General features: G+C 36.7%; 3 long non-coding RNA genes across 3 annotated transcripts; all 3 read right to left on the reverse strand.

Annotated features, from left to right (window-relative positions):
• Nucleotides 1-11021: 11021 nt before the first annotated feature.
• On the reverse strand, nucleotides 11022-14516 carry LOC126919635 (uncharacterized). The gene is made up of 2 exons (XR_007711736.1): nucleotides 12130-14516; nucleotides 11022-11768 (listed from the first exon to the last, which is right to left on the reverse strand). It is a non-coding gene; the product is annotated as an uncharacterized LOC126919635 (long non-coding RNA).
• A 10820-nt stretch (nucleotides 14517-25336) lies between these two features.
• LOC126919638 (uncharacterized) lies at nucleotides 25337-28411 on the reverse strand. The gene is made up of 3 exons (XR_007711741.1): nucleotides 28039-28411; nucleotides 27491-27555; nucleotides 25337-27364 (listed from the first exon to the last, which is right to left on the reverse strand). It is a non-coding gene; the product is annotated as an uncharacterized LOC126919638 (long non-coding RNA).
• Nucleotides 28412-42917: 14506 nt separating this feature from the next.
• Nucleotides 42918-46585, reverse strand: LOC126919641 (uncharacterized). Its single transcript, XR_007711745.1, has 2 exons — nucleotides 44515-46585; nucleotides 42918-43383 (listed from the first exon to the last, which is right to left on the reverse strand). It is a non-coding gene; the product is annotated as an uncharacterized LOC126919641 (long non-coding RNA).
• Nucleotides 46586-60948: the final 14363 nt, after the last annotated feature.

A 60948-nucleotide genomic window follows, 5' to 3' on the forward strand; every position in this document is an offset into this window, starting at 1 on the left:
TTATAGTGGGAATAAGGTTGCAGTAATACGAACGCGGTTGGAAGTTGGGACTCGATGCAAGACGTGCACTCGGTTTAAAGGATGATAATGAAGGCGTTTTCTTGGGGAGTGAGGGACAGTGATGGATGCTCCTCGGCTCTGATTTCTGCTGCTTGATGGAGGTTCGGGATTTGGTAATCGGAGATTTGTAACGGATATTGGTATGAGAGTTGGTGTATAAAAATGGTTATGTGCAATGAGATTAATTTGCGGGTAAGGAACTTTTCATTAATCACTAGATTACAGTATAAAAATTCATATTTTTATGAACTGCAAAAATGTATTAAATAGGGATGTCTTTCACTTACTAAATATTATCTTGATGTTTTGTCTTGAATATTTAATGTATGTGATATATATCACGTAAATTTTGTACATTTACGCAGTCTGTTAATCACTTTAATCCTCTCCTCTCCTTTAATGAATCTTTCAGTAAACATTCAACATTCAACAAACCATTTAAACTCTCTTTTCATTCCAAACTTAAACCCCCCTAAAGAAATATGGTAAGTCAACAAACCAATTTACCTTTAACTGGTGTGGTAAATGTCAAATCGCTGACAGATATAATATACTGCCGAAACCAACTAGTGGGATAAGCTACACCGATTACTGGTTAGAAGCAACATCCACAAAACACTATTAGAACGAATCAAACTTTCCTTGGAACTTTCTAGCAACCATAGGGACACAGGGGAGTTTTGACGGTCAAAAAGTGCCACACGGGACAGGAGCTGGCCGCTCGAAGCGCGCGTTTATCTCTCGTATGCGTCTTCCATCGCATAACACAGCCTGACGTTGAAATATCGATACACGCACGGCACCCGGACGGCCTCCTCTTTGGAACTTAAAATAACCTCGCGAGCAGACACAAAGGCGGCACGTAGGAATTTCCGCGGCGCCGCGGTTGAACGCGCGCGCCACCATGGAATTACTACGCGCTCGCTGCGGCAAATTGATTTATCAGAACGGCTAATAGGTATAAATCGCGGTCTGATTAATGCGCCGGCGTGGGAAACACCGAGTAACACTGTAAATTCGCAGCGACCTAGACACGGGAACGATGTTGCCGTCTCCGGCATCTTGTAGACGTTCGACAAGAAGTGCAGGGTGGAAAAAGGGGAGAGGAGCAGCGTGTATTTATTCTTGGACAAGATACGAATCTAGTCGGCGGTGGTACGACAAGAATGATCCGCATAATTGACGAACGCCGCTCGCCTAATAGCGAGCCAACCTAGAAAACTCCACCGCTCGATCGTAACATAAATCCCGACGATAATGAGATGGGTAAATATCGGTTGCCACGCACGTTTAACTGGAATACCTTGGAACTCTCCCTCAGCTCGGCCAGCTTCGATGCCAGAGTTATTGAATCCGTCCAGTCGCGGTTAAATCGATCTACGAGGCCTAGTTTTCTTTTTCTTTACATTTTTTTTTCTTTTAGTATTTTTCCCCCTTCCTATGTCTCGTTGGAATGAGTGGATTTATGAATATAAGGATAATGCATGTTGTCACGAGGAGGAAAATGTTAGAGGAACAGGTGCTGAGGAAAATTGGGTGCAATAAGTTTTAATGATCGCTTGGGCATGCACAGTTGTGTAGGTATACCGTGGCTCGCGGAAGTATTTTATAGTTGAATACTTGTACATTTCTTTCATGAATTTGTTATGTTATTGTACGAAATATTTTGAAATTTTGTTAGAACCGTAATGGCAACTCACGATTATGATTAAGTCGATGAAGTTTGAAACAAATTCTATAATATACATGTCGATTACAAGTTACAAAATTACCTAGAGTGCTCCATCTATTTATTTGTAGATCCATAGTCTTCTTGCTTGTTTTTGATAAGCTGACCCTAACCCTCTACGTCCTTTATTTTTTTACTTTCTCCCATATTTCTTTCTGTCAGATTTCTGTTTCGATTTGAGAAATATTCGCTATTATACTAGCGAGCCATTCTTTATAATTTCTTTTATATTCTTTCTCTGTTTCCTAGCCGTTGCAGCTTCCTTCTTTTTTTGAATGTTTCATTCATACCTTAAGATTCTCCCTCGCTACCTTTTTTTATTACATCTCTTTATTCCCTCGTCGCTCTATATTTCTATACCTACCTACGTATTGTTGTGTCCCTGTGTATCCCTATCGTCATATCTCTGTGTCGCCACACCATGTTTTTCTTTTTTGACCCCCTATGCCTACCTATTCAACAGTCTTCATACTTTATATTCCTTTATCGCCACATTTTTCAATATCCGAGTTGTTCCAACCGTACGTCCCTTCATTTCTATTCTCTTTGTACGTGTTTGATCAACGTTTCCTTACACCTTTTACTTTCTTCACATCTTTATCTTATTTCCATCTTTTCTTTTTTCTCTTTATTCTATCATCCGTTCTTTATGCGTCTTTCATTACATTCCTCATCACATTTATCACTTTCGTATAAATTTTATCGGTGTCTTTACGTAGCATACGACCGTGTCCAAGGCTAGTCACTCGTAGTGCCATATACGCAGACGTTTCATTGCTCAATTAACGACCCACGCGCATATTCAGCCACGTACACGTGAACGTCGTCGTCGGACGGATCGGGATGTCGTTCAGGCTGCCCAGGCAAATGGAACACGAATTGTCGGACAGGATACTTCGTAAATATAGACGATCCTATCCAGAAGATCACAGTGTGTACGACCGGCAATTGACGAGTTACACGTGCAACAGGCTGTGTACGTGTCGAGTCTCGGATGACGAGCGAGAAAAAGACTCTGGAGGCTCCAAGCGGTCGTAAAGGTGATGTTTTCTTGTTAGTCGTACCTTTATCATTGCTGTTACCAGCGGTGATCATCGATGATCCCGATCCCGCATCGCGTTACCTGTCAAAGAGACTGATTTGCATCTCGATGTTGATGGATTTTTGACAAACACAGCATCGACGGAGTTGCTGTGCTGCCTGGAGCTCATCCAGTCATCATTAGACGGTAGCCGTGAATCTTATAAGAAACAGGATTGGAGAGTTTGTTTCATACAGACCTGGAAATAAAACCAGCGATATAGTATAATTATGTTCATAAAGAGATTATAATAATTGAATGGAGAAACCAATCCCTTAGAGAGATACAAAAGTATTTTGTTCTAAGCCAAAATACAGATACTGCCATGAAAAACATCTTAATGAAAAGTTTTCCACGATAAGTGTTCAAATATCTTCGTGAGTCAGTGTACAAAATGACGCGGTGCAGATGTATTGAAATGTTACTGGAAAAAAGCTTTTGCAAACTGTTATTAGAAAAACCTCAACTTTTGGAAATGTTTTTCCTTTCATAATAATATCAGAACGTACGTGTTAATTCAATTAACGGAGTTTACTTTAGTCCATAGCTAGTCTTCGAGCACCTGTCCATTAAATTGCATTAAAGCAGCAGCGTAGAAGTGAAATAAGCCTAAGAATATTGATTTATGACATGCCGTTATTATTGGGTGTCCAAATGTCAAAATCTAGAAACATATCAGCGACGATTGCTAGACCTCAATTTCTGCTTTCAAGAAACGAAAGATTAAATTCTAAAATGTCTAAAATTCCTTGAAAATAAAAATGTCACGTGTCCCTGTCACAAAGCCAACAGGTTAACTATAAAGACAATTAGTAAACGTAATCGTTTCCGCTAACAATATGCTACAGCTCGTGAGATTGAGACGCGCTTAAACTCGTTAGGACCTCTCGGCTTCTTTACAACTCTGCACAATACGTTTTTGTTGGTTCAAATTGCACGAGCAGAGATAATGTTCGAAGATGGTCGTTCTATGTTAGAAATATTCTACTTAACCTCGTTTGCGCGTTCTTCTGGTTTAATATCGCCAGCCTATTTCAGTAAACGTTGCGGAGTCTCTATGGAAAGAACTCATTCGGTTGGAAACGAGGTTAAAGGCAGTTTTATATACCTGCGAGACAAAATTACTTTCTAAACGAGCTTGCGCGCAAGCTTGTTCGAAACTGGCCCGCGAGGATTCGCAATAACGGTTGAACATTAAAAAAATGGACGGTGATTTGGGGCAAATTGAATTTAGAGGAAATGCTCGGGACGAATGCTGATGCAGATCGAAGCTGCGCCAGTTTTACGCCTGAAACTTTTCAGATGGTTTAACTATCCAGAGCAAAGATGGATATTCGAAATTAAAGTAGCAATTAAAGGCGTAAGTATTGCAATTATACGTTATCACTTCGTCATTTAAAGATAACATCTTCCGTTTTGTGTTGTAGGAATTTTAAGATACATTTAAGATAGGATTTGACAATTTAAGATAGGATTTGATTCTTAAAATTTCAAATAAAATATCCACAATATTCAAAGATACAAATTGCAAAGTCTAACTACACTGTAATCTCTGCATTTTAAACCACCCTTGTCTTTTTCATTTCCATGCATTAACTAACAACAAGAAAAATAAAACATTAATGTTATAACACGAGCGCAAGGTTGAGAATTACATACAAAACACCTGTAATAAAACTGTCGAGCAATAGGGTATCACTATCAGAAAATGTAAAATAAGCGAAATAAGCGTTTATCACATCAGAGACGATCACAGATCATAAACATCCTACAACCAAGATACATGTTTTTTCCGCTGCTGATGAAAGCGAGACCTACGAATAACGTTTAGCCATCGGTGGCTACGTAAACGCGCGACCGTAGCAACTTCCTGCAGCTCGTTAATTAACGCGTTCAAGAAAACTCGTAACTGTGTTCCTGCTTACCGTACTGTCCTCTATAATACACCTGTTTAATTTCGTGGTCGAGCCAGTTCCCTGTCGCGACTTAATTCGAGACGATTACTCTGCAAAATGGATACACTGGTCTCGTTACGTGGCTCGTTAACTCGACCTATGTAAATCACGATTATTATATGCCGAGGAACGGACGATTTTATTTTAGGCAAGTATACTGTTAAACGAAAGAAACATGATTTGTGTCCGTCTATTTGAAATGTTTCAGACTCGGATGTGACATCGATGATTGAATATAATAGGTTAGCTGATATTACGTCGAATCTTAATGAGTTTTAAAAACGGGAAGACGTTCAGGGATTTCAAAACACGCGATGGAATCAAGGTGAATATTATATAAGGGAAGTTTCTAAGCACCCTTGCACAATGGAATTTATATTACCTATTGATAAAATTTTACGAATCACAAATTCCAAGTTATCAGTGTTAATACGTATTGTTTTGTAAGAAATGGAATTTAGACAAGTATGGCCAATATATGTATAAATATCTTGTTAACAATTGTCAACTCTGCTGGGGAAGGAGTATTTTAACAACACGTGGATTAAAGCATATATATAACAGCTTTTGATTATACTCAAATGATAGAACATAAACGTTAAGTGAAAGTTGCATCGTTAATCACGTAATCAAATACAATTTGCCTAATATCCTCTTAGACATCTTCATTAGTTTCTCCACGAAGGCATTGTCAAGAAACTGTAAATAGCTTTATTTCAAACCAACCTATCAAAGTATTAACGAAAACTACTAAATTAAAATCCTGACAAAATATATGCAAAAAAACAAATAACAATTATTTTAATTAAACAATCGAAACGAATATTACCAGCGACGAAGGCGATATTGCCATCACAAATTGAACGTACAAATCTATTACTTCATTTGCATTATCGTGTTCGACCCTTCGTGTCATGGTACTAACATGCACGAAGAGTCATCGAGAGAAAAGCCAAGACAAAACGAAACACAAACCTAGCCAGTGGACACGCCGCGCCGCCTCGAAGTCCTTTGACGTCATAATTGCTCCGTATAATCCAGGAATATAACCGGTAATTTTCCGCGACGGTCGAGAGCCACCGACAGAAATAACGAAGACCGTTAACCCTGGCTGCGTGTCGCGAGTCGTTGTTAAGCGTCCTCGACTGGAACTTTGCGCGGTCGTCTTCGTAAAACTCATCTCGTGACCACGACGATTTGCCCGTCGGTCCCTTTCCGTTTCGTGACGGTGAACGGTTTCTTGACGGTGAATGTCGACCACTTCCGCCAATTCGAACGGTTAATTGTCACTGGAGGACCCGTCATGCCATGGATATCTAGCCACTTTAGTCAGGTGCCATCATCGATAGTATTACGGGTTTAGCGACTATTGCATGTGCTGCCTTGGTGAAGAAGGTGAATTAGAGGAAGGGCGACTTCGTCACCAAGGGAAAGGAAGTAAGAGGTCTTGATTGCCGACAAGTCGCGTTTAGGGCGCCGCCGTTTTAGACAAAAAGTCCGCCGCCGGGTGTTCCGTTCCTTCGTCGCCGTCACACCGATGTAATTTCCGATTGGTTCCCAGGCTTTTTACGCGATGATGTTTCCGAAGAATTAATGAAGGGGCTTTGTTATTGTGGAGAGGTCTGAAAAATTCGTGGGAACATCCGGATTTTTGTGGGGAGTTGTGCTAAATGTTAGATATTGTTTCAAATTGTTGTAATTTTTTATCAATTCGTCGGATTTAAGACGAGTAAAGACCAAGATAGAATTCATTTATTTCTAAGTTTCCTTGTGAATTAGAATTTAATTTTAAATTATTTTACTAGAATGATCGTAGAATCTGGACTTGAATAAATAGTTTTAATGATTTACTGTCTCATCGATATTTTATGTTTGTGATATTATTACTTTCAGTGATATCGGAAAAATACAGAGTCAGTGAAATTGCACAAAATTGCAAAGTAAAATTTGATCGAAGAAATAAGGCATAACATCCCAGGGTCAATTTCGGGTATTACAGAAAAGAAATCCGTCAACTGTTCGGACAGTTTAATTACCGGAGTTCAGAAATTCGACTGTTGAATTCTTTTTCTCTTTAAAGCACATTATTATCTATCACTCATATGAAAAGGAAATTGTACCCGATCCTTAATCCCTTGTAGTCATACATCAAACTTGACTTTGCGTCCTACTTTCTTCTATATACTTTTCCAACGGTATCGATCGAACTTACTATGGGTTTAAACTTTAATCTATACTATCAACTATAATAAATAATGTTTTAAAAAATAGCCGCCAATAAAATCTATTGAGAAATCTATTAATTAACATGTACATTTCTTATATTTCTTATATATCTTGGATATTATTTCATTACCTTTATTCCAATATAAAATATGAAACAAAAAAAAAAAGAAACTTATTTCATTTGACTGCTAAATGATGGAATAGTTCAAAGACAAATCACCTGCTTATTAAAATAGACTATCCAATAATCACTTCAAAATAACATCTCAAATGGAATGATACATCACGTAAAAAATCATTTTTCAAATATTTTAATTAAATAAACCTCAAGTCTCTTTAATCGAAACTTTCCTATAACTTCGAAACGCGTAGCAAAGAAGATTTTACACTTCCCACTTTAGCTACCCTTCAACTTCCTGCATTTGATAAATTCCCTCGCATTCTTGAGCCCAACGTCTCGTGCACAGTCACACTTCTCTATTACGTAGAGTAATACCAGCAAAAAGATATACTCGTCGTAAATAGCGAGAGACACCGTGCTGAGATGAAGGATTCAGGAAACGTTGAAGTCGAAATAACATCGATTCGTCTGTAGACCGTTCAATTACCGGATCTCTTCGACCGAGTCGATTTCTTGCAGCGTTCAACAAAATTCGTGAAACGACGGAAACACAAAATGAAAAACGAGAAGGACGAGGAAGCTTTGCAACGCTTCGCTGGTTCAGTACGTTCGCCGACTGTCGTCGAGAATTACGTCAGTCGGCCCAAGGCGGATCGTAATAGCGCGATGCGAGTGGCAAGAACACAGTGACATGCCTAATGTCGTATTGCCATGCTTGGGAAGGCAACACGTAATGCCTCGGACCCATGGCTGGCTCGCGGCTATACATTCATCTTCGCTTTTGTCGTCACGCGGAATCACGTCTTCGTCCCTTTTTTCTTCGCCTCTTCGGCTGCCTTGTTTCTCTGTTTGTTACGGAAATATGGACGCGTTAATACGGGTGAGAAGTTCAGCACGCTCCATGACGAATCGCCTGGGACATAAAACTCTCGGAGTTTTACGAATCGCCGCCTTCAACGCCTGCTTTTAGGTTCTGACGCCTGAAATAGTTTGACATGCGTTGCCGATCCTGCTATGTGAGACACTAAAGGACAAGTAGATCTCACTTTCTAAGATGAAATGGGTTTTTACAGTAAGTTGTAAAATAGCATTTAAACATTTTCTTTGTGCCATAATATTTAGGTCTTCGTTATTCGTCTGTTGTTGGTAAAGTATAAATAATGGGACAATTTTTCATTTTTAGAGCACATCATTTTTTTAAATATCTTTTTAATTATTGCTAGTTAAAACTTGAAAATGTAACTTTTATTTATTTGACGCTTGATTATCTTAAAAAGTAATATTTAACTGATCTGTAATAAAAATGAGAAAATGATACTAGCTGGTAAAATTTCATTTATTTCATTCGCAAACTTATTGCTGTTCTACATGGATACTTATTAATATGGATAACTTATGACTTATTAAATTTCATTAACAATGTTATTTCAATTGTGCAAGAAAACACAGATTATACTTTGCACAGAAAATATAAAATATAAACCACTTTAAACTTTTATGCTCATATTTTTTATTCGAGAAAACAATGGAATAATTCAGAGCAATGAAATAATAAAAATAATAATACGAATATGAATATAATGAAATATTAATAAAATAAATGAGTAACACCGCTATAGTGGAATAGTTTATCTTCAAAGCGGAAACCTTCAGTGGGATACCATATACATTTCTTTACGCTTCCAGGATGTCGACAATTTTTTGGATTGAAGGGAAAGAATATCGAAGAGACACTGACAAATGACCGAGTCAACTTAATGCATTTCCAGTGTATATACGTTTTCTAATCGGCACGCGAAACTTCCATTTGGCTGAGATTCGCGTCGTGAAACTGATCGCTCCATTCCCGCCAGCGAAATCCTTTCGTGAGAGAACTATACTATCCGGAGCACTGTAGCTTACGCTAACGGCATTGGCTTCAGTCATAGATTTACGTAACCTTAATAAATGGAGAAGTGGAAGAGGAACGTAGACAGGATGTAGGAAGACTTCAGGGTCGATATATTGTACGAAAATACCACGGTAAATATAACGAAATTCAAAAAAAGAGGAAGAATACAATTTCGTTACTAGCAGAATTTTCTTCCCAGTTTCCTCTCAAGGAGCGATACGCTACTTTTATTCGACAAGATTTTGTTGTCAATTCTTGTTTGTACGAATCAGTTCAGTCAAGGATCACTGCGATACAATATTCTTTTTTGAAGTGTGAGGAAGCAACAGCAATGAATATTTAATAAAACGAAAAGGCAACAGTTAAGTTAAAAGAATTGTTGAAATAATTATTAGAAACATATTAAAAATTTGAATCATAGTAATTTTGTACTTGTCAATCGGATCATAACAAGGAGTAATATTTCACGCAACAATACTACTCTGAGACAAAACGTAGTATAATAGAAACTACGTAGTAGAAACGTAGTAGGAAGCAAGGACGTAAGGAAGGAAACAATCGACAAACGAAAAGCTGTCAGTACCCAGGTGTATCGTAAGACGTCGTGCGGAATGCTGTCGGGAAAAATAGGAAACACGGTATTCCACTTATATTAGGTGTTATCAGCAGAACTTTCATCGAGGAAATAATAAAGATAAGGAAAAGTGACGCACGAACTGACGCATGAACTTTCCCATTATATTCGGTAAGCGAAGAGTCTCGTGACGAAATCAAGTTTTCAAGATCTATGTCCATCAAGAAATATAGAAAGAAAAGAAGCTTGAAGAACGTGGAACAATCTTAGAAAGGAGATAGATATCAGAGATGTGTGTTTCGCGACTCACCATAAAAAAAAAGAAAATATAAAAAAAGAGTAGAAAGTTGTAAAGTCTTAGAGAAGTCAAAGGTGAGAGAAAAAAGTAAGACATGGGTGAGAAACACGATATTCCACTTGGTAACTCCATCCATGATCAGTTAAGAAATTGGAATCGATTTAATGAAATGCACCAGGTACAAGTGATTGGTGACCTGGATGTTGTGGCCGATTCCATGTGTTAATTGAGATTAATGCCAGCTGTGAATTCTCAAGGATAAACGGAAAGTTTCTCGTAGACGGAATAATTACGTAGATAGAAATCTAGTACAACGGTCTATGTTGTAGCCAGGCCCCCGTGTACTTTAACTACTCCCCAGGATGAGAGGCGAGCACTGATAACCGCCTTGAACTCACCGCATTTGCCCGTTGTGTGTCTGCCTACTTGCATTTGCAACCGAGTTGCTAGAATCTCGTATCCTTCTTACCCCCTCGAGGCTTCTCCCCATTATTCTGCGCTTCCCTTTGTTCGACAACCTCCTTCTGTTGCTATTTTCGTCTCCCTCCTTTGGATTAATGCTGGAGGTCACACCGGCCTGGAGAGATTTGATAGACTGCTTCAGAAAAAACATCCTGGCCAGATTAGGCAAGGAAACATTGTACTTTATGCATAAATTCTGGTGATCTTATTTTAGATACAAGACATCGGTGTTGATGTTAGATGTTTGATAGAATCCAATTGATAATGATCTGTACGTACATCTATAGTGACAAGTTTTGTTGCATATTCTTACTTTTTCAAGAAGCGTTTTTTTAGCAAGATTTATATATTCGATTTTCACACATCTTCCATAGCGTAAAATTTCTGTAGTCATATGGTACTACTAAAAAGTACTACTAGATGATACGAATGCTATAACAAACACAGTGGTGTATAAATACCTCTTATAGTCATTGTATATCAAAATGTTCTATATAAAATGCAGGAAATAAAAATTTGTTTGTGTTTGAATTGTATCCTTAATTGTGACGGAGTAAAAGTATATTAACATTTTGGTAGAGGTCTAAGATATCATAATAAAATATTTAGATATGACATTAGAAGTTATAATTATTAGTCTCTATCTAAGTCAAGATTACGATAAAATTTTACTTATATATAAGATATATATTATATTATATTATTATATTATATATTACATATATATATTCGTTGTTATTAAACACGTAAGGTATGAATTGCATAAAAATATATATCATTACATAGTTAAGAAGTGGTAAAAAGAAAATTGTGTATTTTTGACCTGTTAGGTCGAACAAAATTGTACGTCAAGGGGTTAATTTCCATTAACTGTGTCTCGTGCACTACTCGAGACACCTACTATCATCTTCTACGATCTCATTGTATCCCCATTATCAGTCCCCCATTCGCGCTGATTCCAAAACGGTTCCACACCACTCGTGACCCGGCGTTATCCTCTGCACATAAATAACCGACGTTCCCAGTGGTTCTAGACTGCTCATGTTCAGTCGCTCCTAAAGAATTTACCGTTGCGCCGTAACATCGTGTACCTACACCCGCTATGGGCCCTCGTCCGTTCGTATGTTTGCACACGAAGATCCAGCGTCCGCGATTTAATCGGTAATGGCAGCCCGCTTAGGAAAGCCAGCCGTGGGTCACGATTCTTCGGGCCAACATCGCACTCCGGAGCTCCTCCTTCTTCTGGCAGCTTCCCAACCTCGAGAAGTGTGGCCGAGGAAGTAGTTTAATCGGCGTGATGAATTGTAATCGTCGCGAAATCAGGCAATCATGACTTAGGCTCGATACAGTCGAGTGGCGAGACGCGTTATGCTTTTTAAGATTGAAAACGCCATCACGTTCGTTTATTATTATACGTATTATTATATAAATGTATAAAAATTCGCGTTCCATTAAGGAACATCCTGACATCAGATATTCGAAGTACGTTAATAAATATTATTAAAAGAAATTTATTTCATTAAAATTTTATCAAAATATTCGAAGAACTGAAGTGCTTTATTTATCATCGATGTCAACATATTGCAAAACTGAGCTTACAGATATCCAATATCGTGTCGTATTTTATCAGCAAGGCACTGTATCATTATACAAAATGAGACTTTCCTGAACCATAACAAAAGAAAAGCACAAAGCCAAAAAACTAGTTAAAAACTAACACACGTAAACTCACTCTTGTTCATGCTTGTCGCCTCTAATTATCCATAATTATTGGCAATAGTTTCCCAGAGGCGATGACTGGACGACGACACTGACGTCTGGACGAAATGTCGCGGTGCTCCGGTAGCCGATAGTTTGAATGGAGTTTCAAGGGAACCAACAGGCATACGACCTCGATAAAAACTAGTTTATTAATATGGGTAGCACGTTCGCTGTAATCTGCGCGTCTCAGCTGGTTCTCGAGGGCAGGCGATCGCGCGCGAGCGGCCATCGAGCGGCGCTCCACGATTAGCCGCGTGCAGTGATGGGATCTGAAACACTTCGAATCGCTTTGAATCTGTATACACCGTGATCTTAAATTCGCAATACAATTGAAGTCAGGAAAATCGTATGGCTCAAAATAAGAAGAAAATCAAGAGTAAGAAAATTGCTTTGGAGTCATCATTTTCGACAAAATCGAGTTTAAAAATTCGTCATTGTATAGTATCAATTTTTTAATTCGCGTACCTTCGTAAATTTTACCATTACATTTTACAATTACTTTTATTAATATACAGAAACTATTCAAAATATCAACCGAATCGACAAATAGGTGATTTCATACACAATTTATTGTACTCATTCAACTAAATTATCATCTGTGTAGTGTATTATTTGCATTTTTCAGTTCCTCGAAAATAAAAACAGTTGTTGCTTCTAGTCCATTAATTCCTTCTCGGCTTTTTAAAATAGTTTTTCTCAAACCCGATATCTTCATATCCAATATCATCGTTCTATATTTCCGAAGTATTTTTCACGAGAAATCATTCTTTGCTCGGTTATAACACCAATTACCGGACACCTTGTATAATGCAGATTCGAAGAGATTCGAAGTGTTTCAGATCCCATCACTAGCCGCGCGCGCTGCTTCGAGAAATCGCCCCGCGGATACTTTGAATTTCTTCGTGAACCGTTTATCCCTCGGTAAGGGGCATGATTTAGTGCACGGGTGCACGCGCAACCCGGAGTCCAGCACTCGCGTACATCCATTAGAGGATAGAACGCACGTCCGATCGCATTAACGAACCTGAACGCGATTGCGTGGACGACCGTCGTCGAGTTTCTCGAATCTAAATCTAACTAAGACGGAATGGAATGATTGAACCTTGATCAGGTGAACGCAGACGAGGATGATTCGCGTTTCTCGTGTTTATTACCGTGACGTCTATGTCGGCAGTCTCTTGAATGATTCCTTCCATGGCTGATGAAGCGATGATTGCGGGATCTAGTTTTATGGAGATTGGTTTTGCGATTGGCCAGCGTTTTTTGTCGCCATTGTCTCGAGCTTAAGGAGTTGTTAGAGAGTTTTTATGAAATTATAGGGAGATTCTGATTTGTGTCACATCCAAAAAGGATGTCTCTTGGGACCTTGTTTTAGTTGAAATAATAATAAAAATAATAAAAGAGATTAATGTTGAAGCTTTTATGGTAAACTTGTTAGAATATCTATTATCAATTCTTTTAGTATAAAGCGAGTTCGAGATTGATCGTTTTCTGCAATTTTCTTCATTCTTCATAGTATCACAGCGTAATGGACGATGTTGTAAACATGTTATATTATCGAATAAACTAAACGAGATATCGTGGTACCAATTCATTACAGGCCACGTTGTACTAATACAGTTTCATCTGATTTTTTTAATGTTAATTTATAGTATTGAATTCTAGTTTTTAACCTTGTGGTTACAGAGAGAAAGAGAGAGAGAGAGAGGAATTTCAAGGATATATTTAGTATCTTCTCCATCGTCAATCCTTCCTCTATCTATATTTTATTGAATAAGACGACAAGTTTTCAAAGATATAACAGTAGAGACACTCGATCCTAGGATATCTCAATTTACAACGCTGTTCGGAACAAATTAATTTTGACACCGAGTTGTTTACGATGCGTGCACTCGGTTCGCGTGTCTAACTCGAACAACAACTCTCGTTATTTAGATTCAAACAGTAAACTTTCTTCGAACACGCATGTAACGCGTGTACCTATCTCTGATGAAGCATTAGCAGATAATACGTGTTCCATCATTGATAAACATCTTAAAAGCTGGCCAACCAGAGACCTGTGAATGTAAGTAGCTTAAGAGAAGATATTATCGAAGGCCGGATATCAAAATAAGAGGAAATGTGACCGCTTTCGAAATAAACTCGTTTCTTCTTTACACATGGGATCCGTATCGCGAACAACTTATTCTTCTAATCTCGTCCAACGCCGTATTAACGAGTTGGGAACGGATTACACACTGTCTTTAATTATCCTTCACGAATGACGGTGCAATTAATCATCGTTGACACCACAAAAAATCGAAGAAAGAATAATCACCACGAAATGCAGTCACAAAAAAAGAAAAAAAAACAGATATTCATCCAAAACTGTGATATTGCGCTATGGTTGGTTCCATATTTTAATCTTTGTACACAATTTAAGTATACACATTTTTATTGTAATTGTGAATTATGTTTTTCTTTGTTTTCTACATTATGCTTTTTACATTAGTATGATAAGATAACATGTAAGATAAAAAAGAAACTGTTTAAAAATTCAAGCTACAAGTAGATAGGTTGCCTAGCTTTATAAAATTTTTAATATCTTTTATAAGTCGGTCATTTTTAATTGATTTAAATTCCTTTAATCTTCAATTAATTTTTTTTATCAAACTCTTACCAAATCCACCTAAATTCTCTGATAACTGTCGTTTCCAAAATTCTTTGTTAATTGCTTGAAGAGACAGTAACATCAATGCAACAAGATCTATGATCCAGGATGTAGAAAAATGTTAAAAGCAGTATGTCACAACCATTAAATATCATCTCCTACGAAAATATTCGTGCTCGCCAACGCCGACTTTTTCCAGGTCTCACGCCAATAAATGTTTTAACAGCGACGCCCGAACCAATGTTCTCCATCGAGGCTACACTTTTTGCTAGTTGAAACGGTGTTAACGCGAAACTGGCACTTGTCACGATCGCATTCCGGGACCCTTCCTTCGAGGAAAAGGAGCGGCTCGTGGGGAAGAAAAAAGCTCGATGCGAATCGCATTTTACGCGAAACGACAAATTCAGGATATTTGCCAAGCTGATCCATGTACAACGTTAAACCGTGTCTTTCTAATCTTTGCTGTTTTTATATTCAATCGAACATGATTTTCTGGACACGTTCGAGTAGTTTTAAGGATTCAGCGAAACTTATCCGGTTCTTTCTTTAGTAATTGTAATTGTTGAAAACGTTTTCTGTTTTACGGATTTCGTGAGTGAACAGTCGAGTTACTTTGATTAAATCTTCATCTACGATTTGTATAATATAAACGATTATAATTAAGCAAGAAAAATGCACTTCTGCTGATAATCTTGTCACGTTTTATTTATTTTTAATTATTTATTATTTGAAATAATGCTACGTATCTCTAGCATTTCTTTCGCTTATATATGTAGAGGAAGGATGAATGCTAACAAATATATAGAATTAGTTAAATTTATTTATACATTACAGTTACATATTTTTTAACTATAGTGGAGTTAGTATTATATCCATTAAAAATCATTGTTCTATTTTGCAATATCCTCGAAAGCTAAAATAAATTATTTCAACACAACTTGTCCATCTGTAAATCCCCCTGTAAATCGAATATACATTTTTTCGATTATTCGAAATGGAAAGAAACAAGGGAAGTAAAATATAAGACCCGTATCGTTTGAATAGTTGAATAATAATTACGTGCAACACCATATGTATATATAGACCTGTTCAGCAATAATTTTCTCTTAATCTCGAGTAATACGAGTATATTTTACATACTTGCTTTAATCTTTGATCGAGAGTCCTGTTGCAAATGAAATATAAATGTTATCATTCAATTTATCCGATGTACATTAGGTTCCTGTTCTTTCTGGCTTTCAAAATAGATAACTCGTTAAATCGAATCGTATTTATAAGGTGTTCCTTAATTATCCTTGTGAAACGATAGAAATAAATAGGGAACGCACAGCAAGGCATTAACTTTCGGAACGCACCGATTTCGCAGGATGTTCTCGCGATATTATTCCTGTGCAAAGGAATATCACAAAACAGTTACTCCAATTTTCTAAGAGATTACAGTTTACTCGGCCTCCGAGTCACAACTTCCAGTCTCAGTACCTTCCCGTTCAAGAATTCATGAATTAACTCGGAACTTGCAAATATTGCCTTCTTTAATCATATTACTTTTCATTATATATACAGAGTGTTTCACAAAGATGGAGTTAAACTTCAGAAGCGTATAGTATTCATTAAAACAACCAAAAACGTGTTAATATGCATGGGTCCAAATATTATACTAATTTTGAAATATATGTATATAACACGTTCTATTCGGTGAAGTGTTATCTACTTTTGTCTACGCCATATTATTATGTCTTAAAGCTTAAAATCTCTTTTAGGATTGTTATTTAAAATGTAAAAGTGAACTGAGCAATGTATATAACATGAAAAATTTACATTCTCATGAACCTTCTAATTCTAATTGTATCAATGCATTTACCTAGTTCTGGTATATATTATATTTACTATGTCCTGCTATTGACTCGGTAACTTATACAACAATAAAGTCTCCCGCGTCGTTGCAAGCTGATAGTTGAAAACATATGTCAAAAAAGTATAGTTGAATATGATACAGAAATAACAGTTCAGCTTTAGTTTTTGAACATCTATTACTGTAACTATTCTATTATCCAAATTGTTTTCTCCTTTTACCTGTTCGAATAAATGAAGTTCTACTGTAAATATCCCTGAAGTTTAATATAAACTTTGTGAAACAACCTGTATACATACAGCTGGCTAACTGGAACACACTGATTATCCTTTCGCAGGAAGTTACTCTAAATTACCACTTTTTTCCCTGCTTAATCACCGATCAACCATCTTTTCTCCCTGTCTTAATCCTGTAGCTCGTTGATTTCGCGAATTAAGCGATCAGTTCCCTGATCATCCGTGGATCGCTCTTTTTCTGTGTGTGTTCGCGACCTTTTCCCACCATATTCCGCCGTTGCCCGTTCTCCGCCAATCGAGCAGGAAATTAAATGTACGAGTACACGATCGACTAGCACCTGATAACATCGCCACACGGCAATCTTCCCGCGGTGAGTAAAAATCGTATGAATGACGGCTGCAACTGGCGGAACCGCGGGTGGTCCATCGGTCGTTATAATTCTTAGACATTCAGCTCGACGATAAAGGGATATCGCCAGAATGCACGTGCATCTGGAACGTTTTATTACCGCATCGCTGCCATTTCTGACCCTAATGAAACTAACTTCAACCGCTACACTGGCGAAAGGTTGCCAACATTGTACACACCCGAACGTGACTTACATCTCCTAGGTTTTTAACTGATGATGAATCACGAAGTTATGAAATCAGCTAGTGAACCGTATTACGAAAGTATCGGTATATTTTCAAGGCTCAATGGAATCAATCGTAATAATGGGAAGTTTGGTGTAATCGCATTGTACGCTACAAAAAATGTGTTTGGACAGGAAGTTGCGTCAGAGCGGTAGAGGAACTTAAACATCATCTTAGACTATTCATTGGTAAATTGGATTTAGGTTTAGGTTAAATGACATTTATTCTTTGAAATTCTTCGGGAAGATTCTTTCCTCGTATGGAACAAGTTTCCAAACATTTGATTTCTCAAATGATTATATAGTATAATGGAGTTTTGAATAGTTCTTTTGTAATATTTTCAGATCTTTGAAAGTCCAAAGTTATAAATTGCACGTAAACAAATATGTTACGCATAACTAGAATAAAGTACAATATTTGTAGAGACAAAGACGATACAATTAGAGTAGAATCGATTATTTTCATAAAAGTTCGAATTTACATAACGAACCATAATCTGTTCATCCCACAGAATGCATTTCTGCGATATACGAGACACTTTTAACATCGAGTCTAGAAATAGAATAACATAGGGTCTCACGCTGTGTTATCCCATGAATCTCTTGAAAGCGGAAATACACTTAGATTCGTCAGTGCAATCCATTAGAGCCGTCTAAGGATACCAAAACATTCAGATACATGCAGGATCTCCAGCATAGTTAGGCATCCCTCGGCGATATCTGCTGGAAAAATGCGAGTTTACGCGGGCGCAATTTACGCCGTCCGTAAGGCACGACGGACGGGATCGAGTAAATCATCGCAGGAAGCTGCGTCGAGTGTTTTACGCACAACTTAGCCCGCGAGCACGAATTTACGATTCTTCCTTGGCAAAGATAACCGAAGATATAGTATACCAGGGGAAAAGAACATGAAGAAGAAGAAGCAAAATACGAAGAAAGAGAAGAAGAGGAGGAAGAAGCAAGCAATGCGTCGCAGGCTTACGCTTATGCTTACTAGCTAGAAAGTTATACGAAGAACGAATGTGTTGGTTCTTCTTATAGGTGTACTCTTACTTATGCATGCGTAGGAAGGTAGCCAGGTAACGTGTAGGTACGTGACACGTCGCGTCGTAGAAACTGTATTTGTACAGAGATTCCTGTGTGGGTAACTAGCTAGATCGTTATGTAGGTGGGTTCAGGACCCTGGAATTGCTTTGTGCTACTCTCTTGGGTGCAACTTTCCTTCTGTTATATCTGTGGGGTGTGCAATAAAATACGAAGCCTGTCGATCGTTCGTAAAAGCTGACGAGGGTTTTCGCGTTGCAGTTTATCACCGTGCCTCCGCGTGTAGCCAACGTGCGACGATTCGTTGCACGCAACAGTCTCAAGTGAGCGATTGAGTCACAAAGACCAGAATATGTACCAAAGCGTTCCTTTTTTCAAATGCTTCTACTTTTATTTCATACTTTGAAATGTGAAGACTACGGGAAAACAACACTTACGTGTTCCATTTCTTAGAGGGAACCATTTATAAAACTCAGAATACATCGTTAATTAACCTCATGTTCCCAAAATTGTCCTTTTACTTGATTTTTGCGCTAAAGATATCTTCTCCTGCTCTCTTATGGTATTAAAATATTGAAGATCTTTTGAAGATATTCTTATACCGTCAGTTTTTACAAAATTTTGTTAGTTATAAATTATTTTTGAGAGCCTATCTTTGCATTTAACAAGTTGTTTTCATTTCCAATTGTCTCATACTAAAATACCATTCTTTGGTTATGCAGAGGAATTAGAATCAAAGAATTAACAAAAATATGCTTATCGTATCTTTCTTGTATGATCTCCAGTTGACTGACGTGCAATGCAGCAATTTAAGCGTGTGCGGCTTTCTCTTTCCTGTATCGTTTAATCACATCAGTTATTCACTTTAATTTATCGAGGAAGAGACATCGAGAAGCGACTTAATTTCTATTCCGCTTACAGTGCGGATAGACTACTTCCTCCATAAATAAGTTTTTAATTAGGGGTAGTTAAGATGTATAAAGTGATACTTAATGTCTTGTTGCTCTAGGTTATAACATTATTGCTACCGCGTGTATTCCTGTTTCGGTATCAGTCGATGAAGGTCTCTTTTACTTAGAGAGCTCGAATACGTTCTCTGTTATGGAATAGCCAGCAGTCCATCGAGGTTGTCGACCTGCTATATCCTTTTTTAGCAGTCGACTTTTTTGTCAGAACTATAGTTTTTCTTATAGAACGTGCCTCCAATCTTACTCTCTGTTACGTACGTCCTGTAATTTCGAGTCGTCAAAGTCAAACATTTACATTTTATTCATATGTAATATGCATAAACCGTTATAATGTATACTGAAGTTACATTCAACGCAAAGAAATAAGAAAAGCAGAGTAAGAGATACGTTTGCTTAGAGGAAAATGAAGCAGTCATCTAACTCATGGGTATAGAATTTCTTTTTTTTATTAATTGATGGGTAATTAAATTGATAGAGAATTGAAAGATAATTTTACTATATTCTGCAACTTGTACAATACTGTTCACTTTACCCAATATGTCCCGGAATAACAGCAATAAAAAATTTAATTAATGCAATTTCGATGCAAAAAATTAAATTAGATCCCAAATGAGGGAAACACAGTACTATTTTGAGAAATCATAATACAAAATTCAAGTATACTTGTATTACTGTTACTTGACAACTCTTGTAATTACTAATTATAATTTTCAACAATTTCCTCTTAACTTTACCTTAGAAATTACCTTAGAAGTTAATGTTATTTGACAACTCTTGTAATTACTAATTATACTTTTCAACAATTTCCTCTTAACTTTACCTTAGAAATTCGGACTACAAAATAAGAAAAGACATCACTCATAGAAGGAATTGATATTCACAAAACGAATGTAGGAAATATCAGTCTCGGTAAGTCTTCTATGTCACTGATACAGTAGCACAATTAGAATAAATGACACGGTAAATCATCGGTTAAAGCAATGAACCACAAGGGACTTCAGAGAAAACATGTCTAAGCATTATTTCCATCTCTGTATATCGCATTGAATCCGAGTAATAGAGAACATCCTGTAGCCTGACCCAGGATCACGACTTACGAATAATAGCTGAGTGCAGCTCGTCTATCCGCGCCGATACATCGATCTTGTGTACACGTGTATATGTGGCCAAGCTGATTGGCGCATCCTTATAAGTCGCACACAATATAACCCCGGTCCAGGAACTCATTATCCGCCACCTAAATCGCCTACGTTCGATACGTGTTACGTGGAACACGAGAACGTCGTGATAAGGGTCGAAGGTCCGGGACAAAGTTGTTATCAACGACGCACGATCTATTCCCTTTTCTGCGATAACGTCCCTTTCCCTTCGTTTTCACTTCGGTGCATCAGCCTTTTTTCGAGTCTTTCTATCTTCAGTATAGGTGTTCGGAAATTTGTAAGACTACACTAGAATTTTCGTATTATACAGACGACCCTGAGAGGTGTAACAGATTATTCGACGTTGGTATATCGTAAGGTAAAGGTTGTAAGGTTGGTTTGTTTCGATAAAAAGATAATAGGACTGATCCTTTGAAGTTTTTATTTTTTTTATATATATACGAAAAAATTTACGCAGAATGCTTGAAGCGATATTGAGTCACACTCGATTATATACAGGAACAACTTTCAGGAAAATTAATGTTGGAGCAGATTCGACATAGGAGTTCAAAGGATTAAATTTGTTACAATATATATTAAGAAATCATAGTAAATTAATATTCTCTGTTGCATTTGCTGCTTTATTTTTTGAAGAAATTCATCAGAACGTAGAGTTCTAAATATTTTTGATTGGAGCTTCTATTTAAGTACTATGTTACCACTACTCTGTCATATCGTTTTGAAATTCTATTCTCTAATCTTTTCGCCATTTTCTCTATTGAACATTAATTGCTAATTTAAAAAATAGATAATTAAAAAATGTCGCCCTCAGGCAGAAAACAACAGCTTATTGAAAATTGACAATAAAAAGAATAACAAGATTTATGACACTTATGACCTAATAATGTAACGACTAAAAGATTATTTGCCAAGAACTTTCATAAAGAAATATCAATTATTTCCAATTAAATATGTTAAAGATTAATGTGAGAGTATACATTTTTTATCTTCGTCAAAGTGGGAAAAAACGTCACTGTATTAGCCAAATGTTTTACTACCGCGAGGTCGATGCGATCGTAGAGCGGGAATTGAAGATTCGTTTGCGAAAGAAATACTTGATTCTTTAGATTCTACTAGGTTGCTCGTGGAAGATACGAACGATAGGTCGTAGGTTGAAATGGAATTCTGTATCCGGGGATGCGTAATGCTCATCCGGGCGTTGAATCGCTTCACGTATACATAGGAAAGGATGGAAAGACATTATGCAGAATCATCAGAGCCCACAATTTTCATGGGGTTCTGTGCTAGGGTGAGTTTTAGCCCACGCAAAGGCCGTCAATCGACACTATTTTCTTTCAATCTTCGCGATTCGAGCCTTGGGTAATACATTCCGACGATCAGGGCGCCTTTTGCTTTGCTACGTTCTCGCTGAAATTACTATCAACGTGTGGGATCTTGCTGAAGAACTGACTGCTCTACGGGCGAATTCAACTGTTTTTAACCGCTTCGCGCATTCCTTAGCTCCTTATTTGCTATAGTAAAAAGAATAATGCTTGACACAAATGATGCTGCGAAGAGTAGCGTAGAAGGCTGTTCTGAACAGCTTTTAAGATATCAAGATAAAATGATCGGAGCGCGTCGTTATTCTACATCGCGTTTATATCGAACGATCTATCAGAATGCGAGCAAGAATTGATAGTGTGCTACATAAATACTTGCGTTCTCTTTAATTACTGTGCCTGTAATTATTCATTGAAGGTTTGATGTAGATATTACGTCTTCCACAAAACTTATATTTATTATTCTTATATTATTATCATTAATATATGTATATTGAAGTATCATATTAATCAATTAAGAACGTTTTATTTAATACTTATAGTTGGTTTTATGTGATATGTATCATTGAATTCTTATGTACCATATCAACGAAAGTTTCGTTATTTATTTTTCAGTGTATCTAGTTTCATATATTCTAATCTTTGGCTTAACGCGTTAGGAGATCGCTTATGACGCTGAAATTCAGATTCTTCCTGTTTCATTAATTCCATTAATTGATTTATTTACGTTTTACTAGATAAAAAAATTTCTCTCAGACAAAGAACATCGTGCACAGTTGCTCCTTACTGAAAGGAGAACCGTCATACCTAATTACATGGTGAATCACGAAATTTCAAAGCAGAATCTTCATCATTCCAAGAGACAGTGAATTGCGTTGTACACGATCCAATGGAATTTTACGATTTTACGTTCGACTGCGAAATCGTGATCGTTACGCGTTCAAATCTGAATAATATTCACTGGGATACCTTAGCTAGTGTGCTCACCGCGTCCGCCGAATAAAGAACATAGTTACGTGCAATGAATGTCGAGAGGAGAGATGAAATATATCCGGTTATCGTACTTACACTCGTCTTTCTCCCGGTTGGCATCGAAGCAACCCGTACCTACGTTATACACGCTCTTCTCCTTGACACGGAAAAGAAATTCCTTCTCCGTGGTTTCTAACGAGCGTTGATCGATTTTCACTTCCACTCGGATATCGGTCAATTACTTTGTTTTCAATATCGTAAGTGGAGCTCGGGAACACATGAAATTTCGATCGATACTTTGGCTTGTATATAGCTATGTGTCACTTTCAACTGGAATTCTTTCCCATCTTCGAGTTACTTTTAGATGGGAGAGTTTTGCAATCATGTCTCCGACATATTGTAATCGATGCATGTATGGAACGTGTCGTCCCAGAATTTAAGAATTTTTAATATCGAAAGCGTGGAACAAGATGTTTGATATTGCGAATATATAATTGGTATTACCGGAAATTTTGTTTTAAATAATTTAGCCGATCGTTTTAAATAATTTATAATTCTGTATATTTACTTGCAAGTCTTTACATCTTACATTTACATATTATATAAGTTCCGAACGTTTAGTTCGTTTAGTTTAGTTTAGGAACGTTTAGTTTAAGAACGTTTAGTTATTTTAACACTATAATGAAACTGCAAATCACTCTCATTTAAAAAATTGATCTTTTTAAACCATCCTTTAAACAATTTATAATTCCTTTTAAATACATGGAATTACCGACTATTTTCGCGTGTTGCCTAAGCGTCGACGATTTACTTAATTTAACACCCGAACGAATGTCTAGGAAACACATTTCGCTGCAGTCAGTCACGCGATACGAAATCGACCAGCGCCAGGAAGGATCAAAAGCATCTCTTCCCACGTGCAAAGCCACATAACTCTACACCATTCAGCACACAGTTCATTATCCTCACGATCTCGTCCATATACGATACCGATTTCACATGGCGAAGGTTAATACGTACAACTCGATCGGTAAAATACCACATCTCAACGAAATGATTCATCGGTTACGTAACTGTTCAGGCAATAACAGTAGCCTAACTTGGTCGACGTTGCGCAGCAGTCCCAGCGTGATTTCATACGTGTTCAGCGAACTGAAATGTCGCGTTCCACACGAAGCCCCATATACAATTCGCCATAGAAAGCAGTGGTGCACGTACACGCATGAACTTCTTCGACCTTTCCCGTCATGCTCGAGGAGAACTTCTGAATTGTGGATTCGACTTAGCACACCGTCCTTCACGCACTATGGTGTCGCATCGACTGGCATTTGAATTCGAAGTCGAGACGAACATGCTGGCGTAAATGTATGCGCTTGAATAAATTTTCCATTCCTAAAACGTGGAGTTTCCAAGGTTCGTGTTAGGGCAGGAAATTCGATAAGTTTACTGGCTCGACAATATAACTTTCACTGTTTTCTCTCCTTCTTTTTATTTTTGTTGTTTCTCTTCCTTCGTAAGACGCATTTTTTGAAACGTGGACAAGTTTCATGATCGATTGTCCACCTTTCGATCGAATGGTTTGTATGCCTGAGGCTGACGCCAGTGAATAACAAAGAGGGGTGATATGTAGCTTGAATTCACGTCTGCGGGAGACGTCCTATGATTTGTGGAGTTACGAGTGAGACTTCTTAGATATCTTCTTTTCAGTTTCTATTGCGCTTTCGCGGGATTTTAAGAAGGCAAACTTAAAGAAGGGGAGAGAGATATCCTTCGATTTTATTCCATTCTATTTTATTATTAACGCAGTAGATTATGGGTTGTTCCACCCATTATAGAACATTGATTGATGAATTGGCAGTTAAATGGGACAGAGAGTAATCAATTTGGATGTAATGAATTTTAGGTGAAGAATTCTTAGAAGGATAAATTTATTCAGCCATTATTTTTTATAAATAGCATGATAATTCAATTTTTTTTAAATATAATTTACTGATTATTAAAATATTGAACAATAAAACGGTTAGAAATTTTGAAAGATATGTCGTAGAAGAGCAAAGGACGTAATCTTTAATTATTTAAATGAAACGTTATATCAATCTTTCATTGTTTGAAGAAAGAAACATGCATCCTATCAGTACACAAGATAAAAATGCTAGAAACATTGCTATATTCAACGAACATTACCTAAATAACATAATAACAAATTAAGTTAAGTTTAGATTATTATTATTAAGTTAAATTTAACATAATAAAGTTATTCCATTTAATGTGAATTCAATAGAATTTAATCATATAAATTGACTAAAAAAGAATCAGAAATACTAGAATAACTTTCGTTAATTTAACTTTAATCTTCAATTGGATAAAGAAATCGATGCAATAAACGTCCGAAGAAAGATATAGGACCTAACCCCAGAGGTATTTCAACGCGGCTTCCGGTCACAAAACAATCCCAGCCTCTGACAAAATGGCAGAGACGGCTAACAAATCTTTGAAGTGGTTCGTGGTCGGATTTACGTGGTGCAAGAAAATTATTACCGACGTACGTGAGTTACAACGCGCCACAGGTTACACGGCTGTCGAACAAGCAACGATCACTTTTAATGGCGCACGATTCCGGGAGCAAATTTCATTGTCAGACCCTCGAATTCCATTCGAGGATATCCACGATAGTGTTTCTCCGCGAATTCAGGTCGCGTCATTCAGAGAAATCGTTCTGTTTTCCCCGCGTGCAATCGTCGTAATATCACGCGAAAATCTGTCCGTCTGTGTCGTGAATGGTAGGCATTTCGATATTGAGATTAGGAGGGAAAAAGAATCCACGTCGCGACCCGGATGCTTTGATTGCTTTGAATTCCAGTCCAGTAAAACCAGTAGATTCTTGTCCTGATATTCCAGTTAAATAGGAATTCTCTTTATGCCTTGTACTCGCGTGACGACATTCTAGGGTCTTCATAAATTTATCAGCCATATTGATTCTTGTTTGAAGACGGTTTTAGATATTGAATTTTAATCTCTTTTGGTATATTCGTTACTTTGGTAAATAAAACTATTATTAAACGTATTGAAATAATATTGAAATATGAGAGTACAACATAACGTGATACAACGCAATATAAGAACTCAACGATTATGGTTCAGAAACTAATAATTCAGACACGCAGCTCAAGCAAATTCCTCTTTTTTGCATTATACGATGTTCATTAGGTACTTTAATGAAATTGTGCAAATGTTTCCAAGATACATTCAATCATGTCCATCCAAAAACTTCAGTAACCATGCATTGTTCTTTAACATTCTAATCTGAAGTACTCAGTACGTCCTCGCATTTCAGTTTTGTCAATTCTACATATTCAATTTCTCACTGTAAACAGTCACACAAAATTATCACATTTTCAAACATTTTATTCTTCCTTTTATTTATAAAACAATTCTCCTGATATTCAATATTTTTAAATAACTATCACATATATCACACGAATTAGTCTTATTTTTATCTGTAGAACAATTTTCTTGATGTTCGATATTCCTAAATAAGTTTATTACATATGTAAAAAAGCTGTTCAACGTCATCAGAACACGCATTATATCATAATACCATCTTCACCCAAATTCTTATCCATCCTAATAAAACATCAATATTCAAGCTAATAAAATATCAAACCCGCTATTCCTACCTTTTGATTCACTGATTAAGATATCCACGACACGAACCAAATAATTAAGCATCGACACAACAAATCTTTCACGATCTGGTAATGCTGGTTCTCAAAATCGCGTCGATTATATCGTCTTCGTTTATCATTTCATCCAAATAACGATATCGCACCTCGATAATTTTGTCTGGCCTCGTGGAAAATTTACATCGCTAATCCTTCCTCCTGGAGAATGGTGTCAACGGTGCTCGATAACGGGCAAGCAAAACGACAATACCAGTACGCATGTAATACGATCCTAATTGTACGTGCTCTCGAGTGAAGAAGATCGTTCAATACGGCCTTCTATACTTACGCTCCACGTAAACAGTGGACTCTCACGATGTCCCCGAAACGTTGCAAGACAACAACTTAAACAACAACAATAAAATCATTATTCTATTCATCATTTTTCCTCGCGTGTACACCTCCGTCCATAAGTATTGGGAGACTTGCGAAATATAAGATAAAATTAATAGTAATTTATTAACTTCTCATAGCCCATGATTCATAGGAACCTGGTCCATTTACGCACTCAGTGAAATTTCGCCCATATATTTCTTCAAACTAAATTTTTATTTTCCTTGAAATATCATTTAAACGCTTGACTCAAAAATCGTTTGTGCGATATAGTAGAGGCAGTTAGTATGTTAGAATTCTTTCAGATTTCTTGAGAACCTAGAATAGTAAAACAATTACACATGAACATAAATGATACAATTTGCGCACAGAAGGTGTAAAAATATGCCTTTAACTATTATATTATATTAAGTAACATTAAAATCAAAAAATCAACAAACTTACAATTATCATATCTTTCACCTGTAATCTTCTTATAGTTTTGACCAATTAACCGTCTCCTTGATAATCTGGAATAATTATCACGTTCTGTATTACATCAGCAAGTGTACTGGACCAATAACTTGTTTCAATGTCCGATACTTATGAGAGGGAGTGTACGATCACGTTGAACACGCCGTGTTTCACAGGCTGATAATGACTTCTCGATTTTTCATCTCGCGTATTCGCAAAATTCGCATGTTCAACGGCGCCTTATTAAACTCGCCGTGATTGAAAGAGGCAAAAGGAAGAAAACGTGTCCACCATACGATGGCTGTGGTAAAAACCATGCTAATGGTAACCGTGAATCACGTGCGTGTAACCAGTGATACCGGCTCTAATAACGCTGCAACATGCTTCGAAAAAATCGCGACGTCGCGTCCCTTCGCGTCTCTGAGACCGCACATTAACGAATCTTCGTTCGTTTTTCCCGTTTTAGAAAAGAAAGGGTGGGAGTTAACAACGGACGACAAATAGATTGGTTCATTCCTATAAGTGGTCACTTGGTGTACCTGTTCCAACAATTTAGAGAAGGCACGGGTGGACACTGTGTATGCACACCTTTTGCTCGCGTTTCGTTATCGTTAAATGTCGTCTGGACCGGCGACTCGACGCAATATCGCTGTCTCAAGGACATCGTGTGCTCCGGGTGAACATCGCGTGGGATTGGAAGGCCCGTACGAATGTTGCGTTGAATTAAGCGCTGAGAGCTTGATACCAATTTATGTGTCCCCTTGCAACTCGTTCGGCCATTGTTGCTGGCAATTTATTGCGTGTAGTCGATTCGAGAAAGTAGCAATGTCTCTGCGCTTATTTACGAGATCATTGCCTGCTCGCCTTTTTATTTCTCGCGCAATGGATTCGGGATTGAAGCAACGACTGGCATGGCTGCTCTTTTTGTCAGTTAAGCCAAAAATGTAAAGAAGATTAGTAGAATTTTTGTACGTGTAATAATTGTACTGAGATATTTTGTAGAATGTATTTGAATGAAAATGTATTAATTAATTAATCTGACAATTTTGTAGCGAGGAAGTTGAACACGTCTTGTGTGATGAAGTATCGCAAACTGCAATCAATTTTTTGATGAAATCATATTTTGTGCGTATAAATCAATAGCTAACAATGTCAAACTATAGAATTATGAACAATTTCATCACTTTTTAAAGATTTTTCTACGCGGTTGCCCCATTTTTCCATGTTCGCAGATATTAAAATGGCGCTCGGTCAACAAAATTCGGGTCATTAAGAATTTTTTGTGATCGATGCACCTTTCGGCTCATTTATCTTTGGACGAAAGTAAGTGTCACCTATTTCTGAAGGATGTGACGTTCAATGTATTAAGGGGAAAAATGGCTTTAGAGACTCCATGTCTCGTTCAGCTGCAGGCAATTTATCAGAATACCATTTTGTGCATACGAGGTCATTTTCTCAGCAGTGAAATAAAGCAAAAAAGAAAAAACCCCTCTGTGACATCAAACATGCACGATTGAGTATTAAAATTCTACTAATATCTTATTTTGATAAAGCTTAAAAATTTGCGATCAGCAATTTCTACAATTCCACGTGTCTAAGAAAGAAAATCTAGCTAAAAGTATCCGATCTTACAAAAGCCTCTAATTAATTCAATCATCCGAAGGGGCTTCAACTTTTCGTAGCAAACATAGAAACCAAGATTCCACTCTGATTACTTTCTCTTCCTCCTTTTCTCCGTTCCTTAATCCACCATGATCTCCTGCATCGATTTTCCTAAAGTTCATTCAGTTTAACCTATTGTATTTGGTCTTAGTCACTGTTCAGTTATAAAGTTAAATTCAGTTACAAATTTCTGACTTGAATGTTTTCCACTGTTTCCAAGAATTACTAAATCTGTTTAAACCTAAATGTTAAATCTTTTTCTTCGTTGAAACCAAAAGCCGAGGACAAAAAGTTGCTTAATAACCATACACACAAATCACAAATCATCGTGTCAAGTAAGTTGAAAGGCAAGTACTTAATGAGTTCTCCAAACGTATCAAAATTCATATCTAAAAAAAAATTCCAATGGTATCAAAATTCATATCTAAAAAAAATTGTTTGATAAAGTAATTATGAGGCTACCCAATGGATAGCATAAAATATCACAGAAAAACACAGTATGTGAAATCTTATTTCCATCGACATACATTATCCTCGTATTTTTCCGATTTCAAAACTTTCTGAACCATTCGATATTTGTATTTTCTATCAATGAAGCCATCCTTCAAGTTTCTCCAACACTGCAGATGCAAATTTTACAAAAACACAATCGATCAGTAAGTCAATCACTGGTATTAGCCATACTATAATACTATATAATATATAATATTCCCTCTTAAGGATCGCAAAGTAATGTAGAGTCACGATTATCAAATATATCGCACGTACTTCCAGGTGTCATATACCCTTGGTGTATAGCCAGTACGTAAGTAAACAGTTTGCAAACTATGAAGCGCAGCTTGGACCTCGAATGGAAGGATTCAGGAACGCGGTTCGAATACAAATAGAAGCACTATTCAACGAATACGCGTATCGAACACCAAATGTCCCGGTATTTCCGTGAGGGGGACTCGCCACGATCCACGCCACCATGTACGTATTCGCGTTATTGTTTCCCTGTAAAACGTGGAACATGCATCGCGGAACGGTGTATCAACATGCGGACGTACAAACGAGCACGTCGATTCTTTGATCGAAGTAAAGGAACGAAAGTACAGCGAGCTCGTCGCCTATTCTGACTACGTGTTTCTCTACCAGCTGTGGATCCACTGTGCACGATAGCGCATTGTATCGTGCTGTTTTATGGGACTGCTCGCTGCTGCGGCCACGGTATTGCAGATCCGTGGTTAGATACACCTTCGCCACGCTGTTGTATCTTGTTTGGAATTAATTTGACGGGAATAATGAAGTTCGGTGTTTAAAAGATCGCTTCGCTGATGGGAACAGCGTGACGCGACATGTGATGAAGTTTTAGGATCGTGTATGTCCGGGATAATGAAATTTTAAATGGTTAATATGTGTGGAATTTTTTAAATGATGGGCTTCAAATCGTTCATTTTTGTGATTACTATTATTATAGCAACATGCAAGTGCTTTTTGTAGAATTAATATTATTCTACATGTTGATATTATGTTCATTTTCCATTATACTTCTCTTTTTATTTCGATAATCAAGATTTTAATTTGTGATAAGGATTTTTTACGTGATAAAGTAGTTTTTAATAAGATGTTGTTATAATTTTAATATTTATTTTGAGAAATCAATTTATTAAAATAATATAATCTTTATTGAAGAACTAAACCATAAGCACAAACTTGGTATTCAGTTTTAAAATATTTATACAAACGAAATACGTTTGTTCGTAAGTTACTCGATTACAAATAATAATATCCATAAGAAAGAGAGTAATTCGCAGTATTATTGTATCTTCTTCTCAACAAAAGAATTCCACTATAACTAATGGAACAAAAGCCATGCAGTTTTATGTTTAAAGACCATTACTTACGTAGCTGGAAAGGAATACAAAACGTTTCCATTTCATTACGAACAAATGGTCACGAAACTGCTATTATCGCAATTTTCCAGTCGATTCGCAGTAAATACATTGCCACGTGAACAAAACCAGCAGAAGCTTTTTGAAATACAAAACAGCGAACATTCTTCGTCCCTTTAAGCGATCATTCGATAATAAGCGATCATTCGGTAAGATAAGCTTCACTCTGGCACATACGAACCGCCACTATTGCTTCAGTTTCCACTTCTATGACAACTGCACACATTCATGTGGTGTATTTCGAAATCGTTTGTTTTTGCTGAAGCATCAATAATTACTCGGTCGTACTTTACGATATGAAACAATAATGGCAATACATACAAACATAATTTATAGAGATAATCGAACAAATGGAAATTAGTATACTGACCATGTATATATATAGAATCATGAGATACACGATACAGGACATTTAAATATCTTTTCCACCAATTTTCAATTTATGCAACATATGTATAGGAATGTTTGAGTAAATTTCATGCCTTCAAGCTGCATACTAAGTTTTCATTCTCACTGTATTTGCTTCAGCTCGTAAATAACAAAATTAACTTCTCGAATTCCAGTCCTCCATACTTTATCGATCGTGTTAGCATTCATTGCCGAAGAAATGAAGTCCGCGCCCTTAGGTAACGGCCAGGAATTGCATGGCTCTCAGAACTCCTAAGTCACTTCTGAGTGAGATTTCACGCGTTAGGGACGGCCACGTGCACACGGTTAGGCGACACAATGTAAACTCTCTTTCTGGTTGAAGAGGAAAGACTGTATCGAGAAGAGTAATCGCGAGGACGTGCGAAAATTGATACCTGCGAGCGATTATCGCGAAACAAATCTCTGGAATCACGATTGAGACCCATTGGCGAACTCGTAAATCCTCCGCCTTTTCCGTATCGACGTTCCTAGAGTGCCTCAATCGGCATACAGGCGATTCGCCATCCACGTTCCTTTGTAAACAGTCGCCCGTTGGCGGTTATTACGAAAGTTATCTAACACGTTTCACCAAATTATATGTATCTGTTTACGAGCTGCACTAGAATGCCCGAAGGATGTGAGATTCTATCGTTTCATCCCGTGGATAGGTTGACGAATTGCGTTCAGACTAGATTAAAAACGTCAGATGGATCTAGTGTGAAGCATGAAAGAATTATCAGGTTGAACATCAGAACATCAGAATCAGATTGAACACCAGAATCCTCTTGCACAATAATTTATTAAGTAATAAATAACATTACCGGATGGACAAATAACATTTTGTAGGTCATAGAGTTTTATTACCTAGTCTTACGGATATGAAGAAAAAATACATAAAAATATAAATCCCTGAAATCCCATGTAGTTCATAATCATATAGCTGGATTTCGATTATTCTTTCATCGAAAAAGTATAACATTAATCAACAGGATTTTTTGATCTTTAATTTTTCTGGATATATATATATATATATATCCTATAATCCAGAAATTTATATATATATATAATTTATTATATATATATAATTTATATATATATATATATATATATATATATATATATAGGATAGTAATTTTTACTGCTATTATAATTTTGTATAATGATATTGTATGTTTGATTTTCTATTAGAGAATTATATTAGTATTACAGAATTTTATATTTTGAATATTTTTGAATACTGTATTTGATTGTATGTAGGATAATAAGTTTCATTCTTATTATAATTTTGTATTTCATTTATAGCTGCAATTATATTTGTCTACTAATTATGGAGATTTTCACGACATCTTATTTGTGTCTCAGTTATCTCTGACAACAGCGATAAAGTTAACGGCATCGTTCCTATTACCATCGTGGAATTGTTTTGCGCTACGAGTACGAAAAATGTTCGCAACCTTTCCCACAACGGAATTTCTGCTCGACTAGATGCCACGTTCGCAAATTGTTTTGTTAGAAACGGTCCTCGTTGGACATCGACTTACAAAAATAGGTTTTCATAAGAAAATATTAGCGCTAGTGTTGCCCTCGGGAATTATTTATGACGCTATAACATACCTCTGTAGTATTCAGTAACGGGCCACGTTTATTTCCACGTTGTGCATCTCATATTTCTTACTTTATTCAGATTTCATATTTTTCGTCTGGAGATAAAAAACGGAATCATGAATGTCTTACGTCTCTTTTAAATTATTACACTGCGTTCCACTAAACCTACAAACCATCCAACGTTTCATATTTTATTCCTCAACTCGAACTAACCAGCTTATCACGCATGCAACAAAAGCTTATTAAATTACACGTTTAAGTAAATACTCTCACTACAAATGAGCCATTTAATTGAAAAGTGGCGTAAGTCAAAAAGGTTGATTACTGGACAATGCGGGATAAAGTAAAAATTTTGTAACGGGTCGAATGGCCGTCACTTTCACCTATTCTTCTATTCACTGAGAAAATAATAAAGATATACTTACACCACTTCTGCATAAAATAGAATGAAGGTTATGCTTTCAAGGTGTGGTGTTAAACCAAATAGGCAAAAAATTGACTTATACTATTTTTGCATTAAACGACACACATATAATAGAACTTCTTGTACTCTTGAACAAATTTTCAATTCGAAATTTTGTCTTCCTGTTGGTTCGGATATAGCGAACACATTAAAATAAATCAACATACTTTTAATCTCAATTTTCGATCTGTAATTCCCTTTCAATCTATCGACAAGTTCAAATGAAAGCGAAAGGGAGCAGAACGCACAGTGACCGCTTTTATTATTCCTGTCACGTCCATTTTTCTCGTCGTTCGCCACGACGCGACACCACGCGGACATTTATCTTCTCGGTTGGCGATATTATAATCCGCCCATAAATTCTTACGATCCGTTAAATGCTTAAAAAGACACTAACAGCTGGCCAGCACACGAGTTCCTTTCATTTTGCGCCGCGTTTCGTTCTATCGAGCTTGATAGCTTCGTCTCATCAAATCTGTCCCCAATGCAATTAACGAAGCGACTCTCTCCATAGGATTAACATTATGAAGTTATTTGTCGCGGTCGAAGATAAATGCAGGTATCGACTACCATGTGTTATACGTGGTTGGAGAGTTAGTCAGTTGAATAACACAGATGCAAGATATGTACTGTTGGCCATTCAGAAAAAGGCACCTGGAAGAAAAGTGGGTCTGATTGGTTGTGTATGATAAATCTAATAGAACCATAAAGATAGGTTCAACAACTGTGTTAGTGAAGATGATTAAGTAGCAGGTTTGTATCCTTCCGACGTTCACGAGTTCAAATTTTACGATTTAATTAAAATAGACACATGTAATTACCGAAAATTTCACATCTGCAAATAAAATTAACATATACATTGAATCTAGAGAATCGTAGCGTAACTTATAGCTTAAACCGTAAAGTTATCTTTTAAAGATTCAAGACTCGAAGTTTAATGTAACATACTATTATAAACCAATCAGACCCGTATTCGTTGCTCTAGCCAACTGTCCAGCTACGAACAATACGCATAACTATCGTTATAGCACAGAGATCAACGATATTTACTCAGAGTATTTCATAGATCCTTATCCTTTCGTTGTGTGAAAGTTTTTCTCTTGCGATGGACAAGCCACAGCGCTGGTATTAGTTACAATAGCGTCGCAGTGCGCGCTGCTATAAATTTTCATTATAATGCCGGACCGACTGGCCGTGGATGACGACGATTCTTCATGGCTGTCAGAACGATGTCGCGGGAAACTGAAACGCGTCCAGTTGACGTCGATTTCTTGCCGTTGGTTCCATGCTGTTTAGCTTCGTTCGTTTTTGGCGTACGCTCGGTAGCGCTGTTTCATTTTCTCATAGTATGGGAATTCCGCTTCTCATTGTGCAAAGTATGAGTCACGTGACGGGGAAATGAAATGATTTGAATTTATCTGCTTATGGTTGGTTCTCATATTAAAAATGTTTATGGAATAATCATAGTTCTGGATCAATTTAAAATATGTGTAGGCCTATGTGAAAGAAATCAGGAAACAGGAAAGAAGAAATTAGGAACAGAAATTGGTTCTTTCATCTATCGATACACCTACGCTCTACAACTTATAGTTTTATATATAGTTTAACAAATACTTTTGTATAAAGTTTTATTCCATACTCAGTTTTCTCTTATCATCCAAACATTAGAAATTTTCGTTTTCATAAAGTTATTGCATTCTTTATATAAATACGATAAAGGAATCCAACACACGCTCGTCAATTAGTAGTTTCGAAATTTCGTTATTCCTGTCGATACATCTTCGATAATTTTTACCGCAACATCCAACCGACAGGATCGTCATGAAGGCAAGAAGAGTCGATGACAAAGCGAGTTCACGCATAATTATTCGCCATTGTGAAATCAATGCAAGGAACTGACGAAGGAGTAACGAATAGTCGTGTGGTGAACGGAACGGAGTGACTGGTAAAAAAGAAACACTTTCCGTGCTTTCCATATGTGCTGCGCGTCCGAACGAGCAACTTGATTAGTTGGTATTGTGCTCACGACAAAATAAAAAAGCACGTGTACACGCAGAAAAGATGGGCAATCATTAGCGCGATCGTTAAATCGGCTCCGTCGCGGAAGAAGACACGCGACAGGATTGCACGTATAGCATTTCCTGCGTTTCATCCGGAATTTTCTAACTGTGCTTATCACTGTTTCCTATTGACGAAGTTTCAAGAAAACTTAAAGGAAGATATAAAAACTCGAGAAATTAAAAATTCAAAGACTTGTTGATTTTTTAAAAATTTGGAGAACTAGAATCCTATCTTCGAGCTTTAAAGAGGAAGAACACAAGAAGAATATTAAAATATACGTACCAACGGACAAGTAGACAATCTTTACTCTGTAAACGAAAATTAGGCAAATATCCATCATAGTAAAAGGTATTTTATTTAACCTAGAAAAATACATACTGAAGAAACGGAGATGAATAAAAACGTACAGTTCATAGAATACCAATTCAAATCATACAAAGTCAAGCATATACTTAACAACAGGAAATCACGGAACATTATTTCAAGAAAAAGTTTGCGCAACTTCAAATGATCGAAAATTAACCCACTTCTCAATAAGTCTACTGTATTCCATAATTTCCTTTTGATCAAATAACATGCTTTCGTGTTTGAATCCAAGGCTGAACTCATCAGAAATCCTGTGGCCCCTTCACTGTTCCTACAGCGTATGTTCATCTCTTTGGAAACACGGAGACTCCATCAGTCTTTTGTACAAACTCTCGTGGAAACAAGTCTATTATCGTGAACATAGGCAACATTCTGTCAGCTTTCCAAGTATCGAGATACCGACGGTACACCGACCTCTGACCACGTGTCTCGTCATGTTGGGAACATCGGCGTTAAAGAACTAAGAAGAAATATAGCAGGTTCGATGGCGTGTAGCCTGAGAGTGATTAAGAGAACCGGGAATACCTGGAAGTGAAATGTTTTCGAAGATTGCCGCGGTTAGATGAATTGGTGGGTACTATGTGTTATTTTGCTGTGCGACGATATTTTTGTTCGACGATAATTAAAGGTTCTTTAAGACAGCATTCAAGCCGGCCGCGCTGCTCTGAACACGATCATTATTCGCCTGTACGCATGATGGTTGTATTTCGTAGACAGACATTCCTACCTAAGAAGCTGAACTGCGAATCTATTTAGCTGACGGAGAAATAAACAATCGATTGCTCGTTGTGATTTATAGGAAAGCTGGACGAATATTTAGGGAGAATAACAATTGTTGTTATGTATATATATGTACTATCGGTGAAAAGTTTTGAATTATTATGTACTTCATGGATCCCACAAATATTTAAAAACGCCAACTCAAATTTTATTCCATTCTTACATAAACGAATACATCTATTCTCAGGAAGAGGCAACAAATAGAATCTAATTAGCATAGCCGTTATTTTTTGCCCATTTGGATTCTTGAATTACTGGCATATTATTTTCTTTACGAAGGATAATTTGTTCTATAATATACGTGTGCACATGATCGCTTTTATAAGTTCATGAAACACGAAATGCACACAAATGAATAAAAATGAAATAAAGATCTAATTGGAGACTTTTACATAATTTCTTTGAAAACAACCTATCATTATTCTTTTTATCTTTTCATACGCACTACATCTTTTTTTAGACAGCTTCCTCAACGTAAAAACAGAATTGGATGTATTTGTCGTGAATGGTGGTGAAAAATGTGAATAGGATTAAGGTTGGAGCATACAACAGGTGATTGCCTCGCAGGCCAAAAACTTGAATTCCTCTTAAACCGGTTAGTTCCGGACATATATTAAAACATTTTTATCTTCTCTGATGAATCCTTTTAACCGGCACATTTTATGCTTACAAGTTTTTTAACATCCTATATATTCATTAAGATATTTTTGCTGTGTTTAACGGATGCGGTCAATTCATAATACTTTTACCGATACCTTTTGAATATCTTGTACCAATATATCGTACTCTTAACGATGGTTATTAAAAATATCGATTGGAAAGAGAGGCAAGAAAATTGCTCAATATTCTCCTTTAATTAGATCATGTTTATCTTTGGAAATTTTTATAGTTTCATCTTCATAATTCAAACTATTTCAGATTCAATTTAAACGAACTCATTCCCTTATCGAAAGCAGCATGATATAATATTAGCAATCGAAATTAGTTACATTAATTGCTTTTAGTAGTTTATTTATTCCTTATACTGCATGTACACTCCATTTAATTCCTTATCTTGATAAATGACCACAATCTAAATTAAAGCGAAGCTAAGCGAATAATCCGGGTTGTTAAAAGAAATCATCCAATGCAACATTTCGAAGAATGCGATCTGTTCGCCTCAAGCGTTTAGCATTCCTCTCGTATCGAATTCGATTCGTTTGCAATCGCACTACAATAAAATTCAGAAACCAATAAATGCCACGATATATCGCCGACAACGTCCATTTATTGTTCTGTTTCTACGTGTATACATGAAATCCAGCGTAAACCTAACACGCGATGCATCTTTATATCTGCGAAACAATTTGACATGAATTTTCTTACCATTATGGTGTCATTTTTATCGCTTTGAATTTAAATTTCTATTATTTCAAATTAATTATTTAAATAAAATTTATTTTAATCTTCACAATTGTGATATTACAGATAATGTACAATGTTCTCGATTTAACTAGAAATTGTTAGATATCTCAAAGTATGGAAAAATATTTTTGTTAGGAAGATGATACATTTACACTGTACATGTAAATGTGTATAAGTGTCAGAGAGCGTCCAGGCCAGAATTGAGACAAAAGGCGGTTAGAAAACGGTTAGAAGAATCTAGAGGAGTCGATTGACAACAAGCATGCAAGAAGGTTGTCGAGGTCTTCAGAGTGTATATATATAGCTGTTGTGTGTGAAAAAAAGAAACTATTTGTATTTCCGAATCCTCTCTATATCTTAACAATTTTAAACAAAAGTTGTAAAGAAACAACAAGAAAAGTTAATTAAATGTTCAAATGGAAATCTATATTCTTTATATATACTCAATCAAAACCAAGAGTTCCTAAACTTTGCTGAAAGGTCTATTATATTTAACTTGTTAAATCAAAATTCATACATACGATTCTATTAATAAATATCATTGGAATCTCTTCCTAGCCTTTGAGTCTTACAAAAACCACAATAAATGAAAACTCTAAAGGCTTCTGTCCATACAAAGCAACTTGTCCTTATTACGACGTAAATTCTCGAGTCAATCACCAGGAGACTCTCGTATAGAACGGTACCAAGATTTTTTCCTTTGACCGTGATCACGACGCGATCTCGCGATACCGATCCTCGATCTCAACGTCGATCAACGGTGATCGTGCTTGTAATTTCTATGCAGAGTGTCTTCGGTACAACTTAGCCGTTCGCAGTGGATTGTTATCGGGTTATCTCTCTTGTCCGCGGCTGTAACTATTGTAAAACGACCGTACTTGAAATCGATTGGAATCTAGTTTTACGATGTTGGTAAAATTGGTGAACCGTTAGAGTCTCGATGAAGAGACGCGAAGAATGAGATTGCATTGTAGAAATGGAACAAGTTCTGACGGAACAGGTCTTTTTGTTGCAAGCAATATGACTGGTGTTCGAGAATAAAGTCGACTGGATGAATTTATGAAGCGAATTAGATGTTTTTGTTGAAACGGACAGAAGGTACTGATTCGCGGTTTTTTGAAATCTGAATTACGACGATTCGTTTGCTTTGATGACTTTAATTTAGTTTTAAACTATTTCAGACAGGTAATACGTTAATTAGCTTTTTACCATCGTACGTTTTTGTGAAAGGCTTTTAAGCTGAAATTGACGACGAAACGTTTCATTGTAATAATTTGTTACCGTTAAAAAAATTTCCTAAGTTCGAAGAGAATATGTACAAAGGACTCGCTATTTTTTCATTCCGATTATATGCGAAAGTTTTTTAAATATATCAAGTCTGTTTGCTTGTTGAAACAAGAATGATATTCGTAAATAACATATACACAACATAATAGATACAGAACACACAGCATCATTGCGAATGTAATTTTAGACTGTTGTCAAGATCTATCGTTACTAATTTTCTTCTTGACTAAGCATTTTAACGAATAAACTATCGATTTATATATATAAAATGCATAAAGATGTTCAAACTACAAACTACAAATATAAAATATATAAAATATTAAAAACAGAACATTGCCTACTACTTTTAATATGTAAAACAAATCTTTGTTTTATTTTCACCTCTTTACTCACCTCCAAAAACATGAATTTATATAAACATCCGCGATCTATAAATAGCTTGTACTTTCCACAGTAGGCTAATAACCTAACCGCTCTATAAATACAAATGAGAATGAAGTGCTTATCGAACGTATCGATGAAAGATAAAAAAGATTGCCGAATTGGGTCCCCCAAAAAAAGAGAGAAGCAGGTGTAACCGTTATGCAGAAGATAATACATACATTTGCCACCGTGCACGAGGCCACTCGTGATTTACATTTTTCTCCCGTGATACGCTCACCAGGTAGCAATTAGTAGCGACTAGGATGTTTTTGCTACACGCACAATTAGGCTTCCGTTCGGGCCGAAATCGGCAATCTTTTGCCCGCCTGGAGCTCGACTATAATTTACGATCATTTTGCTCGGCGATCCCACGAACGTCTCGTCATTGTGTAACGATCTTAAATATACACGGCCGGAGGACTTACGGCGTAATGTTGCCTCTGATTTTACTAACGTTCTTCTCCGTTGAAATACAAAGCGTATTACAGACAATATGGTGTCTGTACTACGAATTTTTATGCATTTATAGGAAATTTGGAAGTGCAAAATTGCAAAAAATGCACATAATATGAAAAAGTATATAAAATGTCCATAAACTAATTTTCTACCGAGGTTTTACTTCTTTAACGATGTTCTCAAAAATATGGATGTCACAAAAATCCGCAGTACAAATGTTTAGTTAGAATTTTCTGAAATTCATGCTGCGACCCTTTTACCATTTTTGTCACGTATGTAGAGACTACAAATTCCTGGGTTGCTAGTTCTTTGTTAATTTTTATGTTATTCTTTTATTTTATTTTGTTATGATATTGCAAAGTTTATACGGCAGTAAACGTATTTAAACAAAGAAAAAATAATACTGGTTCTGAAAACGGACAGGTATTAGTAGACGTGGTCATACATCTTAAATGAGCTTGACCATAACGTTCCTGGACGAACGATTATCGAGTAATAAAATTCAAGAAGGCCATTAATTGTCCGATAGAAGTTAATTAAGCGAACGGTCATTAATTATGATAACAACTAGATGGATCGGCGATACGTTGATTGTATCGTTAGTGGGCGAACACCATGGAACTGTAGAACTACCGTGGATGTCATCGTATCAACTAGCCACTGATCTAGTAAATTTCTTGTCTGCATTATGGGATGCTGGCATTCTGAATCGCGAAAGAAAAACGACTAGCCTCGATCAGCTCTCGTGCACTCAATCAACGCCCACGGTTTTCTTCTCCCGAAGGGAACCTGGGATCGATGACGAAACGATAGCGACGCATTGTCGTTTCTTTATCATATTCGAGGATCTCTTGTTTCGCCTCAATGACTCGCGGCTACAACTAGTTGCTTTTGATACATGGTCTTCTTGCTGGAGATGTACGTAAAGTATTTTTATTGTGCAGGATGTTTGCGAAATTACCTCCCACAAACAAAATTCGATGTTCCCGTTCATGTTAGTTCGATGCTCTAAATTTTATCAGGTCATATCGGGTCGGCGCTCCGGACCTTCACTTCCGCAAATTTCTATCATGTATCTTGTTCGAATAATATTATCAATGAAATCTTAAAAGCCATTTTCTAAATTACAAGCCAACAGTTTGATAATAAAACAAATAAAATTCTACCTTATGAATTACAAACCAACTAATTGTCCTATTTCACATAAAATACATTAACCTGTAAAGATTATTTATGCACAAAAGTTATAACTTATCAATTAATTAAATATTATCAATTAATTAAATTATCGTACAAGAAGGTCTAACTAAGTAAGTATAAATATATGGGATGGAATGAAGATAAGTCAGAAAAGGAATTATTATTTATCTGTAGTTTTAATGAGCAAGGAAACGCGTTGCATCTTAAATTTATAGCGGAATTATATCTTTATTGCCATATCATATATCGCGTGATTGCTCATAATAGCGTGAATCAATATTAATATAATCTAAAAGGAAATTTCAAAGAAACAAATTATCTTACCTTCGAATTTTGCCTACGGATTTTATTGCAATGTACTACGTGTGAGAGGCATGAATTGTAAAACTCATTATCTGTAAAACACGATAACCGTAACGGTCAAATGCTTCGAGAAGTTAAAATTTTATGTCCATTATGTGTCACCGTTAAGTAATTTAGAGTATTTCTCCCTTCCAAGTTAACAGTGTCATTCAGATCGAAATGTTCTGGGGTAGCCGCTTCCTTTTTCCAATGTACCTTTCGGATCGTAACGAAGCAATGGAAGAGCCGCCAGTCTTCGGCTGTGCAAACTTAACGAGTTGAGTTCCTTAGTGGATTAACTTAACGGACCATTTATCTCCCTGGAATTTCTGCTGCTTCATTGTCTTTAATTGATCCATCGTTTTAATGTTTTCGATTAAACGTGTGAAAAGGAAGGAAAACAGTATCTACAATACCAGAAATATCAATTCTTACGCATTTCTTTCTTGCGATAATCTACGTAAATTTCATCTGTTAAACTAATAAGGTTTCTTAAGCGTCATATTGTAAAAATTGTTAAATCCTTCAGTGAGAAGTAGTAATTGGACTATTGACGTAGACATGTTTACAAGGAACTTTCAAAGAAACTAGAATCAAATTACTCGTGTCAGTAAAAAGTAAGATGGCTTAAGTAGGATGGATAAAATTATGGCATAAAATCAAGACTAACGAGGTTCGACATCGTCCAATGGAATTACGATTCTTGGGAAGCAGTTTTTGTTTTATGTTAATTAAATTTTGTTAATCCATTAATAAATTTTTCGCGACTTGTTTTGGAATTGGAATAATGCCAAAAGGCAAAGAAGTATACTAACGGACAAAATAAATAGGTACAGAAAGGACAATAAAATTTTTCCTTTCATCACCGGATAAATTTCTGCAGCTTAATTATGATAGATTTTCTTGTTCAAACTTGACAATCCTACACATTTTAAAAGATTTGTGTGCTATAAAAAAGGAACAGTATATTGTAAAGTTTATCTGTATTCGACAAAAATATTTCATACAAGAGGATAAAAAATTCAAATTTATTATATATACATATATTTATTAATTTTACCATTACATACGACTTTTTATCCAAACAATGGTATGTATAAAGGGTTTGCCTTACGATAAGTGTATGCAAGTTTGAAATTCACTCTCAAAATCCGCATCAGAGTCTCCTTTACCCAATCACATGAACCTATACATTCCACACGAAACGATCGATACGCATCACAAAGAGGAATGCTTCGAAAAATATCCGTAAGACAGTAGTCGCCACAGAGTTGCCTTTCACGTACCGGAAGTCGTTACTATCGCCGTTCTTGCGACTAGGTCGATGGATTGTCGGCCACGTTCCCTGTCGTGCGGTCTGTCCGTCGACAAATGAACAGTTACCATCGTCCGAGATCCCGGATAAGAAGTCACGGTGCACGATGACTTCCGAGCACGCAGTGGTACGCGATCCGGCACGTGTAAACGGCATCAACGAAGATTTTGCTCGATCCCTGTGACGTTTAACGGCACATAAGCAGCTGTTTCTGATGGCCGCGGAGGCGCGAAGCGTCGCGCCGCGAGATTTACTGACCCGTGCACCGCTCAAACGCGGACGAGAGATACCGATCTCTTGTGTGAGAATTCCGTGAACTGTTTGTTAGTGGAAATTGTAGGTTGCAAGACGCGAAACGGACGTACACCACACGTATATGATTAAATGACGATTATGTTAAGCACGTAGATTCAAGAAAAGATCGCTGGTACTTTATGAAACGACGTAATGGAATTCTAATTGCTCGGCGAGCGGTGTTTCTGTTTGAAACTTTGGATTTACTACATTTAATAATTTGATCGATTAATTTGGTCATTTCTTAGAGCAATTACATGTTTCTAGATGATTTGAATGAGATTGGATTTGTTTGAACATCATATGTGTTTAGAGGAAGTGGTGTTTCTATATTGAAACTTTGGTTCAGTAATTTGATTGATTAATTTGGAATCATTAGATATTCCTTCGTCTAAAGAAAGTTACATTTGATTGAGGATAATGTACATTGAGGATATAGAATGTTGATGGTCCATACTCAGACTGTAATTGAAAGAACTAATTTGTCTCATGCACACATATACAACAACTGTGCTTGCAGAATGCATAGTTCAGAACAATATAATAAGCAATTGAAAAGGTACTAAAATAACGTTGATCATTAGAAGCAAAACGAACTCAAGCAGTAGAGTCAATGGAGTGGTGGAGTCATTAACGTACCCGACAATCAATTAACGCAGGCAAGCAGGAGCAAAAAAGGCCTAAGCAGTTAAATAATTAATAACAATCGTCTAATAAGAAGAAAAAGACTAAAGAATTTATTATTACCCCCTGTTACCTACATATAGAATATAGGCGAGCTGAACCAATGTACAACGTTAACATTTGAGTCGCAAATAGCGAAATTAACACACAATCAGAACATGTGCTGCATGAACGCGTTTACCATCCAATTAAACGCAAAATTGGAAAAGTTGATCGCGCGTGTATCGTCGTTACTGAATGGTTCGGCAATTTTCAACAAAGACCGACGCGACTGATACAGCTATTGTCCAAGCATAGAGGTACAAGATAGATAGGTGATATAGTCACGTACGCTTTTCTCTTTCTTCCTCTTTCTCTTTCACTTTTTCACCGTGTAGACTTCACGTAATTAGTAGCCGCCAGTAATGCTTATACAAGCAGAAAAAAGCGTAATTTAACATGTCGGTCGACTCTCTGGAAATCGTTGAACACCGCTCGCGGCCTTAAGACCGCATCTAATTGGTTATTAATTCCTTGCGCCAGAGTAAATTGCCTTATTTTCCGATTGATTTACATTGTTGAACCGCTAACAAGGCTAGAACGAACGTCAATGAAACACAACGCAAGCCCTTCGAGGCGAGCACACGCGGTCTGAATATGTACCTCGTCTTGAAATTGGTCATTCAAGACTATGAATGGTCTGCGAAGATGACGGTGACTGCTATATCTGTCCTAGCATTGTTCAACGTTGATCAACGTTATGGCAGCGATAAGTTGTTCCAGAACGATAATCGTTAGAATTCTTTTATTGTACTTTTACTTATTTCCAAGAAGAAGTAAAAAATGTCCTTCTTCCTTCTTCTTAGAAATTGATTCTCGTACAGAATTATTTTAAGATAAAATTGATTAGAGATGAGTTGGAGAAAAGGTTTTATGAATCGCGATGTTTGTCGAAAGAAAAGGTGCTAGTTTTGTTATTATATTGATTTTATTATATATTGATTTTTAAAAATCAACTCAACCAATAGTGATTATAAAGGATATAATTTTATAATGATTATACAGGATGAAATCATTGTAGTTATGTATCCATAATTTGTAAATAATCTTATCAAAGAGAGACAAGGATCCGTATACTTCCTTGAATGAAAGTGTAGACCTCGATGTAGAATAATAAATATCAGTTCTCAAGGCTACTTTATATAAATGATTGTGGAGAGTTGTATCAAATCTTTCTTGTCAAGAATTTTTAATCAATTACTTCAACTGAATTCATTATATATACTTATATATACATACGTAGGATAAAATGAAATTGTAAGCAATTATGAGAATAAATTAAACAAAAAGACTGAAATGCAGAACCTCAAGTCATCATGCAGAATATATATTAAATAAATTATAGTTCTTCGAAGTTAAACACAGGTATTATTTAAATAGGATCTTTCCCTTTTTTAATTAAAAGTAGGTTGGTACTTGAAGATTCAAATTTTCCAGATAACGTAACACAAGTTTTCAACGTATCAGCCAGAAAGTAGCGAAAAGATAGCTTACTCTTTTAAGATTCAACTACAGCTCAGTTCCGCCTTCATTAATTTACATTAGTCAACCTCTGAGCTGAGATAATAAGCTACGTAACGCAAATACAGTCTTTAAACAGCGAGCGTCTTCGTAAAAGAAAAAGGCGAGGCAGGAAGTGTGCCATCTTCGACAAAATCGTGTCCTATTTTAAGCTGAGCGTGCCATGAATCCAGAGAAGTGCCATTCGAAATGGTAGAAAAAGTAAAGCGTACTTTGACGTCCTTGTAATCTTGTCTTTAAGATATTCATTATGGACTTTTACGGTGAAATCAATTTACTTCAGGAAGTTGAACTTCTGATCTTGAAGCTATTCTTGAATGAGATACTCTCCGTCACATTTTTGACCAAGTATCCACAATTTATTCTAAGTACGATGATCAGCAAAGATAGTACTATTTCTTATAAAAACTCAAAACTTTCTTACGTCTCTCGCTTCAATCAATAATAGAATACAGGAATTTTATTTTGCTAGCTATTTCTGATTTTGATGAGAAGATGACATGTTAAGAAGTTTCATATGTGAAAAAATGTTACTAAAATAATATAGAACAAATACATAAAATAAAAGTACTCTTGGTATCTTTTTATTATAAAAATGTCTTTGCGAATGAAATAACAAACTGATTAAAGAGAGCGATATTTTAGAATTACAATCGAGAGAAACGAGATTCATATGTATAATAATTTCATAGATAAAAATTCTTTTTCTATAGTTTTCCACAAAAATTAGTAAAAACTGACAACATTGACTATCAGTATTTTTCAAAGAATTTCGAAAATAATAAAGTGATGACTTCAATCCTCCTTACTTTTGTATAAATTATAACATAGTTCAATCAAAATAAAATCATAGAATGATAGATCACAATAATTCCCTTAAAATTAATATCTATCTCCTTCGTCATCACCCTTCATTTATCATTTAATCAACTTCAGTGACCACGATGACTTACGAGTTTCAGGGCCAAGTCGTATCGAGCAGATCGTACAAGACACACCTTTAGTACTGTTTATACTTAACTCGCCCATCCTTCTTTGCCATTGTTTCGGAGCATCGTGTGCAGACTGCCATTCACGGCCTATTTAAAGCTCGCGCGACAGAGTGACTCGTGAGAAAACGCGGCGGGAAGCCTGATCGAGCAAAACATCGCATTTAATTTTCTAGGAAAGATTGTCGGCACGGCGTGTATACCAGCGGGCCGGGACCTAATATTTTATTGCCGTCTTGCAAACGTGTTCTTTCACGCGCGAACCAGCACGCTGGTTTCGAGAACCGGAACGACGTTATCGCGTGGAATCGGCCGACGACACGCTTCGAGCTTCTTGCCGCTCTTCTTCCTTTCGTCGTCTTCGTCGTCGCCATCGTCGACTTCGTCGTCTTCGTCGTTGTCCTCGAAGAAGGATTCATTCTCTCGACGATGAGACAGAAAGCCAAGAAGAGGCAAGGACACTCTGATCTTTTCTTTCCTGTAGCGACTCACGAAAGTATTTCAATGTTTGTATAAATTTTTTACGAATATATTAGGTTTCTAAGGAATTTAAGAAAAATGCAGTAATTTATTAATGTTCATTGCCATACGATATTGAAGAACAATGTATAAGTTATATTTTGCTTCATGTACTTTTATATAATTCGATGATTTTTTATATGTATTTAAGTTTGAAAAAAAAAACGATATAAAAAGTTGTTGAAGACATCTTTTAACATTCCATATTAAAATACACTATTACTAGACAAGTTTTTAATATTCTGCAATTACTTAAAAGAGAGAAATTGCACATGAAGAAACTATAAGAATTGTCTAGAAATAAATAATTCTTATGGATTTAAAATAATAAGACTAGTTGAATGAAAAGATACATAAAATCACGTAGAAATTACTTCGATAATGATAAATGATCTATGATGATATATGATTACTGATTCTATATATAAGACCACTTTTTATACTAAAAACTAATTTTTTATTATACAAGCGTACGTTTGCAGTATATAACTTGCAACGTCTACATACATATATACATTTTTAAATTGGTTTAAAAATCCACTATTATAATTGTGATAGCAGTATTAATAAAATATCAGAACATAATGTATTCACAAAAATTGTTCATGATGAGCGTTTAAATACTTTCGCGATTCACTGTACTTCGTCCGCCTTCCATATATCTTTACAATCTTCCCTGAAGTTGTCGTTAACGGGGGCTATCAAGGCGGGTGGAACCAGCTAAAGAGAAATGCGAAAGAGAAGTGTAATCCGACAAGATGACACTGTCTGAGACATTCTGAAACTCTCCCAGAAAATTGCTGCCTCGTTGCTCGCGTGTTGCTGCTTAAAATCACCTCTATTTGCATCTTGATCTTTCGTTAATTTATTCGACAGTGCCAAATCGACACGCTTTCGAACACATCGAGCGGTATCGTCATTTGCGAATCTCATTACGCCGTTCAACGTTGCTGACGGCTTGCGTGCATCTATCTGACGTGGCCGTTGTCTCGATGGTGCTCGTTTCTTCCCCTCGAAATCCTAGGAAAAAGGCGAACCTTCTTTCGGAGACGCTTGTTCGCTTGATTTTTCGAATGAACGAATTGAACGTAATGTAACGTAGAAACTTAGTTGAAATGGGAACAATAAATAAGAGTTAAGGAACTTGAAGCATCGATAAAGTTCGGGGAGGATGATAGTCCACGATAGAAATGGGAAAATTTGGAAGAATCCTAGAATACTGTAGTGGCGTGCACCATATTTCTCAATGATTATTATTCTAATAATTTTAAATAAATAATAGTTATTTGTCATTTATCTATAATAATTTTCTGGCATGAAAGGTGCAACATAACAGATTCTATATTCGCGGTCTCCCAACTATGGTTCAATAAATTCTTAATGCACAAAAGTAATTATACGGAAGTCTGCATATCGAGAAGTTATATATCTGAGCAGACTCAGTTAATTCCGTGCTTCCGTCTGAGATTTCACGCGAAACGAAACGTGCGTCGAATAATCCGGTTACATAGTACGAAAACTTCTTGCGACAGGTGGGGAACATAACGACCGCCCGGTATTCTTGATAATTGCGTCCACCCCACGCTCTCAATTTATTATTTCCTTCCATGAATTCGCGCTCAAAGCCGCAGCTTCCTTTTCCTCCATTCCTCTTCGAATAAATTTTAAATAGTTCGTCGTTCGACTACGAGCAATACAATCGTGGAAACGCGTCTTTCGCACGTTAAATGTACAATTGCTCACAAGATTATTTAAATGCTTACCATAGATAACTTTTATATAAATCATTTCGGAATTTGATTAGTGTTATAATGATACATAATTGTCATGATTATATTGGTACAATTTCAAACTAATCTGAAAATGAATATGGAAGATACAAAATATTTATTACAAACATATATTTAAAAAATTTACATAAAGTATAAATAGCCATTTTGACATACAGTCAGTGTTAAAAATGATCCCATTGAAAATATTAATTAAATATTCTATAACATTCTACAGAATTTCAGATTCGTTTCAAATTTTATCAACATAATTACGGTAATCGTATCTAGTTACTTGTGCTAATGAAATTATAAATTGCACAATATACTCCTAAACGGTTTCTGCAAGTGTTCGAAGACTTTTACGAACCATTTGTATAGCCATAGAATTTACGAGTTTCTTTCGGGTCTACGAACGAATTCGCGTTTCGACGAAAACGATAGGTCCGAGAAGACAGCAGAGGGAGGGGCCACTTTGATTCTTTTCTAGCGGCGCGGTAGCGGCGGCTGTAGATGAAAAGGCAAGCTTATTGTAACGCGGTACCTAATTTCGGTTAATTGTATATTATTACGACAGGCTCGCTATCCACGGAAATTTGCGGGCCGCACCGGGCGTGTGCAGGAACGCGGACGAGCGTCGACGTCGTCATAAAACGAGCCGCGTTTCGTTCTCGCCGATCGAATCGGTCAAGCTGCGAAAGTTATCCGTAATTGAAAAATGAACGACACCCGCTAAATTAATGGCCTGATATTTATCGTGCGAATTAACATGAATCGAGACCGCCTGATAAATTGCATACCATGTTATGATGTACGTAATATTTCCAATCTTTCCATTCGGCGAAGGTTCGGCGAAGCCAGGGACCGATCGCAGCGGTATTGCTTTACGTACGATCGTTTTTCATTAATCGCCTTGTAACCTTCAATACATGGTTGTAAAGGAACGTCAGGATGGTGTGGATACGATTTATAAATGAAGATTAAAGGAGGAAACGTGGTAAGATATATTCTTCGAATTTTGCAGGAGTGTAAGATTTGAAATTCAATGCACAGTTCCTACGTTTTATTTAGGTCTAGAGTTAAAAGTATGTTTTCATACTTTTTCTAATATTTTTCATCGCTTTTTCTAATATTTGAATGTATGTTACAGCTATTAAAATATTTGTTTGATTGTACCATAAGGGAATCGTCTGATGGATTCGAAGATATGAGCCCTTTGGAAATAGATAATAAATTTTTTCGCAAGACGTCTTATAAGAAATGGACAATATTAGTGTAGTTACTATGCTATTTTAATTTAATTCATATTAATTTATTTATAAGGAAATAATAGATCTACAACATCTTTTGTTTTATATTATTTTATTGAATTATGTACGATCCAATTTGTTCTATCAAAACAAATAGAACAAAATTGTGCATCTGTTATTTTCTTAGAAAACGAAAGAAACTTTTGGGACAACTTAATATCAAGTATTTAATTGCAAAATCAAAAGGAGAGATAATTTTGCTGTAGAATTGTTTTGACAATTTAATGAATTTCAAAATTGTTCCTCTATAAAAGTCAGGGAACTTGTGACTTGCTATGTTCTTCGTCCGTCATATCTATTCCATTCTATACAATTTCACGTTCTAAAACTTGTTACGATTGCATTAAAACCGTATAATTAATCAAATTTAGCGAACCAAAGAAGAGTGCAATAGAACACTTCTCAAACCTACCCTTCTCCAAACGAGCAACTATGTATTCACCAACGCGAGTCCGAAGCAACCTGTACATCGCGCCAGCAATTAACTTCCAACATACTGCAACATCCACATGCTCAGTAATGGGCGAGTGGGTTCGATAGCGAGCGCGATTAACGGGATAGCGGGAGAGCACACGAAGACCAAATTGGGAATCGTCCAGCGCGTAGGAGTTTCGAAGAAGCCGAGCATCTTCTCTCGATGCCAGCGCATCTGCATCTTCGGTTCTCGTTCCGCGATTTTACGACGTCGATCGTTTCTCCCCGTGTTGTCCCTTCTCCCCTTGCTTCACCCTCGTTTTCTCCTTCTCGCATTCCACGCTAATTGCAAAATGCGACTGCGTTTTTGATGCACGGAAAGCGAATTTACGTGGTCTCGACTGGAGGCTGGAGCTTAGCTTAGTCATCGATATTTCCGACTATCGTTTCTAGCTGAATCGAACCAAAGAGGCGATGCACACGGTTTCGCGTGTGCGTCTTATTACCCATGGTGTGTGCAGCCGCAGAATCCGGCGCGCAGGATTCGCAGGGTCGTGGGAAACGTTCACCTTTCTGTTCGAACGATTCGCTCGCCACGCAATCACCGCGAGGCCCCGACAGTCGATCTTATCTCGCTCGGATTATCAAGTCGTCCGCGCGCGGCTGTCGGCCGGCAACAGAGATCGCCCGCTGGAAAAATGTTAAATTGATTTCTAAGACGGTGGCCTGTTGCTGTGATGCGGCTGTGATACGTCCTTTCCACGAAAGGAACGGCGCTTGTAATTACGTTTTTTGTAATCGTCATTGGTTGGCGATAGAGGCAAATGGTTAGAGATGTATGTACAGCGTGTCCGGTAACAACTGGTGGTACAACGTAGCGATGAGTGATTCGGTGAAATAATGTTTTTGCGCGTGATACTTCGATTTCGACGAAACTGATTTTAAAAACCGGCTCTGTACACGTGTACTAAAACTACTGTTCTTGCTATTTCATTATCTGCTTCTTGTCATTACCACTACCTCACCAATTCTGCTATGATTACTGGGGCACCCTGTATACTTACATGTTTGTTAAGGGTTGTAAGGTTTTCCAACCATATGGTTCTGTTATGGAATGTATCGGGAGGAATCGATCGATATCACGCACAATTGATTTTATAACGTCGGCACAGCCGAAGACTATATCACAGGAAAACGTAATACGTGCATTCTTTTTTTATTTCTTGATATCGATAGCTTGATGGTTAAAGGAAAGAGAACTTTAATGTGACATAATTGGTAAGGAGAAAATATCGTAGGTTTAATGATATACTTTCTGAAAATAGATATTTTTGTGAGAAATAATTAATAGCAAATTTTATATTTGTTATTCGATCTAATAGGTAACGGGGTATGGCTTCAATTGATTACATAATTTGGTAATTCAACAATTCGTATTTTCTTCTTTGATTCTAAATCCGTATCTGCATAATTGCGTATCTGCATCGCACATACAACAGATATTATCCTTTTTAGTTTACGTATATATGCGACATTAAAAATGTTGCACGGGACAAAATATATGGAAATAAATTATTTATTTTTCAGGAATTAAATAATCGTGTATCTGGACAATGAAACTGAAAAGTTTATGATATAAGAAGTTGCTCGGTTTTACTTCTAAAAGGTTCGTACAGGTTCACCAACAGGGCTAACATACGCAATACAACGCTCTATTTTAAGGTTTGTGCACACTTCTACCAAACTCTGAGACAATGTCACACTTTCAAATCTGAACTTTTTCCAGACGACATTATCGTCGCGTCTCGTCTGCCAAACCGGTTTACTTTTACCTCGATCAGTTTATTCGATAAATCAATCTCACCTCGGCCGAGGGAACATCGTCTGCCAGGGCCGAGTTCGGGCTACCTGTCGGCGGATGTTTCAATTTGTAATCGGAAATATCTACATTTATTATGCGATTCCAGGGTGTGCATTACATCCGGTTGTCGCAGATAGCAGGCGGTGGTGACCAATGCCGAGATATTAATCATCGCCGATTTAATTCAGCACTATCAAACCAGTTTTCCATGAAATCGGCATGCAAACGCGATTAACTTCCTGTCAATTCCGTTTCGTCTTCGTACGTCTTGTTTTCCTTCCTTTTCTGATTTTTCTCTTATTCATAGTTCATACGCTTTTTGGGTGTCTCTAGGACCTCCTAAAAATAAAATTATACGAGAGAAATCTATAATCTACAATTTGTGACTTGTCAATTTGCTGATATCATTAATTAGTAAATTATCGTGCAAGGCGATCAAAATCATACGGATGTGTGAAGTTGACGTCCGTTTTTGACGAATCTGAAGTCATTTATTATTAAATATGACGATAATTATTCGTAATTGTAATGATGTTGTATAGATGATACATTGTAATAATGCTTTTAGTTCGGATTCGACGTTCATAGTATCAAGTATTATAGTTTAGAAACTCTAAAAAATGGTTTTCGGAAGTGAAATTAGCTCAAATGAAGATGAATTTGATTTTGAACTGTTGAAAAATGAGATCAATTATATTCAAGAATGCATCTTGGTGAATGCTTTATAAATTATCATATAAAAAAAGAATACAGAAATTAATATCACAAAATCATATTTTCAAAGATGTAAATATAGATAAATTATTAGAATGTAATGTCTTTGTAAGTTAATTTGTATATAAAATCATTTTACGCTAGCTATAAGACGCGCGTCACATATACGCCAAATCATCCGGAGTAGCTGCTACGCTCGACCGAAAAAATCCTCGAGTGCAAAGAGTTAAAATTATGCTAAAACTTTTGTACGGAGATGTACTTATTACTGATGCAAGAAACTTTTCACAATTACAGAAAAAAGAAATGCGAATGTAATCGCGGCCTTAATCGAAAGGAACTCTGCCGTCATCGCTCGATTTTGGCCGCGCAAAAATAAACAGACGAGCCGTGCCGGTTCGAGTGTAAGCTCGAAGCACCGTGTAATTTATCGCAGCATTAATTTCGCCAGATTTCACGCTCGAACGTGTGACTTTATTGCTGCGCGGGACTGGGTCATTATGCGGCTCCGGTCTGCACAAACTTCTCCTTTTAATGCGGCCAACGTAAAGTATACCAACACGATTCGAATACCTGTACTCGCGAAGAAGCCTGATTCTCTGTCGTGCGAAATTTACAGGTGTGTTTTGTGAAGTTTAAAGGGTTATCTTATTGGAAGTACGAGTTTGTCGAGTTTCAATGGGAACGTAGATCTCTTGAAATGGGAAGCGAGGTTAATTATACTCTTATTCTCGTTGCATTCTTCTGTTAGTAGTAACATGTGTAATTAAATCCAGTAGTAATTTTATCCCTTCAACAACGAGCGACGTATGTATGTAACACATGGCCGGATTTCTTCGCGTGTCGCCGTTTGATATATGCATATAACACACATCGTGCCGTAGTTGCGTTTAGGCTGTTTTTGCATGTAACATGTTAGTAACTAGGATAAAATATTTATATATCAAGCTCATGCTAATGAAGAAAATAAATCTTTTAATAATGTGATTTTTATCAGGTTGATAGTTGTATCAACACATTTAAATCCTCTTCTAAAGCTATTATCGTTATAAGGTTGATATAAGTATTATGATATTTGTTATTATTCTTTGATCTGACGATCATGATCATATTCATGAAGGGTTAAAAATGGTTTCTGCTTGCACGCAGATAGTGTTTTCGAAACCCGACTTGGATTTATTTCAGGATCGCCATATCTCTCGCGAAAGATATTCCTACACGTATTTGTCAAACAGGAAATCTTTGAAACAGGGCGTTTTAGATAAGAGCGTTATTCTTCTTTTCGCGCGTTATCTTATAGATTGCAGACTTCGAAGTGCTTATCGATAGGAATGTACTATTTATGTATCTTTTGTTGACAAACTCCCTGGGCAGTCAAAGAAGGGAAGAATCGATCCAAAAGCTTGGTCAACAACTTTATCTCTTACGGTCCACAGATTGCAGGAAAACATTATGAAACCTGAGTGCTAAAATATGATTGCTTAAAAAAGTATCTTTTCCACTAAAAACTGACTCTAATAAAAATCTGTCCTTTGCAAATATCGGTTTATTCACTCATACCACTTTATGTCTCTCGTGCACATTTAAGTACTAGAATACACATGTTATGATTATCACAATATGATATATACACAATTTTATGATATGCAACAGTTCATATACGATATACCCAGATGTTTTGAGAGATTCTTACAAATTTTGAAATCAGTTTGGTAAGAACAATATATTCCAACATATATAATAATTCTGCTGATTTTTTACTTTCCAAAACTAATGTCTATTTAATGAGAAAAAATAATTATATAACATATTCTACTAATAAACAATGTTTTTAAAGTGTCATAGTATTTTTATATATTACATATACAAATTCTCATTAAGAACACAAGTTTCTTAATTCTACGATATACACATATGTTACACGTACTCATGTGTTCGAAGTTAAGACCGTACACTAACAAATCGAGTGGATTGTATGCTTCTACAACAAACGACCAGTGGCTGCCGCGAGAATCAACCTTGTTTCTAAGTAACTCTTTCCCCTTAGCCGACACCTATACTTTCCCAACAAGAAAACCTATCCATCCGGTATCTACCTATCGACCTGTCACAATAAACCTTCCTTCTTCCTCCAATTATCCGGACATAATTAACTGGCGACCATCTTTCATTCGTCTCGACGTCGAAATATTACCACGGCGATCTCACTTTCACCATAAGTAACCATTCGACGAAAAAGAGGTGGAACGCCGTATAATTCCGTCCGGACGAAACTCGGGCTGGTGCACGATTCCGTGGCATTGTTTCGAGCCATGGATCCGCTTGAAGGGGAATCGTGATCGTTCGTCGTACTCTTTGCTTCTCGAAAAAGCCAGCCGGACGCGCGGCTGAGAAGATATCGCGAAGCGGAGAGAACATTCTGCAGCGACGTCCATGCGCATCCAGGCCGAAGGTTAACTCGCCTAACGTTCGAGCAACGACGGAATATAGATGCTCGGTACCGTTCGCCGCTTCATTTCCTTGAGTTATGGTCAATTACGGCTGCCTTATCTTGCCTGGTCTTGGTCCACGACTACCGTCCCCTGGCTGCCGCGGACAGGGATAATCTACTGTCGGTGTACCTTCTGAGAAAACGTTCAGCTCACTTCGAACAGTGGTACCATTTCTGCCTATTCTCACGTATTCAATTTTCTTGGTATGTATATACGATATTATACATATGTAAAGAATGGTTTAGGCTTAAATGAGTTTGATGTAGGCGAACGCGTTGACTGGTTGGTTTCTTCAATGAAATGTTGGGGTATTTTGGGAGTATCAGGGGAGGATTTACACGGTTCGTGCATATGAAATGTAACTTCTTTTTATGTTTAATAAGAATAATTGTCATATTTGTGTGATTTGATACATTTTTCTAATGAATAATGGTTTCGTTTATCATAGATCATTTATTGTATCAGAATTATATCATGGATTACTTATCATGGATTTATGGAAATTAGTATTTTAAGTTGCAGAATAGTTTATTTAAAATAATTTATGTATTAAAAAATTGTTTACGCAAAATAAACAATGTCTTTTACTTTTCCCAAATGCTAGATTTATATTTCTAGCCATTTCTATTGCACTTTTTCCAAATTTAAGCCCATCATTAAGAAACAAGAATATTCTGATTATTCAATATGGATGATATATTTATTATAAATCTTTCTAACATTGAATATGTTAAATTGATTTAATAATTTGATAGTGATTCATAGCTCCTTCTTTAATGTAATTGGTAATTAATTATGGATTAAAATTTAATAGATAGTATTAGCTCGTCAAGTCCAACCTTCAAAAAAACTACATTTTATATGTAGTAACTCTGTGATTTTCGTGTAGAATTATGTTTGACGTTTTTGCAAGAGATAGTTGTATTGGTTGCTCTGTAATTTTCTTCATAACATAACTTGTATCTTGGTTTGTGATGCGGAACTCGTGTACAGTTGTGTTAAGTGGGTTGTACCTTGAGGTGATCGTAAGAATGAAGACGATGAGGCTTGGAGAAACTGTAGCGGAAGGTTTCTCTATACATAGCGTTAATATGAAAGAGCAAATAATATGTACGATTGGTTTCATAGTTGTGTCTCATTGAATCTAATGAAATTTTAAAATGATTTATGTAATACATACAATATGGAAATAAAAGTTTTCTATGATAAATATTCAACAATTCTTATGAGTCGGTCTATTTAAAAAACAATTTTCATGCCTTTTTCTATCTACACTCGGTATCATATCATATTCCGGAACAATCCAAGGAATTCTTGAACACTACTGGCTGATAGTTCGCTTCCTACTCTACTTGCATGCGATACGGCTAAATTTTCGTCACGCTTCCGCGATCGTCGAGGGTTAAAACGAGATTGCAACGTGAACCGCGATAAGCTTCAATTTCGTTCGAGGCGTTCGAGGCAATCGAGATCCTCGTCCCGGCGTGTGCTTTCGTGTCTGCTAGCAATTCGAACATCGCGCGAGGTTCGTGTCGCTCGGGCGTAATGAATGGCCATTCGCCAAGTTTTCCGTGGAGAAATTTTGTTTATTGAGAATTACATTACGGAAATGATGCGCGCGCGGCCCGGCCGTGACGAATCCGAAGCTTACCGATCGGCTAAACGAATCATTCTGCTTGCCTACGTCTTGCTGACTCGCTCGAAACTTTCTTATCGAAGGAATTACGCCTGCGATCAGTTTCTAAAGAGGAACAGTGTCGGTCGAGGAGGTCTAGAAAGCAAAGAATTCTATTTGTAAATCGGACACGTCGGTGCATATTCGAATATTACACGAGTTTTTCTATTTTTGATTTCAAGTTTATTTTACACCTATTATCCGCATATTGCACGAAAATGATATTTTACGTGTGAAGTGTCCTAGGAGGAAATCGAATAACTTTACCTGTATGTTTCGTAGATCATTCTGAATCATAAAGCTTATATATGCTATGGTTTCTGGCTCATACGTTTTCGAAATAATTGTTGTTTACTTTACTTAAGTGCTTACTACATAAGGCGTAAGCTCGAAGTTAGAATGTTTTTAAAGGCGGACACAAAGGATTAACAGAATTTACAATACGCAATAGAAATGAGGGCGTCAGAAGTAAAATTTGTAGAAGACAGTGACAACGACCATTCAAACTTTGAATAAATATATCAGTAGAGGATCATCACTTTGAACACTTCCTTTAAAGGATAAAATATTGTTCTGTTCCGATTACATACATACAGAATTTTTCTTGTTAAATAAATAAACGAATGGATCTCAAGATCCATAGCGTATATGACTTGTTTGATTCAGAATGATCTACCAAACATATTGGTTATATTATTTTGTTTCCTCCTGGGACACTCTGTATATGCATCAGATGAAAGTTCTTTGTTTCAAAGAACACATGGTGTCCTGAAAAGAATAGAGTTCCCTAAGGATTTTTACGCAAGCTCGCGTTATTTGAAACATCGGGTATATAAGTTTGAAATTACTTGCACCAAGGTTATTCGAGTTTCGAATTGACACTTCATACCTCGATAGGTTTCCAACTTATCCCCGACAGTACATCATTCCACTGACATTTCAGCAACGTTGCAGCTAGCTTCATCAGAGTTCTGTACTCATATTGATACACGTCTTACGGTTAATCATTTATTTCAGGATATCTATGCGCGCTTCATGGATCATTGATCACTGGTCGGGGTCTTTAATTGGTTTGATCAATTAAAAATGGGAGGGGATCTGTTGGTATACCGGTTAAATAATGGCTCGCGCATTCATAGCTTTTATTAAGACATTTCATTAGCTTCGTACATCTTTTTTTGCCTCTTGGCGAAACATTCTTTTGTGTTTGTCAGTTCGATTAATTGAAAACTACATTATACTGCTTCACTGTGCATTGCTTGTATACAATCAAACTTTTCCTTTTTGTAATTTGTGCTAAAATTTTTTAAGAGGAACTTTCATTACAGATACTCGTAATATCTTCTTTCGTTTAGGTTACAATCAACTTTTCAGGAAGATTTTTTATTAAATTTGAATTTCTATTAAGGACAATTTTATTTCATTTAGATTAGAATCAGGTTACATATATTCCTTCGTCATCTTCTTAATTTTTTAAATATCTTACTTAATGCTCCATTACAAACGTCAGAATTTTTATTTCATTACCACAATCTACTGGAGAATTTTAATAGCTTCTGCATATTTTCATTTATAATAGAAAACGTTAATAAACAAATATTGGACGTCCCACTAATTTAGTCCACCTGAAATATCTTCGTTATTGCAAACAATTCGCGAAAATGTTTCGAATAAAAGTTACAGGATTTAAAAGAATACATAATATGTGTAAGAAGGACAGGGAAAAACGCAAAGCGGTGCTCTTGTGTTTATGTTGACCGTGCTCTTTATATGTTAAATATAACAAATTAAAGTTAAAATATGTGTTAAACTGATAGTTTTTCAACATAAATATGTTAACACTTTTTTACAGAGAATACTGAGATTGGACCGATTAACGTATCAAAGAACATATGATTCCACTTTAAAAAAAAGTAATCTTCGTATTTTCTCTACGTAACCACTTGTCAAGAAACCGCTATTATCGTATTATTTATTTCTCTAAATCTTACAATTTTTATTCGAAACATTTTCGCTTGTTCTTTGAAATAACGAAGATATTTCAGGTGGACGAAGTTGTTGTATATATCATTAAACGAAATAGAGATACGAAGTCCGTTATAAATCGATACCAACAACTTTACTCGTCTCACTTGTCTTAAAAATAACGCAACATGTTCTCTTCGTGTTGCAGGTTTCTACAACTGTGAGTATCTTTCACGAATCTCATCATGCAACGATCTAACGTGGAATTCCCTTTTTCCAGCGTGTTTGTAACAACCTGGCGATTGGAAACGAGCGAGGTGCAACGATATATTTATTCGCTGAAGCACGGAACTATGGAGTACGGTACGATGGGTCGTACGAAGGAAACATTGTCTGACAGTAACGTGAGTTTTCGCAACTTGTTACCAGTTGGATCGACTAAGGTCGACTCGAATCCCAAAGGGTAAAATTTACATTCGCCTTCTACGCTTGCAACAACGCGGCCGTCCGTGACCTGACTTACGTAATCCGTCAGACACCGACATTTGAAGTATCATCGTAAGTTCTCGATCTAAATCGTTCACATTAATTGCGCGTAGGTGTTTACCGTTAACTGATTATGAACGAGATTTAGCACGCAAAGAATCCTCACATTCTCCGTTGAATTATTCCCTGAAATGAATAATTTCATTTTAACCTTTGCTCTGCGGTATTCGACTGTGGTTGATCGCCATTGCGTACGTGTTCACTGATCGACTTGGTTTTAATTCACTTGTCGTTATTATATTATCAAATGATAAATCATAGCTCAAAATTATATGATGCATATAAGAAAGATTAATGATCACTTTATTTGATCCTTTGTAAAAGAAACCTGCTTGTGTCATGCATGGACTACAATTGGCTAAAGAGCTATGAAATTACAATTTGAAGTACTTTTTCAAGCACCCACACTGATGCGCAAATATTTTAACAGTTCCATGAAGCATAGCAAATACCAAAAAATACCGCAGAATGTCAAGCGCCCACCGGTTCTATTTGGCCTGTTCGAAAAGGAAGAGCACCGATAGAAAATGAGTAATCGTTTTCCCATATCGACGATGCATCACCCTCGAAATGTAAAATACACGGTGGACTGTCATGCGCGAGTTATAGATGAATTCCGGTGCAGCGACAGCGCGGAGGAAATCTCGTCGGACTTATTTTTCGCGCGATCGATTTATACAGTTCAACCGTGTGACGCGACATGCGTGACAACGCGACAGCCACTGCTCGCGACACACGTCGTATTGTCCACGTTCGGCCGTCACTTAATCTTGTTTTACCCGTCGAGATCTCTCCTCCATCTCGTATGTTCCGCTTCTCTTCTTCCTCTGGGTCGAAATAGCCGCTCGAATTTGTTGTCCGTCATACCGTTTAATTCCTCTAGCCACCGGAACGGGGACAGGAAATGCGAGTTCGCCACGTCAGACTAGCTTGTCAGGGAGCTCGTGTGCG

This window comes from Bombus affinis, chromosome 8, assembly GCF_024516045.1.
Source record: "Bombus affinis isolate iyBomAffi1 chromosome 8, iyBomAffi1.2, whole genome shotgun sequence".
Lineage (NCBI taxonomy): Eukaryota > Metazoa > Arthropoda > Insecta > Hymenoptera > Apidae > Bombus > Bombus affinis.